Source organism: Gopherus evgoodei, chromosome 6 (genome assembly GCF_007399415.2).
Source record: "Gopherus evgoodei ecotype Sinaloan lineage chromosome 6, rGopEvg1_v1.p, whole genome shotgun sequence".
In the NCBI taxonomy this organism is placed as follows: domain Eukaryota; kingdom Metazoa; phylum Chordata; order Testudines; family Testudinidae; genus Gopherus; species Gopherus evgoodei.
In genome coordinates, this window is record NC_044327.1 from 136482977 (window position 1) to 136552005 (window position 69029).

At 57.4% G+C, this 69029-nt stretch overlaps 2 protein-coding genes and 1 long non-coding RNA gene across 3 annotated transcripts; 2 read left to right on the forward strand and 1 right to left on the reverse strand.

Moving 5' to 3' along the window:
• Window positions 1-7085: 7085 nt before the first annotated feature.
• Window positions 7086-21767, forward strand: LOC115654066 (TATA box-binding protein-associated factor RNA polymerase I subunit C-like). The gene is made up of 14 exons (XM_030568001.1): window positions 7086-7217; window positions 8997-9090; window positions 9445-9554; window positions 11087-11182; window positions 11690-11760; window positions 13024-13274; window positions 13669-13794; window positions 14054-14171; window positions 14638-14709; window positions 15721-15856; window positions 15983-16111; window positions 18311-18488; window positions 19432-19569; window positions 20416-21767. The coding sequence occupies exons 1-14, from the start codon at window positions 7086-7088 to the stop codon at window positions 21654-21656; spliced, it is 2892 nt and encodes a 963-aa protein (XP_030423861.1). The 3' UTR covers window positions 21657-21767.
• A 1333-nt stretch (window positions 21768-23100) lies between these two features.
• Window positions 23101-24525, reverse strand: LOC115653626. The gene is made up of 2 exons (XR_004000971.1): window positions 24454-24525; window positions 23101-23274 (listed from the first exon to the last, which is right to left on the reverse strand). It is a non-coding gene; the product is annotated as an uncharacterized LOC115653626 (long non-coding RNA).
• An 86-nt stretch (window positions 24526-24611) lies between these two features.
• Window positions 24612-29929, forward strand: HINT2 (histidine triad nucleotide binding protein 2). Its single transcript, XM_030567113.1, has 5 exons — window positions 24612-24681; window positions 26540-26695; window positions 28274-28378; window positions 28800-28872; window positions 29744-29929. The coding sequence occupies exons 1-5, from the start codon at window positions 24628-24630 to the stop codon at window positions 29833-29835; spliced, it is 480 nt and encodes a 159-aa protein (XP_030422973.1). The 5' UTR covers window positions 24612-24627; the 3' UTR covers window positions 29836-29929.
• The last annotated feature ends 39100 nt before the right edge of the window (window positions 29930-69029 follow it).

A 69029-nucleotide genomic window follows, 5' to 3' on the forward strand; every position in this document is an offset into this window, starting at 1 on the left:
GATTTTTCCTTGTTTTTTAGACCCAAGGGGATTGGATCTGGATTCACCAGGAATCGGTGGGGGAGAGGAGGGGGGATGGTTAAATTCTCCTTGTGTTAAGATCCAAGGGGTTGGATCGGTGTTCACCAGGGACTTGGTGAAGAAGTCTCTCAAGACTATCCAGGGAAGGGAGTCAGTATTTGGGAGTGGTGGCAGCAAGACCAGATCTATGCTGGTAGTTAAACTTAGAGGTGTTCATGCAGGTCCCCACATCTGTACCCTAAAGTTCAGAGTGGGGTGAAACCTATGACATGACCAGATAGGGATGTCCTCTGAACTTGCATAAATTCACAGCTAGTCTCTTCCAAGGTCTCTCTGGTAGGGATGTTTGTACACTCTGTGGTTCATTGTCTCTTAGAGGTGATTTGTACTGGGTGTCCTGTCAAAAATCCAATCTCATCAAGTCCTCCATCAGGTTCTTCCCCCTTTCTCACTAGGCCTATCATGGCTGCCGCGCTGCGGCTGAGAAGGCTGTTGGTCTTTGATCCTTTGACCACATGCACGGTGAATGCGCAGCCTTTGCTTCTAAGGTGAACTGGCCTATGCAGAACACCTCCAGGGCTAGTCAGAGCTGGGCCAGGTGACGTCAGCTCTGGGAAGGTTGAAGGTGACTGTAAGTCCCTAATCAGAGGACTGTGGCATCAGCTCCCGAGTCACTTTTAAAGTCAATAGTCTTGCCAGGAATATTCAGATTCACTCTCCAGGCAGGCTCAGTGTCACCACAAGTGATGGATCCCAGAAACAACGGCTCTTGATTGCCAGTAATACCAGCCAACTCTCTGACTGCTTTGGTGCAGCAAAGATCTGCAGAATGTCCATATTTCAGGCATTTATTACACCCTGTGCCTGCGGCTGGACATGCATCATCTCTTGGCATGTGACGTTTTCCACATCTTGTGCACATCGGCTGGAATTTATTCCTCTTAGCCAGGGAGTTCTCTCTCCTAGCCTCATGGGGGTTATAATAACTTTTAACATAAGTACTCTTTACAGTTTCTAAGCTAGTTTCCAGTTTTTCAAGTCACTCCTATCTGTTGTTGGTCTAGTTCAGACTGCTTTGCTATCTGTACAGCTGTGTGTAGGGTTAAATCTCTGTTAACTGTGTCACAGAGTTTGGGGGGATACAAGGCCCTGCACCCCCGGCTTCCTGCGATTCAGCGGGACTCTCAGCCAGCCAGTAGAACAGAAGGTTTATTAGATGACAGGAACACAGTCCACATCAGAGCTTGTAGGCATAAACAGGTCCCCCTAAGTCAGGTCCTTTTGGGTAGTAGGGAACTTAGCCCCCAACCTTGGGGTTCTCTACGATTCCGCGGCCAGCCCAAGACTGACCCTCTCCGGCCCCTCCTTTCTGGCCTTTGTCTCTTTCCCGGGCCAGGAGGTCACCTGATCTCTTTGTTTACCTTTAGCTATTCCCTTGCAGGGCGGGAAGGGCCCCGGCTATTTGTTGCCAGGAGACAGAGTGCCAGCCATTTATGTGCACTGGCCCTTTGCTCTGCAACAATCTCACCCCCTAGAGACTTAAGAAATGCATGGGGGAAACTGAGGTACCCACACAATATTCAGAGGAAACATTAAGAACAGTCCCACTTCGTCACAAGCTGTAAAAAGGTTTTTATTTGTTAACCCAGTGTCACAGGTTCCCGGGTGTCGACTCCCAACTCCCCTCCTGGCTCAGGTTACAGGCTCAGGTCCTGTCCCTCACCTAAAGTCACCCCCTGCTCTCCCATCCCCCATGCAGACAGTCCCAGTAAAACTAACCGACATTCCCAGGTCACTCCGCCCTACTCCCTGCTGTGTCACACCCAGTAACCAGTCTGTCTCTGATATTTTCATGTTTTGCTTTTCCCAAGTCACAGTGTTCAGCCAATGTACAGAGCTCTTATAAAACACTCAACATTTCCCTCGATCCTTGAAGTCTGTGGTGAAAACGTGCTTCTTCATAGACCGCACATCTCTGCAGTATAAAGTATGAATCAAACACAGCCGGAACCTTTTCATAGTCATCTTTGTAACTGTCTTCAGTAAAGTCAAAGGATTTAAAGACGTCCTTTGCAGGCTTCCCCATAGCATAAATTGTAACAGAGACCTGTATATCTTCAGTGGTTTTGTGGGGTCTGTTTGCAGTTCAGAATCTTGCAATATATTGCATCCGGTGTGCCCATTGGGAAGGTTTGTCAAAGCTGAAGTTCTGGAGCACTGAAAAGTGGCGTGTTGATGAGATCCTGCAACCTTTGTTTCTGTTCTTAGTTATTCCCGGCACCACGCCATGTTCCTCTGTCCCAGATACCGACTGGCGACCGAGCTTGCTTACAGGCCAGCTGTGTTGGTCCTGAGATCCTGTAATGCTCCGCCAGGTATGGCTGAGCATCATTTAAATAAGGTGTCATATACACAGCACCACCTGGTGGTTGAACACCGTAATGCAGTTTAGCATCCCATTTCACTCCTGTGACCCAAAACACCTTCACATTGACTCTACACACCACAGTGAACATCTGTGTATGACACATACCTTGGGGGTGTCATCTGAAAACTACTAAGCCACTGGTCAATAATATCACGGAGAAATGACTATAGCACCAGTATATGTAAAGTCATGAATTCCCCCGTACGATGTTCAAACAGGCAGTCCTGCCAAGGCACAGGTTGTCAGATGGGCATATCCCCAGTGAAGGAATGTGTGTTTACCTCCATTTACATATGTAGGTGAACAGGGTCTGCCAGACAGCAGGGGTAGGAGAGGGCTGGGAACAGAACAATCTGCATTTCAGCAAACTCAAGAAAGGGAAGAAATAGTACAGAGCTCCCTTCCCCACCAGACTCCATGTTGCCTTCCTCACAGCTTGAATAAACTTTACTTTGAGAGTAACCCGCAGAAGAATCCACTTCAAAGTTTCACTGAACGATAACGGCAAGAGGCAGAGAACCCTCAGTTCTCTCTCTTTCACCTAAAAAGACAAAGGCCCCAGCACCTTCGGTCTCCTGGCAGAGATCCAGAGTGAGGAGCGGGTCCAGCACCATCTTGCTGGAAGACCAGGGGGAGAAGACCAGCTTAAACAAAGCCTGGAGCCAAAACTTGCTAGGTTATGTTTCAGACTGTCAGATGCATGTTTTCACTTTTATTTGCTGCTAACCGTCTCTAACTTTAGCTCTTATACTTGAATTCACTTCAGATCCTGTCTTCTTTTGTTTTGTTTTGAATCCAAACCAGCCTAGTGCTGTGTTTGAACTGAACTGTTTGGTAGTTCCACTTAAATTAATTGTCATGTACATGCAGATAAGGGTAGCGCAAAATCCCTCCTGGGCAGCTGTACTGAATCTTTACCTGTAAGGAGATAAGAAGCTCAAATAACCTGGTTGGCACCTGACGAAAAGGACCAATAAGGGAAGAAGTTACTTTCAAAGCTGGTGGGGGGAGAGGTTTTGTTTGTGCTCTCTTCGTTTGTTCCCTCTCTGGACAGAGAGAGAGACCAGGCAGATAAAACATCTCCTGAAAACATACTTGAAATGATCCAGCTAAGATTACAAAAATTGTAAGTAAGGGCAAGGAAATGTGTTAGATTTTCTTTTGTTTTGGCTTGTGAATTTTCCCTATGTTAAGAGGGAGGTTTATTCCTGTTTTTGTAACTGTGAAGCTGAGCCTGGAGGAGAATCCTCTGTGTTTTAAATCTTTTTATTACCCTGTAAAATTACCTTCCATCCTGATTTTTCAGATGTGATTCTTTTACTTTTTCTTTATAATAAAGTTCTTCTTTTAAAAACCTGATTGATTTTAGTGTCCTAAAGATAAAGGGTCTGGTTTGTACTTACATTAAAGGCAGTTGGTTGATATATTATTCTCAAGCCTCCCCAGGAGAGGGGGTGAAGGGCCTTGGGGGAATAGGGACTCCAAGTGACCCTTTTCCTGAATTTTTGTCTAAATCACTTGGTGGTGGCAGTGACACCGTCCAAGGACAAGGAAGGATTTGTGCCTTGGGGAAGTTTTTAACCTAAGCTGGTAGAAATAAGCTCAGGGGGTCTTTCATGTGGGGTCCCCACATCTGTACCCCAGAGTTCAAAGTGGGGAGGGAACCCTGACAGTAATAAACTGTTGAATATTGACTCCTTACAGGGCCAATGAATCTTAATATCCCCCTGACTGTTCCAGGAGAGGACTGGACATTTTAGAACACGTTTTGGGGAAAACTCGGGCTGCCAAGAGCATGGAGCCGCCTCAGTTGTTAACCCCAGCTGGTGGAAGCCAGTGGGAATCTTGGATCAGAGCCACCCAGTAGGCAGAGACACCTGGTGTAGGCTGTGGCCATCCCAGGCAGAGCCACAGTGGCACAGCAGTGAGAGGCACTCGGGGTCACAGGGTAAGAGGTGCCACAGCCCCTCACTGGTTTGGGCTGCACCCCAGAAAGTGACCACTGCCCATTACACTTCATCCCAGCTCAGGGAGTGGGGCGTGGGCAGAGGTCAGTGGCTACGCTGTGGAAGCGCTGCAGCTCGACACAGAGGCCCATGAGTGGTCACTACCCTCTATCAGCCACGCGTCAGGCCTGACGTACTCCCTCCACCTACCACACTGGGTCCTTCAACCAGGGGGCTCTGGGCTGGGGACAAGGGGTTCGGAGTGCGGGAGGGAGTGTGGGCTCTGGCTGGGAGTGAAGGCTCTGGGATGGGTCCGGGGATTAGGGGTTTGGGGGGCAGGAGGGGGCTCCCGGCTGGGGCAGGGGGTTGGGGTGTTGGAGGAGTGGGCTCCAGGAGGGAGTTTGGGTGCAGGAGGGACTCTGGGCTGGGGCAGGAGGTTCTGGATGTGGGGTCCCAGCTGCGCTTACTGTGGCCAGAGCCAGCTCCAGCGTTTTTGCTGCCCCAAGTGGCCAAAAACAAAAAAACAAAACCCAAAAAAAGCTGCAAACGTCTTTGATGGCAATTCGGTGGCAGGTCCTTCCCCGAGACAGACTGAGGGACCCGTTGCTGAATTGCCGCCGAAAAGCAGGACGTGCCACCCCTTTCCGTTGGCCGCTCCAGGCATCTGCTTGCTGCGCCGGTGCCTGGAGCTGGCCCTGACCGTGGCTCCCAGGATGCGGCCACCAGGTGCCTGCAGCACCTAGCGGTGGTGCATGTGTGGCCAGGGAGGTGCCGCACACTGCCCTGGTGCCTGCAGGCACCGCCCCCGCAGCTCCCATTGGTTGCGGTTCTCAGCCAATGGCAGCTGTGGAGCTGGCACTAGGGGCGGCTGCAGCATGTGGAGCCTCCCTGACCGCCCATGTGCCTAGGGGCCGCAGGGACCTGGCAGCCGCTTTGAGGCGCCCTGTGGAGCTAGGGCAGGCAGAGAGCTGCGCAGCTGCAGACCGGACTTTTACTGGCCCGGTCAGCGGTACCAATCGGAGCTACCAGGGTCCCTTTTCCACTGGCTGTTCCAGTCAAAAACCAGACTCCTGGCAACCCTACCAATGCTGGAGCTGAGGGCGCCACGGGGAGTGGGAGGGGGCAGCCCGAGCTGTACCACAGACAGGCCACTGAGTGCAGGATCTGCTCAGCCAGGGACCAAGGGCTTTGCCCCCCACCTCCACGCAGGTGTCTCTGGCCATCTCGCTGAGGGCCATGGTTCCTCACATGGGGCAGCTGGGGGGTGAGGAGGATGCAGGGGTCCCTGGCACAGGGCGTGCCTGGGTTGAGGCATGAGATGGGGGAGCCAGCTCCCAGTCCCTCTCTGCCAGCCAGCCAGTGGACACCTGGGGGAGTGGCTGGCTGGCGGCCGGGGGCAGCAAGGTGGCAGGGTGTCATGGACCCCCAGCACTCATATGCTCTCCTGGCTCTGTACAGTCCCTGCGGGAGCCCCCTTCAGTGTGACAGCCCCTCTGGGGGGTCCACTCTCTCTCGGGGTCAGGCCCCTCCACCTCCTGGAGCTGCACCTCTCTGAGCCTTAGCACGGCTGTCTCTGCCGCAGGCCCCCTCAGGGAGTCCATGTCCTCTAGCTCCCCAGGGCCTCCACCCTGAGGGAATAATGCCCCCCCGCCCCGCCCTCTTCTCCAGACCGGAGTGACTCTCAGCCAGAATAAAACAGGAGGTTTATGGAGTGAGTGAACCCAGCACAGGAAACTCTCTGGCATCAGGCCTGGCCTCCCCCAGCACATCTAGGTCTGTCCAACTCCGGGTGCTCTCTCCTCCCAGCCCAGAGACACCCCCGCCTGCCCACTTCCAGCTGGGCGTCCGATATCACCAGCCCCCAAGTCCCGCCTCTGTCCTTTGTCTCTGTCCCAGGTAAACAGAGACACCTGGGCCTCCTCCCCTCCACCCTTTGCACCCCTCTGGCTGGAACCGGCTGGGCAGGTCACCGGGGTCCTCTCCCTGCAGCCCATTGTCCCCCACTGGCCAGAACCGGCTGTGACTCCTGAGCTGGGCCTCCCGGTCCCAGGTCACAGTCGCTGGGGTCTCCATCCTGCACGCCATTCGCTGGGGTCCCAAGTTCCCTCTCCGCTCCCTCGTTAAACCAGTACCACCCAGGGAAACCGAGTCGCACCCCCTCTGCCTGCAGCCCATTGTCTCCCACTGGCCAGAACCGGCTGTGACTCCTGAGCTGGGCCTCCCGGTCCCAGGTCACAGTCGCTGGGGTCTCCATTCTGCATGCCAGTCGCTGGGGTCCCAAGTTCCCTCTCCGCTCCCTCGTTAAACCAGTACCACCCAGGGAAACCGAGTCGCACCCCCTCTGCCTGCGAGCCAGTGAAAACAACCAGACCCCCCCCCCCGCTATGGGGCCAGGCTGCTGGGGCAGGGCAGGGCGGGGTGGGCACCGGGCGGGGTCCCCAGCAGAGCTGCGCCCCGGGACCCCCTGACTCCCCCGCCCTCCTGTGACCCGGGGGCGGGGCTGCGCCGAGGCCCCGCCCAGCTCGTGCCCCGGGCTGCGGGCGGAGTCTCCCCCCGGCCGCCAGGGGGCGCGATGGTTGGTCCCTGCCGGCGCCGCTCTATGGTCCCCGCCGGGCGCTGATTGGTGGATCCGGGGGCGGGGCTCTGTGGCGCCCCGCCCCATCCGCTCCCCGGCGGATCGGGCCCCGCCCATGGAGTTCCCGGGGAGCCTGTTTCCCGCCTTCTGCAGCGCCGGGCCCCCCCGCGACCTGCCCGGCCCCGCCCCCGCCCCGCTCGCGGGCTGGGGGGGCTGCGGCCCCGTGCTGGGGCCCGGCGCGGGCCAGGTGCGCGGGGGGGCTGCAGGTCGGGAGTGAGGGGCACCGGCAGGGCAGGGGCTGCGGGTCGGGAGTGAGGGGCACTGGGGGGGCTGCGGGTCGGGAGTGAGGGGCACCGGCAGGGCGGGGGGGGCGGGGGGGGCAGGGGCTGCGGGTCGGGAGTGAGGGGCACCGGCAGGGCGGGGGGGGCAGGGGCTGCGGGTCGGGAGTGAGGGGCACCGGCAGGGCGGGGGGGGCAGGGGCTGCGGGTCGGGAGTGAGGGGCACCGGCAAGGCGGGGGGGGCAGGGGCTGCGGGTCGGGAGTGAGGGGCACCGGCAGGGCTGGGGGGGGCTGCAGGTCGGGAGTGAGGGGCACCGGCAGGGCGGGGGGGCTGCGGGTCGGGAGTGAGGGGCACCGGCAGGGCGGGGGGGGCTGCGGGTCGGGAGTGAGGGGCACCGGCAGGGCGGGGGGGGGCTGCGGGTTGGGAGTGAGGGGCACCGGCAGGGCGGGGGGGGGCAGGGGCACCGGCAGGGCGGGGGGGCTGCGGGTCGGGAGTGAGGGGCACCGGCAGGGCGGGGGGGGCTGCGGGTCGGGAGTGAGGGGCACCGGCAGGGCGTGGGGGGCTGCGGGTCGGGAGTGAGGGGCACCGGCAGGGCTGGGGGAGGTAGGGGCTGCGGGTCGGGAGTGAGGGGCACCGGCAGGGCGGGGGGGCTGCGGGTCGGGAGTGAGGGGCACCGGCAGGGCGGGGGGGCTGCGGGTCGGGAGTGAGGGGCACCGGCAGGGCGGGGGGGGGCTGCGGGTCGGGAGTGAGGGGCACCGGCAGGGCGGGGGGGGCTGCGGGTCGGGAGTGAGGGGCACCGGCAGGGCGGGGGGGGCAGGGGCACCGGCAGGGCGGGGGGGCTGCGGGTCGGGAGTGAGGGGCACCGGCAGGGCGGGGGGGGCTGCGGGTCGGGAGTGAGGGGCACCGGCAGGGCTGGGGGAGGTAGGGGCTGCGGGTCGGGAGCGAGGGGCACCGGCAGGGCGGGGGGGGGCTGCGGGTCGGCAGTGAGGGGCACCGGCAGGGCTGAGGGGGCTGCGGGTCGGGAGTGAGGGGCACCGGCAGGGCGGGGGGGCTGCGGGTCGGGAGTGAGGGGCTCCGGCAGGGCGGGGGGGCTGCGGGTCGGGAGTGAGGGGCTCCGGCAGGGCGGGGGGGGCCGGGGGGGCTGCGGGTCAGGAGTGAGGGCACCGGCAGGGCAGGGGCTGCGGGTCGGGAGTGAGGGGCACCGGCAGGGCTGGGGGGGGCGGGGGCTGCGGGTCGGGAGTGAGGGGCACCGGCAGGGCTGAGGGGGGCGGGGGCTGCGGGTCGGGAGTGAGGGGCACCGGCAGGGCGGGGGGGGCAGGGGCTGCGGGTCGGGAGTGAGGGGCACGGGCAGCGCTGTGTTGGGGGGGCTGCGGGTCGGGAGTGAGGGGCACCGGCAGGGCTGGGGGGGGGCAGGGGCTGCGGGTCGGGAGTGAGGGGCACCGGCAGGGCGGGGGGGGCTGCGGGTCGGGAGTGAGGGGCACCGGCAGGGCGGGGGGGGCTGCGGGTCGGGAGTGAGGGGCACCGGCAGGGCTGGGGTGGGCGGGGGCTGCGGCTCGGGAGTGAGGGGCACCGGCAGGGCTGAGGGGGCAGAGGCTCCTGGTCTGGAGTGAGGGGCACCGCAGAGCTGGGGGAGATCCCAGCTGTGGGTCGGGGTGGAGCTGCCTTGGCCAGGCTGTGGTGGGGGAGGTCGGGGTGCATCGTGCAGGCGGGGGGGGCTGTATTAACTTCTCTGTGTTGTGCCCCTCAGCCCCAGGAGAGGTTTATTCCACTTCGCAGGAAGAAGGGCGAGAGCTGGGCCCCTGCCGAGGCGTGTGCGGTGCCCTTCCTGCTCCCCAACGCGAGTGAGAGCCCCCCCGGCCAGGGCCTGAGTGAAGGGGGGGTTGGGAGCCCTACCAGGGAGGGGCCCGCCTGGCCCCGAGCCTGGCACCACGGAAGCCATTTGTTAATTGGCGTCTGTGTGGGGTGGGTGCGGACCTGTGTCATGAGTTTGCCCTGGGGCCCCTGATCTTTTCCTTCTCGTAACCCCCTGGGGGCTGGCAGAGCTACTCGTGCATGGGCAGGGGTGGGGTAGCACTGCCCCCACCCCACCCATGGGGGGCGTATGCCTGGTCCTCCCCCTCCCATGCCAGGTTGGGATGTGTTGTCTTCCCTCGCCCGCTGTGGTAACTACCTGGCCCTGCCCGTCTCTCACGCAGGCAGTCGTGTCCCCACACTGACGCCCCATGACATCCTCTACGTGGGGCAGATTCAAAGGAAGCACCAGGCCGGCAAGACTGGGGGGGCTGCGCTGGACTTCACGGGGCAGGTAATCCCGCAGGCGGCAGTGTGCTGAGGGGTCTCCCTGCCGTCCCTGCTCCCTGGCAGGCGGGGTCCCCGGGGGCCCACCCAGCAGCTCCTGACAGACCCTGCCTGACGGGTGGGCTCCAGGGGTGCGGGACTGAGGTGGGGAGCAGCCCCGGGGGTGTGATCCAAGGCACCTCTCACCACAGAGAGGGCATCTGGGAGCTCCCCATGGGCCGGGGGGGAGAGCGAGAGGTGGTGGTTCCTCAGGCCCTTCCCCACCACAGCCCAGTGGCTGGAGCCCGAGGAATCCATGGCAGGGCCCAGGCTCCAGCTCTGCCCAGCCGGGCGCTCCAAGGAGCTGCCTCTGTCGGTGACGGCTCCGCAGAGCCTGTGCTGAGCCCCAGCTTGTTAACAGGCTCTAGGAGGATCCCTTCTGTGGGCCAGACCCCCATGGGGGCCGTTCTTCCTCCAGGGTCGAGACGGAGCCCCTGGGCTCCAGCCTCCTGCTCCACCCCTGGAGCTCTGCCCACGAGTCCCACTGAGCCAGACTCCAGGCGAGACGTGTCCCCGCCGCAGGGACTGATGCCCCCAGCTGGTGCCCAGCCCTTCCAGCTGAGCAGGGTTGTCAGGCGCCTGGAGCCTGGCCCTGGAGGTTTGTGGGGCAGCCCAGGGAAGCAAAGGTGAAGAGAGCTCAGTCTGGCCTCACCCCGCCAGCTGTTGTAGGATCCCCGTCCGTCTGTCCCGGGTGAGAGCTGTGTGTCTCCACAGGCCCTGGCACCGTCCCCTGTTGCTCTCCCACCCGGGCTTTGGGGAAAACCACCCTCCCCTGAGTGATTGGTTTCCAGGTGTGACGGTCCCGGCGCTGGTGCTCCCCTGTCTGATCCTCCAGTGAGACGCCCCCACGGTCCCTGCTCTGCCTGGGAGCCCCTTTAAGTGCTGTGTGCCCTCTGGGGAGCAACCACCTGGCAGGCACAGGGTTCAGACAAGTGTCATGTGGGCCCAGCATGCATTGCTCCACAGACTGGCCCCATTGCATGCTGGGCCCGGTCCTCTCTGTGCAGCACGTCCCTAGTGGGGCTGGTTTGGGAGGTTCCCCGTCCCCATTGACCTTGGTTCTCCGGTGTCCAAGCCTCCCGGCTGTTCCCGAGTGCCCCCCTCTGGCTGTCGTAGATGCCAAGGCCAGAGGGGTCGCTGTGGCCAGCTAGGCCGAGCCCTGCCCCCCAGGAATCAGCAGCTCCGCTCGTGCTCAGCTGCGAGGAAGCCAGCCCCTCTGGATGTGCAACTGGCTGGCGGTGAAGAATCCCCCGGCCCGTCATTCGCTCTGCTTAATCTCCTCGTCATTCGATGCTGATGCCCTATCGCCAGGCTATGCTTGTCTGGCTTCAGCTCCCAGCCCCCAGGTCGGGTCAGCCATGCTCTGCCCAGCTCCGTACCCACGTGCTGCAGCGCCCAGGGACAGGGCCAAAGTCCCGCGGGGAGCTGGCTGAGCTGGGCATGAAACATGGTCCCCCCAGGCCAAGCCTGTCACACTGACCCTGCCTCTCTCCCCGGCAGCTGGCTCGTTTCTTCCTGGATCACCCTGAGGAGGCCTTCGGCGCCATGGGGCGGCTTCTTCAGGAGAACTTCTACCTAGGGGAGGCGCGGCTGCGGGTGAGCGTCCCTCACCGGGGCTCCTCTGTGCCTGACCTGGGGACGGGATGGGGCAGCACCCACCGCGCTGCCTCTGCTGCGTGGGGAGCTGCCTCGACTCCCAGCCCCTGCCCTCAGCTGTGGGAATAACCCCCTCTCCCCCATGCACTCAGGGGACCCACTGCGCTGGGCACTGTGCAGACACAGAACAAGGGCGCTGCCCCTCCACTGCCCCTGGGCTCACACTCAGAGATGAGCCCAGCACAGCGGGCAGGTCTCCTGCTGGCATGTATGCACTGTGCCCTCCCCGTGTGCCCTCTGCCCGCCCCAGCAGGCCCACCTTCCCTGCCCCACCTCGTGTGCCCTCTGCCTGCCCCAGCACCCTCATTCCCCTCCCTCACCTTGTTTGCCCTCCACCCATCCCGTGCTCTCATTCCTTTTCCCCCATCACGTGTGCCCCCCAATGCCCTGGTACCCCTCCCCCAGCGCGTGTGCCCTGACCTCGGCCTGTGCCCTCCCTCCCTGCAGAGCAAAGCGCGGGAAAACACCATCTCAGTGAAGACCCTGGTCCAGGAGCTTGGCCGGAGGGAGGGCAGGCGGTGAGTGGTGCCCAGGCACTGCACTTTCCCCTCTGCTCAGGGTGCCGTGGGCACAGCTGGTGGGCAAGGGGTGCAGAGCCGGGCTCAGCCTCCAGACACTATGTGCCTTGGGCTTGGACAGCACTGACCCTGTGTGCCAGCGTCCCCGGCCAGCACAGCTCTGAATGGTGCTTCCCAGGCTCCTGCATGGCCCAGGGCGGCTGGGGAGACCCCACAGAAAGGCTTTAGTGTGGGGGTAGCTGGGGAGAGGCCAGGGGCTGTTCCCAGGGCCTAGACATCCCCTGCCTCTGGTGCCCAGCCCCAGTGGGGGCAGTTTGTCTGTTACACAGTGTGGGCCGGGGGGCTGCGGGCTGGGCCCAGCAGTCAGGGGATAGCATCAGTTTGTGGCACTGGGGAGGAGCTGTTCGGGGGCCCCTCCCTGCACGTCTGTCCTGGGCAGCAGCCTCCCAGCTGGCTGAGGGCTGGCTGGGCTGAGCTGTCCCCGATGCCAGGCTGGCTGGGGAGGGGCAAGGCTGAGCTGTCCCCGATGCCAGGCTGGCTGGGGGCTGGGGAGGGGCAGGGCTGAGCTGTCCCCGCTGCCAGGCTGGCTGAGGGCTGAGGGATGGCTGGGCTGAGCTGTCCCCGATGCCAGGCTGGCTGGGGGCTGAGGGATGGCTGGGCTGAGCTGTCCCCGATGCCAGGCTGGCTGGGGGCTGGGGAGGGGCAGGGCTGAGCTGTCCCCGATGCCAGGCTGGCTGGGGGCTGGGGAGGGGCAGGGCTGAGCTGTCCCCGATGCCAGACTGGCTGGGGAGGGGCAGGGCTGAGCTGTCCCCGATGCCAGGCTGGCTGGGGGCTGAGGGATGGCTGGGCTGAGCTGTCCCCGATGCCAGGCTGGCTGGGGGCTGAGGAGGGGCAGGGCTGAGCTGTCCCCGATGCCAGGCTGGCTGGGGGCTGGGCAGGGGCAGGGCTGAGCTGTCCCCGATGCCAGGCTGGCTGGGGGCTGGGCAGGGGCAGGGCTGAGCTGTCCCCGATGCCAGGCTGGCTGGGGGCTGGGCAGGGGCAGGGCTGAGCTGTCCCCGATGCCCGGCTGGGGAGGGGCAGGGCTGAGCTGTCACCGATGCCAGGCTGGCTGGGGGCTGAGGAGGGGCAGGGCTGAGCTGTCCCCGATGCCAGGCTGGCTGGGGGCTGGGCAGGGGCAGGGCTGAGCTGTCCCCGATGCCAGGCTGGCTGGGGGCTGGGCAGGGGCAGGGCTGAGCTGTCCCTGATGCCCGGCTGTCCCCACAGTCACTGCCCCCAGCTCCAGCCCAGCCCGCGGCTGCGCCGGTTCTCCTGCCTGTCCCGGGACTGGCTGTTCGAGGTGCCGCTGGGCCTGCTGGCCGAGTGCATCCATGAGGAGCTGGCGCTGCAGTGTGCGAAGCTGCTGTTCGACGACGCCCCGACCGGGGGAGCACTGGCCTGGCTCCCCACTGAGGATGTGGCTCCTGCCCCCAGAGGCTGCTTGGTCTACCCAGGAGGGGAGGCCATGAATCTCCTCTGTATCCTTCTGCAGACAGGCTGGGCTGGCGGTGCTGGTGCAGGGCACTGCTGAGTGTGGCCCCGGGGGGGGGGGGGGAGGCAGAGCTCATTGCTGGGGGCATCAGGTCCCTGTTGCACCCCTGGCGATGGGGGTTTGATGCCCAGGAGCTGACTGCTCTGTCACTGGGGACGAGATGGGCACGGCTTGGCTTCATTGCTGGGGCCTCTGGAGAGGCTGGGGGCTGGCACGGGGGGCTCGCTGGGCTGGAGGGGCTGACTGTTGGCTGGGGGCTGGGCTGGGAGGTTTGCCGGGCCGGGGGCTGGCTGGCTGTTGTCCCCGGGCTGGGGCTGACCCTCTGGCGTGGGGCCGGCCATGGCCCTTCAGGCGATGCGTGGCCCTTGACACGGTGCCAGGTTTCCAGGAGGTGGCTCTGGAGCAGGTGGCCGGTGGCCTGCAGCCCCACGCCCACGGCCGCCCGGCGCAGTTCGAGCTCAGTGGCCGGGTCCGCCAGGTGGCTGCCACGCGGGTAGCCGGGGAAGGTGAGTGGGCCCCCGGGGAGGTGCCAGGCTCTGCTCCTGGCTCTGGCACTGGCTGTGTGTGGTCCTGGAGAGCTGCCTGCTCCCTGGAGGAGGGCTGAGACCCTGGGTGCACGGGGCAGGGAACAGCCTCCCGTGGGGGGCGGGCTGAGGCGCTGCGCCCACCTGCCCCTGTCCTGGGGCACCCCTGCCCTGTGGGGCTGGCCCTGCTCAGCAGCCATTGCCCTCACGGCTTTCCGCGGCGTCTCCTCCCCACGTGCAGCCCTCGTCGGCGTTCGCTCGGATTATCACTGTGGTGCCTGGCGGCTCCAGACCGACACCGCCCCTGTCCCTCTCCAAGTCATTCGCACCGATGCGCCTGCCTCCTGTCTCACCGTCAGGTACGTGCCTGGGCTGGCCTGGCTGGAGGAGCCGCGGGCCTAGGGGAGCTGGGGGCAACACTCCCTGTGGGCCCCGGACTGGGGTGCCCCTCGCCCCCCCTATCCCTGCCCTGGGCGGGAGCTGGCCCTGGGAATGCAGAAGTCTGTCCCGTTGCTCCTGCGGTGCAGGGGAAGAAAGGGGCCTGTCTGCCTTCCTCGGCCGTGCCAGGTCAGCCACTCCGCGCCCAAGGCTGGTGCTCGGTTCCCCCCGCCGCCCGGAGCTCCCTGCCCTGGTCCAGGCTGAGCTCAGGGAGCACCAGTGCGCGTGACTCACGGCCGTGTACCGCGGGTGGGCTGCGCTGCCGGTCCGTCCCTCCCACCACGGGCCTGACACAGCAATGAGCCTTTAAACCGGGTTTGCTGGACCCGTCCGTCCTGTGCCCGAGGGGAGGTCTGCCCTGCGCTGACTCTCTGCCCTTCTCTGCAGCCCCCACCTCCCCGGGGAGCTGTCGGTCTGCACCCTCAGCGGGGCCGTGTACCTCTGGAACGTCGAGACTGGGTAAGGGGGGCCAAGGGCTGGGGCCTGGGAAGGGGGGCCACCTGGGAATCCAAGAGCTTGCATGGGTGAGGGTGGGTGCTCCTGGGTGGGGGGTGGTGTGGCTTTTCCTAACCACTATGAAGCCTGGTGCGTATCCCCCTCCCACTGCAAACAGCCAGGGACCAGCCCAGGGAGGGGGCACCATGCCCTGCATCGTCCCCCGCCCAGGTGAGGTGCTGATCGCTCTGCCCAGTGTCCTGTCCTCCCCTTCCCCACACGCCAGCCCAGACAGTGACCCCTGAATCCTGTGCATCGCACCCCCCTGTCACAGAGTCCCCAGGCGATGCTCTGGAACTGCTCCCCGCAAAGCCAGTCAGGACTCTGGGGAGCCTCCTCTCCCTTGGAGCAGACTGTCTGCAGGGCTAGAAGCTCACACGGCTTCACCTCCTGGGTCTCTCCTTGGAGCATTCAGCAGCCTCTGCCTCTCCGTGCGCTTCCCACAGCGAGTCCACCCCAGCGGGGTCCTGGGGAAGCCACAGGGTCCTGCACCCCCACTTCGCAGTCAGACGTGACTCTCAGCCAGCCAGTAAAACAGAGGTTTATTCAATGACAGGAACAGGGTCTAAAACGGAGCTTGTAGGTACAGCGAACCAGACCCCTCGGCCGGGTCCATTCTGGGGTCCTGCGAGCCAGACAACCCCGTCTGCCCTCACTTCCCGTCCCCAGCCAGCTCCCAAATGAAACTCCCCCCAGCCTCTCCCGGCTCCTCCCCCAGCCTTTGTGTCCAGAGGTGTCTCCTGGCCTCCAACCGCCCTCCTGGGTTCTCAGGTTACCTGCTCAGGTATCTTCCCTTCCCCAGTGCAGCCCGTCCCAGCACAACTCCCCTGCAACCTTCCCAGGTCAATACTCCCCACTCAGCATTCACCGAACACAGCCCGAACGTGCCCACTTCAGCACATCCCCCCCTTGGGCTGGCCCAGCGGTGATCTCCCCACCCCAGTGCTGGCCCACTGGAGATTCCTGTGTCCCCAGGCTGCAGCGACTGCGCCAGGACCCCGAGACGGCGTTCTTCCGAGAGGCGTCACCGTGGCGCTGGAGTGAGTTCACCTCCCACCCGCGGGTGCTGAGCTGCGCTGACCGCACTGGCCTGCAGTGCCTCGACGTGCGGGTGAGGCTGCCCGGGTGCAGCGAGTGGGGAGGGCAGGACGGGCATATGGGGAGGGAATTGGGGCTCACGGGGGGTAGGGGGCCTCCCTCCCTTGGCGCTCACATGCCCTGGTCTTTTCCGCTCCAGGCTCCCACCAGTTGCCAGTTTGATCTGTTCAAGGTGGGAGGAGAAGCCGAGTGCCAGAGAGGAGAGCGAGTGATGCTACCCATGTACCTGGGCAGGGCCCACCCCTGCCAGCACCTTGTCGCCACACAGGTGAGTGCCCGGGCAGCTGGGTGGGCGACGCTCCAGCCCCTCAGCGCTGGGGGGAGGCTGGGCGGCCGGGCTGACCCTGCGGAGCCCGGGCCAACCTGTGGCAGGGGAGGGGAGGGGAGCAGCCCGGAGGCTCTCTGGGACGTTCTCACTAACCCTCCCCGCCCCCCCCTGCTTACAGGCCGGGGAGGGGAGCAGCCCGGAGGCTCTCTGGGACGTTCTCACTGACACACCCCTCCCTCCCCCTGCCCCTGGGACGCTCTCACTAACCCCCCCTCCAGTGCCCTCCCCCACCCCCACCCCGGTTACAGGCAGGGGAGGGAAGCAGCCCGGGGGCTCTCTGGGATGTTCTCACTGACATACCCCTCCCTCCCCTTGCCCCGGGACGCTCTCACTAACCCCCCCTCCAGTGCCTTGCCCCCCCCCCCCCCGGTTACAGGCAGGGGAGGGGAGCAGCCGAGGGGCTTTCTGGGATGCTCTCACTAACTCCCCCCCCCGTTACAGGCAGGGGAGGGGAGCAGCCTGGGGGCTCTCTGGGACGCTCTCACTAACCCCATCCCTCCAGTGCCCTCCCCCCCCCCCCCGGTTACAGGCAGGGGAGGGAAGCAGCCCGGGGGCTCTCTGGGATGTTCTCACTGACATACCCCTCCCTTCCCCTGCCCTCCCTCCCCGCCATTACAGGCAGGGATGGGGAGCAGCCCGGGGGATGTGACGATGCGGTTCTGGCAGGACCCAACTGAGAGGGCCAATTCAGGATCAATTGCTCAAACAGGGCAGTCACAGCCCAAGGCTGGGGTTTTTCCACCTCTAAGGCAAACCAAACCAGCCAGACAAAGGGGACTTTGGTATCCCCCCCCTGGCTGACCACAAGTCACACAAGCAATTTCCTTAGACACTCCAGTCTCCCAGTGTCACCACCAGTGCCACCCGTCCTGGGATGAATGGTTATGAAAACCAACACCCCAGTAAAAGAAAAAGGTTCCCTCGATCCCAAAGGACCAAGCCCCAGACCCAGGTCAATATACACATCAGATCTTACCCACAAATCACGCTGTTGCCAATCCTTTAGAATCTAAAATCTAAAGGTTTATTCATAAAGGGAAAAAGATAGAGATGAGAGCTAGAATTGGTTAAATGGAATCAATTCCATACAGTGATGGCAAAGTTCTTAGTTCAGGCTTGTAGCAGAGATGGAATAAACTGCAGGTTTAAATCAAGTCTCTGGAGAACATCCCCCGCTGGGATGGGTCATTCAGTCCCTTGTTCAGACCTTCAGTTTGTAGCAAAGTCCCCCCAGAGGTAGGAAGCAGGATTGAAGACAAGATGGAGATGAGGCATCAGCCTTATATAGGCACTTCCAGGTGTAAGAACACTCCTTTGTTCCTGCTGTGGAAAGTTACAGCAAAATGGAGTTTGCAGTCACATGGACCAGTTTCTGCACACCCAGCTGAGTCACAGGGTGTAACTGCCTTCTCTCATGGGACAATTGTGTAGGTGATGGTCCTTAATGGGCCATCAAGCAGGCTAAACAGAGCTGACACCAACTTGTCTGGGATCTTTCCCAGTAACACAACACAAGTTTGCAATACAGACAGTATACAGCCAATATTCATAACTTCAACAGCAAAATGATACAGACATACAGACAGCATAATCATAACCAGTAACCCATAACCTGGTCTTAGACACCTTATATGACCCCCTTTACCTAGGATTTGGTGCCACTACAGGACCTTGGTTGCAACCATGTTCTATATGGTCCCAGTTTATATCAATAACGTCACAGGGGCTCTCTGGGACGCTCTCACTAACCCCCCCCCTCCCCCCCGGTGCCTTGCCCCTCCGCCCCCCGGTTACAGGCAGGGGAGGGAAGCAGCCCGGGGGCTCTCTGGGATGTTCTCACTGACATACCCCTCCCTTCCCCTGCCCCCAGTGCTCTGCCCTCCCTCCCCCCCAGCCCCCCATTACAGCAGGGGAGGGGAGCAGCCTGGGGGCTTTCTCGGACGCTCTCACGAACCCCCCCCTCTGTTGCCCCCCCCCATTACAGGCAGGGGAGGGGAGCAGCCCAGGGGCTCTCTGAGATGTTCTCACTAACCCCCCCCTCCGGTGCCCTGCCCCCTCTGGTTACAGGCAGGGGAGGGGAGCAGCTCGAGGGCTCTGAGACGCTCTCACTAACCCCCCCCTCCGGTGCCCTGCCCCCAGTTTTCGGTGTACGTGCTGGACGAGCGCTTCCCCCTGGTGCCGATGCTGCGCTGGGAGCACATGCTGGAGGCCCCGCCCATCTTTGCCCATCTTGCCCCGGGCCGGTCTCAGGAGACCAGCCACAAGGTGCTGCTGGGCGCCCACCGCACGCAGGAGCTGCTGCTGCTGCAGTACACGGGTGAGCGAGGGCATGGGAGTGGGGGGGGCAGGTGCTGCAGTACATGGGGGGCATGGGGACTGCTGCAGTACACGGGTGAGTGGGGGGGGCATGGGGGACTGCTGCAGTGCATGGGTGAGCGGGGGCATGAGGCGGGGCGGCAGGTGCTGCAGTACCTGGGGGGGGCGGAGGGATGCGGGGCTGCTGCAGTGCATGGGTGAGTGGGGGCGGGGGCATGGGGGTGGGGGGGCAGGTGCCGCAATACATGAGGGGGCGGGGGCTGACAGCTGCTCATGCTGCAGTCCCTGGCTGGGGGATGGGGCTGTTTCTGGCAGGGAGGGGTCATGCTGGGGGATGGTATAGGGCAGAGATCACCAAACTGGGGTGTGCTCCCTAGGGGGTCACAGAGGAATGCTCAGGAGGGCTCAGCAAGCCCAGGCCAGCCCCCGTGGGTGGAAGGAACGCCACCCAGCCCCACCCCCTGCTGCAGCCCCAGCCTTGGCCCCCTTACCCCTGTCTACAGCCCCCCACCCTGGGAACCGAGTCCCATTCCTGGCTCCGGCAGGGGGGAGGCTGTGCCCCTGAAAAGTTTGGGGACCTTTAGTGTAGAGGGGTCTCTGGAGTGTGTGCACATGTCAGCATGGGGGTTCCCCAGAACTGGGGTGCCCCTCCCCCAGCCACACAGGGTACTGTCTAGGGGCTGAGTTACAGGTGGGGGGGGCTGGGGCTGTGGGGTCAGAGTTGGTGGGGCAGTGTGAGGGGGGCTGGGGGAAGGGGCTGGGGCTCTGGGGTCAGAGCTGGTGGGGCAGTGCGAGGGGGGCTGGGGAGGTCTGAGCTGTGGGGGGGCAGTGCGGGGGAGCTGGGAGGGCAGAACTATGGGAGGGTTGGGGGGTCCAAGCTTTGAGGGGGCAGCTGAGGGGAGCAGAGCTCCCGCACAGCTTTTCACACTCCCCCTCTCGCCCAGGTGGCAGCCATTCAGCCTGCCAACTCACAGGGCCCCCCCGGCGGCTCCATCCCATCTCCCAGGGTCTGCAGCACCTTTCCCCGCAGGTGACCCCCTGGCAGGGCCTGCTGCGCCAGAGGCTGGCCGCGCCCGCAGCTGGTAGGTGGCTGGGAGTAGGGTGGGGGTGGCCTGGCATGGAACCCCCCTGTCACGGAGTGTGGGGGAGTCAGGGCCCTGCACCCCCGGCTTCCTGCGATTCACCGTGACTCTCAGCCAGCCAGTAAAACAGAAGGTTTATTTAGACGACAGGAACACAGTCCCAGACAGGTCTTGCAGGCACAGACCACAGGACCCCCTTTAGTTAGGTCCATCTGGGGCCCCAGGGAGGCCACAGCCCTGTTGGGAAGCCCAAGCCGCGTCGGGGCCCCTCTCCATTTCCCAGCCAGCTCCCAAACTGAAACTCCCTCCAGCCTCTCACTCAGCCTCGCCCCGGCTCCTCCCCCAGTCTTTGTCCAGTGTCCCGGGCAGAGGTGTCACCTGGCCTCCAACCCCCCTCCTGGGTTCTCAGGTTACATGCCCAGGTATCCTCCCTTCCCCAGTGCAGCCTGTCCCAACTCCCCTGCCCCCTTCCCAGGCTAATATTCCCCACTCAGCACCAACATTCCCACTTTCACACCCACATGTCCCAGCAGTCCCAGGCCCCCATCGCTGGGGTGCAGCCAAAGGGAGGGGCCCTGGCTCTGACCTCCCTGTGCCTCTGACAGCGGGCTCCAGACAGCTGGGAGGGGCGGGACAGGGATCTCCCCTTGCTCCTGGGGTGGGGCTGTGTGTGTGGGCCCCGTGGGGGTCTCCCCAGCTCTCTGTGTGGGCTGAGGGGGGGTCTCTCCAGTTCTGTGTGTGGGGCTGCCTGGGCCTGGGAGGGTCTCCCCTAGCTCTGTGTGGGGCCCAGGAAGGGGTCTGTCCCCAGTCACTGCACTCAGCCCCCTCACCTCTGTTTCCCCCCAGGCGTGACGGCCGCCCCTGCCAAGCAGGAGCCACTGGAGCCCTTGCTGGTTTTCCAGCTCTCTGAGGCCGGGGACCTGTTCTACCAAAGCCTGGTGCCCGAGCCACCGGCAGAGAGCGAGTCGTCGGAAGCCCCCACCTCGCCCCCATCCCTGCCAGTTCCTGCTGTGGCCGGCCAGCCCTCGCCCGCGTGGGGCGCCTCCCTGGGCTCGGGCAGCGAGGAGAGCGGCCCCCTGCCAGGGCCTGTCTCCGAGGGCAGCGCCAATGCTGGGCAGGCAGCAGCCCCAGAGGAAGCCATGCCCAGCGTGGGCCTGGCAGCCGCTGCCCCCTACGGCTGCTGGCTGACAGCTCTCATCAGGGCCTGGAGCCGGCGGCCGGAGCAGAGCCAGCCCCAGCGCCCCCCCACCATCGGCCATCAGCGCCTCTTCACCCATGGGGAGCTGAGCCAGCCGGCTGGGGCCAGCCCCCTCTACCGCCAGGCCCGCCAGCTGCTGCGCCGCGCCATGCGGGAGCGGGCCTGCCTGGCACCTTGGGCCCTGGGGCTGCCCCCCACCCCCTTGGCCATGCCTGACCCCGTGGAGCCCAGGGCCTGGCCCGACGACCTGAGCAAGCGGCTGACGGCGTCGTGGGCGGGCGGCTGGGGCGAGTGGTGGGAGGAGAAGCTGGGCGTGACCAGGGCCCACAAGCTGCACGCGCTGAGGGACCGGAGACGACGCCTGAAGCAGGCGCGGAGCCGCCGCAGCCTGTTTGGCAGCTTCACCTCCTCTGTCACCTACCAGTCTGACCTCAGTGACTTCTCCGCCTGCAGCCAGCCCCCCAGCGAGCCCCTGGGCCAGGCCTGCGAGGAGCTGCAACCCCCGGCCCCTGTGTGCCGCCAGGACCTTTCCCCAGCAAGGGCGGGAAGGGGGCATCGGCCCCCAGCCCCTGGGCAGGACTGGCCGGCCTCCCCGCTGGCCAGCAGCTCCCAGCGCAGCGGGCAGGAGGCCTGGGGCAGCCAGGACCCAGAGGACTCTTCCCAGCTGCTCTCGTCCCAGACCCTGAGCTCGCGGGGCATCCCCAAGGAGCGCAGGAAAACCCTGCGGGACTACCTGGCCATCTTCACCCAGCCCTGCCCGGAGCCGCCGGCCGAGCTCCCTGCGAGCCAGGTCTCCAGCCTGGGCAGCCAACGCTGGGGCCCCTCCTCCCAGAGCCAGCGCTCCACAGGGTCGCAGCCCCCCCGCAAACGGCCCCGCATGGGCTTCTGAGAGCCGCCGCGGGGACGTTGTCTGGATGAGCGGCGTCTGTGCAGCCATGGCCTGGCCCTGGGGCCGTTGGCCGGTGCAGATAACGCAATAAACAGAAAGGCAGCACCTGGGCATTGTCTGTGCCGTGGGGATGGACTCGCCGGCCGGGGTTTTCTGGAGCAGGCCTGACCCCCAGCAAGTGGCAGCAGGTTCGTGGGGCCCAGGGGCTGTCGGCTGTTGTGGTTTCTCAGGCACCAGGCAGGATGGGTGGAACGCCGGCATTGCTGCCTGCTGCTGCCATGTGCAGGGGTGAGTGGGAAGCTGAGCTCGGCCCATGCCTGGTTCCCCGCCAGGCTCCCTGCTCCGACCAGCTAGCCCCACACTGCAGCTGGCAGCAAGGAGAGAGAGCCAGAGCCAAGCTGGTGCATGACTCCCCGACTGCCTCTGGAGGGCTCGTCTGGGGCAGGGCCTGCCAGGGGAGCTGGGCACGGGCAGTACGGGGTGCAGAGGGCTGTCCTGCTGTGCAGGCATGGAGAGCCCAGGCCTGTGGGTGTAGCTGGGACAGGGTGTTGGCACACACTTCACCAATGGGAGCCGTGAAATGCCTGTATCCTCAGTGCTGCTCCCCCTAGCCCTCTAGGGTCACGGGAGCAGTGGGGGCTCCCAGCCCTTTCCACAGGGCTGGGGGACTGACCCTGGGGGCATGGGAAAACCAGCCATGAGCTTGCTTCTGAGCAACATGTATGCCCTGCGGACCTCTCTGCCACTGGATCTCCCATCGTGTATTCAGCCTGCCTCAGTGGCTGTGGGAAAGGCCCTTGGGGCAGGATATTCCAGAATTGCCCCTTGAGGGGTTTCCTGCCCTTTTCTCTGCAGCAGGAGCAGCAGCGAGTCCTGGCTCCCGTCAGATTGGGCTGCTGGGCTGAGGATTTTCTGTGACAGATACTAGAGAGAGAGGGGCTCTGGCCCTGGCCCCCATCCACTGGGCCGGGAGGGGATTGGGGGCTTTGTCCTAGCCCCCTCCCACTCTGTGGGGCCTCCAGTGCAATGGACACATACTGGAGCTCCCCCACCCTTCTCATCTCCACTGTCCCTCGGGCGAGCAAGCTGTGCTGAGTGCCAGCTCTGCCGGGCAGGACCTGCCCCCCAGCCCCCTCTGACAAGCAGAGAGCCCAGGAGGCCTGGCCCGAGCTTGGTGTGCTTCACGGCCAGCTCCACAGCCCTCCCAGTGGCAAGGGAAGGCGGCAGGGCTGTGCACAGGGGCGCCTTGGGGGCTAGGCGAGAGGTCTGTCAAAGCATGAGTGGTGCGGAGACAGTGACTAGGGACGGGATATTTTCCCCCTTCTAACGTGCCCTGGGGTCACCCCAGCAAAGGACCAGGCAGCGGGTTTCAGACACACAAGGGAGCATTTCCTCCAACTCCATCCAGCCTGTGGCACTCCAGCGTAACCGGGATCAAAACTCACCGAACGTTCCTGCAGGCCAGGTGCCTCAATGGCTATTAGCCAAGATGTCCAGGACGCAGCCCCCTGCTCCGGGTGTCCCTAGGCCTCTGGCTGCCGGAAGCTGGGACTGGATGACATAGGAGGATCACTCGAAATTCCCCTGGTCTGTTCCTTCTCTCTGGGGCACTTGGCACCTGTTGGCAGACAGGGTAGAGGCTGGGGGCATGGGGCTGGGGGAGTGCACAATCGGTGCAGTGGAAGTGAACCGAATGGGGAAAGTCTTTCCACTTACTTTCATTCTGGGAAGTATTTTGGGGGGATATGGCCTGGCAATGCCAGGGCTGCGCCTGTACCCGAGGTCTGGATGCGGGGCTGTCGCGATCTGCAGCTGCTGGGTGCTGGTTTCCCAGCGTTGCCCGCTGTTGGTGTTCCTTGGTGCCTGGAGACGGGAGCTCTCCCTGGGGGCTTCACCGAGGAAGAAGCTGCCATGCCCACGTGCCCCCCCACATGGAGAGGTGGTGGTGGGCTCAGGAAATTCTGTGATGTTCATTGTGGGGGAGATACTGGCAGTGCACAAGCCCCTGGCCCCGCTCCATGTTCAGCCCAGAGGGGCTGGGCCCTCCCTGGCTTTCCATAGCACTGCAGGCCTCGCAGGCTGCCAGACATGGCCCCACCAGCATCTGCTGTTGCCCCAGGGTGCCCCCGCCTCCTGCGTGCCCCGCTCTGGCCCCACCCTGCCAGTGTGATTGCTGTCACCCCTGGGACTGGCCCAGGGAGCTCCTGGGTGCCCTGCCAGAGCCACCCAGCACCCAGGGCTGCGTGGTGGGGTGCACAACCACGGGTGGAGGCATGACAAACATGACCCCCGTGTGCCGTGGTGATTCACTCCCTGGGGCACACACCCAGTGGATCAGACCCAAAGGTCTGCGGCACACGGGGCTGCCCACCTCCTGCAAGCCACCCTCCAGCCCCCGAGCCCCAGGGAGATGTGCAAACACGGCCCCAAAACCTTCAGTTTGACACGGAATGGCAACCAGCCCGAGCCTGCATGTGTGTGCACAAACAGCCCTGCACCAATGTGTGCGCACAGGGATGTGTGCACGTGCATCTGTGTACCATGTACACATACACGCACACTGCATGTACTGTACACACACACACACACACACCAATGTGTGCACACACACGCACCAAAGTGTGCATATATCCTGTACACACAGAGTCTATAAGGAGCCACAGGGCTTTTTGTCGCTTTTTACAGTTCCAGACTAACACGGCTACCCCTCTGATACTTGACACACACACACAGACACCAAGGTGTGCACATGTGCTGTATACACACACACACACCCAGGCACCGTGTGTACACGTACCATACACACACACGCGTATGTCCCCGCTGCCTCCATGGGAAGGATGGAGCCGGCACCAGCTGGGAAACTGAGGCACGGCTCTGGCCCCTCCCCCGCCCCGGGTCCGGAAGGCGGACACGGGCCCTTTAAGGGGCGGGGAGTGGGCCCCGCCCCCGCGGGCCGGACTGGCTCAGCATGGCGGGTGCGGCGCTGCGCGGGGCTCGGGGCTTGGCCCGGCGCTGGGGGCAGGTACCGCGCGAGACCCGGACTCCTGGGTCCCTTCCCGGCTGCGGGGTAGATGGCTGGGAGCTGGACTCCTGGGTCCTATCCCGGCTGCAGGGTAGAGGGGGGAGGGGCTGGGAGCCGGACTCCTGGGTCCTATCCCAGCTGCGGGGTAGATGGGGCTGGGAGCTGGACTCCTGGGTCCTATCCCGGCTGCAGGGTAGAGGGGCTGGGAGCCGGACTCCTGGGTCCTATCCCGGCTGCAGGGTAGAGGGGGGAGGGGCTGGGAGCCGGACTCCTGGGTCCTATCCCGGCTGCAGGGTAGAGGGGCTGGGAGCTGGACTCCTGGGTCCTATCCCGGCTGCAGGGTAGAGGGGGGAGGGGCTGGGAGCCGGACTCCTGGGTCCTATCCCGGCTGCAGGGTAGAGAGGGGAGGGGCTGGGAGCCGGACTCCTGGGTCCTATCCCAGCTGCGGGGCTGGGAGCCGGACTCCTGGGTCCTATCCCGGCTGCAGGGTAGAGGGGCTGGGAGCCGGACTCCTGGGTCCTATCCCGACTGCGGGGTAGATGGGGGGGAGCTGGACTCCTGGGTCCTATCCTGGCTGCGGGGTAGAGGGGGGGGAGGGGCTGGGAGCCGGACTCCTGGGTCCTATCCCGGCTGCGGGGTAGATGGGGGGGAGGGGCTGGGAGCCGGACTCCTGGGTCCTATCCCGGCTGCGGGGTAGATGGGGGGGAGGGGCTGGGAGCTGGACTCCTGGGTCCTATCCCAGCTGCAGGGTAGAGGGGGGAGGGGCTGGGAGCCGGACTCCTGGGTCCTATCCCGGCTGCAGGGTAGAGGGGGGAGGGGCTGGGAGCCGGACTCCTGGGTCCTATCCCGGCTGCGGGGTAGATGGGGGGGAGGGGCGGGGAGCTGGACTCCTGGGTCCTATCCCAGCTGCAGGGTAGAGGGGGGAGGGGCTGGGAGCCGGACTCCTGGGTCCTATCCCGGCTGCAGGGTAGAGGGGGGAGGGGCTGGGAGCCGGACTCCTGGGTCCTATCCCGGCTGCGGGGTAGATGGGGGGGAGGGGCTGGGAGCTGGACTCCTGGGTCCTATCCCCGCTGGGGTGGGGGGGCGCTCGGAGCCTGGTGCCTGGGGTATTGGCCTCGCGCCCGCAGCCCTGCACCTCATGGTGACCGTGGGGGCAGCGAGCGGTGAGGGCGCCGCTCCGGACCCACGGCTCCTGGGCAGGGCAGCGCTCCGGTGGCTCGGCTCCGGCACTGCCATGTGGCCGCTCTCCGCAGCGAGGGTTGGGGGTTCTCCAGCTGTGTTGTGACCCCCTGCGAGGGGCAGCAGGTCGCTGGGTGCAGGAGCTCTTCCCCCGCCAGGCTGTGTCTGCGTGGGGATCGGGTACCCGAGGGCAGGGCTCAGCCCCCAGCGATGGCCCTGGCCCCTGCCTGCTCCCCCCGGCTGTGTCACGCTGGGGGGCTGCTGCTCGCCACTCCCCCAGCTCTGGCACAGCAGTGCCTGCAGCTCTTAGCCCCTCCGGGCCTGCCTGGGGCAGCTGGTGAGCGCCAGTGTGGCACAGCCCCTTGGCTCTCCCGCAGCCGTTAGGTTTGGCCGGGGCAGGACGTGCCCTCGGCTCCGTGCTGCTCGCTGAGCAGGGCCCCGCTGTCTCCCCACCCTGGTCACAGCTCAGTACGGAGCAGCCTGCGACCCAGATCATGGGGATTGTGCGGCTGGCTTCAGCGTCCTCTCGCTAGCTGTGGGGTGGCCCGAGCAGGGTGGGAGGCAGGGGTCTGTTCCCTCCACAGCTGTGTCTGTGGGGCTGCGCTGTTCCCAGGGTGAGGGTGTGCAGGGCAGGGGGTACAGCTGGCAGTGCCCCTTAGCTGATGCCTCTCTGCCCCAGAGATGCTACGTGGCTGCTGGGGGGCAGGATGGGGAGGTGCAGAAGGCTCAGCGAGCAGCCAAGGCCAGTGAGGAGCCAGGCCAGCGGTCCCCAACCATCTTCAGCAAGATCATTGACCGCACCATCCGGGCCGACATCCTCTACGAAGATGACAAGGTGACCCCCTCCGCCTCATTCAGGGACATCCTGTGCTGCCCTGCAGCCAGGCCTGCCCATCACTGCGCAGGGGCCACGCTGCTGCCTGCCCTGGGCACACCCTGCTGAGGCCTTGCCTGCTTGGCTGCCAGCATGGTGGGTGGGGCTGGGGGGAGGATGCCGTGGCCTGGGGCTGGGAGATCAGCTCCCTTGAGCCCAGAAGGCCAGGTCCTGGGGTGAGGCAGGGGCAGGCCCAGGTCTCTGCCATAGAATCACAGAATCTCAGGGTTGGAAGGGACCTCAGGAGGTATCTAGTCCAACCCCCTGCTCAAAGCAGGACCAATTCCCAACTAAATCGTCCCAGCCAGGGCTTTGTCAAGCTTGACATTAAAAACCTCTAAGGAAAGAGATTCCACCACCTCCCTAGGGAACCCATTCCAGTGCTTCACCACCCTCCTAGTGAAATAGTGTTTCCTAATAACCAACCTAAACCTCCCGCACTGCAACTTGAGACCATTGCTCCTTGTTCTGTCATCTGCCACCACTGAGAACAGTCTAGATCCATCCTCTTTGGAACCCCCCTTCAGGTAGTTGAAAGCAGCTATCAAATCCCCCCTCATTCTTCTCTTCTGCAGACTAAACAATCCCAGTTCCCTCAGCCTCTCCTCATAAGTCGTGTGCTCCAGCCCCCTAAGCATTTTGGTTGCCCTCCGCTGGACTCTTTCCAATTTTTCCTCATCCACCTTGTCGTGTGGGGCCTAAAACTGGACACAGTACTCCAGATGAGGCCTCACCAATGTTGAATAGAGGGGAACAGTCACGTCCCTCGATCTGCTGGCAATGCCCCTAATTATACAGCCCAAAATGCCGTTAGCCTTCTTGGCAACAAGGGCACACTGTCGACTCATATCCAGCTTCTCATCCACTGTAACCCCTAGGTCCTTTTCTGCAGCACTGCTGCCTAGCCGCTCAGTCCCTAGTCTGTAACAGTGAATGGGATTCTTCCTTCCTAAGTGCAGGACTCTGCACTTGTCCTTGTTGAACCTCATCAGATTTCTTTTGGCCCAGTCCTCCAATTTGTCTAGGTCCCTCTGTATGCACAGGGGGCTCTGAGCCCTGCCCTGCTCCTGGGGCAGCACCCGCCAGCCCCTTCACCCCTCGACCCCTGGCCAGGGCAGGGGAACTCCAGTTGGGCCCCCCCCTTTGCTGGGAACAGACTGCCAGAGGTAGGAGAGGTCAGCCTGGCTGGGCTGGGTGATGGCCGAGGGGTGAGTGCCCCCCTGCCTCCCAGAGGGCCCCCCCCCCGAGCTCCCTGGCCCAGCCCCCTTGCTTCCCTGCAGCCCTGGGCTCCCAGTGTGGAGGGCAAATGCTCTGACACTTGGCATGGACCCCAACCCCGTGGCGTGTGGAGCAGGGCTGGGGGTGATGTGGCCCCTGGAGGGGGAGGACTGTGACCTGCAGGGAGTGTGTCAGAGGCCCCGTGGGGGAAGGGTCGGGGGGGCAGTGACCCTGCAGTCCCAGCCCTGGCTAAACTGGCGCTTGCCCCCCCAGTGGGCGGTGGGTGCCCTGGCAGCAGTGCTCACGGTGCTCTCCCCGCAGTGCCTTGCCTTCCGGGACGTGGCCCCGCAGGCCCCCGTGCATTTCCTGGTGATCCCCAAGCGCCCCATCCCCAGGCTGAGCTGCGTGGCCACGGGGGACGCAGAGGTGAGCAGAGTGACTGGACAGGGCCCCTTCCCCGAGGTGCCTCTGTCCCACTGGGAGGCTGGGGTGGGGCAGGGAGCGCAGCCCAGGGAGCAGCGAGGGTCATGGGGAGCCGAAGGGCTGGGCACAGGAAGGGGGCTGGACAGCCCCATGTGCTGGCTGGAGGGGGTGCTGGCACCAGAACCACGGGACGGGGAGTGATGGCTCCAGCCCTGGTACGGACTGGCTGTGACCTTGGGGGGGCACCCTCCCTCCTGAGCCCCGCTGACCCTGCCTGGCTGTCCCCCTGGGGCTGGGTGCAAAGGTGGGTGCTCTGGGGGAGATTCAGGGCTGCGGCACTCTAGGTCGCCGGGGAGGGGTTCTGGGGGTGCTGCCTGGGGTGCCCATCCCCCCCCCCTCAACCTACCCCTCTGCTCCTGCCCAGCTGCTGGGGCACCTGCTGCTAGTGGCCAGTCAGATGGCAAAGGTGGAGGGGCTGGTGGATGGCTACCGAGTGGGTGAGTTGCTGGGACCCCCTGCGCTGGGGAGCGCCCGGCTGCCTGCCCTGCCCTGCCCTGCCCTGGGGTTTCCCTGGCACTCATCAGCGTCGCCTGCTGCCAGCCCAGCTGTGACCCTGCCCCAGACGTGTGTGAGCCACTGGTGCCCTCCAGCACTTCCCTGCGTCCCTGCCCTGGAGCGTCGTCTCCTCATGGGCTGGGGCCCTGCCTGTGACCCCCCATGGCCCTGTGGCTTCAGCACGTGTTGTACCCCCCACCGCTGCCCTAGCACCTCGCTCTGGGTAGAGGGGGCCGGCCTGCCCGCAGGAGGCTGGCCCCACCCTCTTGCCCAGCCCATCGGGGGTCAACCCCGTCCGCCTGCCATGCCACACCTGTAGGTGGACGGCCTTGCCCCACTTCACCCATAGCAGGCTGGGCCCCACCCTCTCGCCATGCCACGCCTGCAGGGGATGAGCCCCCACCCCACTCACCTCGCCCCACCCACTGGCCCCCATGCTCACGCCATGCCACGCCTGCAGGGGGCTGGCCTGGCCCCTCGCCCAGCCCATAGGGGGCCAAACCCGCCCCACTTGCCCCAATCCACCCATAGCAGGCCAGGCTCCACCCTCTCGCCATGCCACTCCTGCAGGGGACCAGCCCCTGCCCCACTCACCCTGCCCCACCCACCGGCCCCCATGCTCACGCCATGCCACGCCTGCAGGGGGGCGGCCCTGCCTCACTTGCCCCAGCCCACCTGGCTCAGCCTGCCTGCAGGGGCTGGCCCCACCCTCTCATGCCACCCCACTTGCCCTGCCCACAGGGAGGGCCAGCCCCACCCCACTCTCCCTGCCTGCAGGGCCTGGCACACTCACCCCGTGTCTCTCTCTTTCAGTGATCAATGATGGGAAGCAGGGGGCTCAGTCTGTCTACCACCTGCATTTGCACGTGCTGGGCGGGCGTCAGATGGGCTGGCCCCCGGGCTGAGCTGCAGCTGGAGAAACGGGAGCAGCAGACGCAGCGCCAGCCCCACTGGGCAAACCCGTTCCTCAATTAAAGTGCTGTGAGAGGGCCCATGTGATCACTGGCCTGTCTGTCCCGGTGCTTGTCCCCCGGCTGTCTGGGGCTCACACCGGGCAGGGGGGTCGGCCTCCCACTTGGCAGGAAGAGGCTGTGCTGGGGGAGGGGAGCACATGATGCCCAGGGCAGAAGAGGGAGGGGAGGGGAGGAGGTAGCATGTGATGCCTAGGCCAGGGAGAGGACAGGAGGGACCGTGCGATGCCTGGGGTTGGGGGAGTATGTGATGCTCAGGCCAGAGGTGAAGGGGGGGCGGGCGTGTGATGCCTGGCGAGGGAGGGAATGGGGGGGAGCGTGTGATGTCCGGCAGGGGAGGGGTGAGCCTGTGATCCCCAGGCCGGAGGGGAATGGGGGGGGGACTGTGTGATGCCCGGCGGGGGAGGGGGGAGCCTGTGATGCCCAGGCCGGAGGGGAATGGGGGGCAGCATGTGATGCCCGGGGGTTGAGGGGGAGCATGTGATACCCAGGCTAGGGGGTATGGGGGGACCATGTGATGCCTGGCAGGGGGAAGGGGAAGCGTGTGATGCTCAGGCTGGAGGGGAATGGTGGGGACCGTGTGATGCCCGGCGGAGAAGGGGGGAGCGTGTGATGCACAGGCCAGAGGGGAATGGGGGGGACCGTGTGATGTCCAGGCCGAGGGTGAAGGGGGGCAGCATGTGATGCCCGGTGGTGGAGGGGGGAACCTGTGATGCCCAGGCCGGAGGGGAACAGTGGGGACCATGTGATGCCCGGCGGGGGAGGGGGGAGCATGTGATGCCCAGGCCAGAGGGGAATGGGGGGACCGGGTGATGCGCGGGCTGTGGGGCTGCAGCTGCCCGTGTACCCTGGGCTGTCCAGACTCTGCTCCCGCAGCGTCTGGGCACCTCGCCCGGGCGGGAAGCCACATGGCTGCGGTGTGTTCTCCCGGCCCCTGGGGAGGATGCACCAGGAGGGTTGGGGGTTTGGTCCAGTTGGTGCTGTCACTCTCCGCCTTTCTGTGAGGGGCTGTTTGCCCACTGGGGGGGGCCAGACCGGGGCAGTTTCCAGCCAGGAGTTGTGTTGGTGTGTATAGAGCCAAAAAGCTGCCTGGCCCTGTCAGCGCACTCCCACCTCCGTTGCAGCCACAGCCAGTGCCCCGCTCCCCCCGCCCCCTCGTCCTTGCAGGGATGGGCGCAGGAACCCTAAATCCGAGTGCGGCGGAAACGTAGCCTCAGGGCCGTCCGTGTGACTGAGCAGCAGCAGGCCAGGGGCTCAGCCAGTGGGGATAGAACACGTGAGGGCGAGTCGCCGAGCATGCGGCTACGGCACACGACACCCTAGCCAGAGCATCACCCAATAGTGCCTCTCTCTGCCATAGACCGGGAGCAGCACGGACAGATGGGCTAGCCCCATGGTGCATTCCTGTCACAGACCAGGCCCTGCACCCCCGGCTTCCTGTGATTCACCGTCACTCTCAGCCAGCCAGTAAAGCAGAAGGTTTATTTAGACGACAGGAACACTGTCTAAAACAGGTCTTGCTGGTACAGACAACAGGATCCTCCTTTATTTAGGTCCATCTGGGGCCCCAGGGAGGCCACAGCCCCTTTGGGAAGCCCAAGCCCCATCAGGGCCCCTCTCCATTTCCCAGCCAGCTCCAAACTGAAACTCCCTCCAGCCTCTCACTCAGCCTCCCCCTGGCTCCACCCCCCACCTTTGTGTCCTTTGTCCAGTGTCCTGGGCAGAGGTGTCACCTGGCTTCCAACCCCCCTCCTGGTTCTCAGGTTACATGCTCAGGTATCCTCCCTTCCCCAGGCAGCCCATCCCAGCACAGCTCCCCTGCCACCTTCCCAGGTCAATACTCCCCACTCAGCATTCACAGAACACAGCACGAACATTCCCACCTCGGCACAATTCCCCAGTCCAGGCCCTGGGTTTAGACACTGAGGAGGTCCCCAGCTGGGCGCATGTCAGTCTCTTCTCTCTAAGCGGGCGACCTCGCACGTCAGCGGGTGGTGCTAGTGATCTTTCCTTGTGCACGGCTGCTCTCAGCTACTAGGTTCTCCTCTTGGCATTTGTGCCTGCCAGTGGCTGGTGCGAGTGGCTCATTAGCCCTCAGTGCCCAGATCTGGGTGAATTGTTTCTGTCTCTGGATTCAGAGTCTCTGGTGCGGGCAGCGTCTGGTACCATCCCATCGTGCCAGTCACCTTCACTCCCGCTGCCCGATGCAACGGACTCCCCATTCCTGTCCTCATTTGCATCCCGTGTGCGACCGTGCTGCGTTCCCCGTGTGGTCTGTGGCGGTGGCTTGGAGGGTGGTGGACTGTGCACGGCAAGCTGTCACAGGGAGTGCAGGATAGCGGGGGAGAACCGTAACGCCTTCTCTTCCAGCCTCCATAGGCTGCCTGATTGCCTGTACTCACAGGGCGAGCCCAGATCCAAAATGACCTACGTCGTCAACATCATCAATCCTCCTGCAGCTATGCCATAATGCCCCATTCCCTGTGCCAGTGACCGCTCTGGGTACAGGTTTGCACTGCGCTACCCAAGGTCAGAGACCAGAAACCCCACTCCCCTCACATTTAAAACCTGTGTTCTTCATCTGTCTTCTCCTGGTTGCCTGCCTTGGGAGCACCCCCAGCAGCTCCCCCGTAGTACCTGGCCACGCCGGCTCCATGCACCGACGCTCCTGCCTGGAGCAGACAGGGAGTGTTGCTCTCCGGGCCCTGTGGGGAGCAGAGGCTGAGGAGGCTCAGCCATGGACCAGCCATAGCGATGTGGGCATCCAGGGGCACGTTGCACGGGGGCTGCAGACAAAGGGGTCTGAGCGGGATCAGCAGCATGGAAGCAAAGGCGCGCAGGTGTCTAGGTGCCTTATTCTTCCTCGGCAGCAGGACATGTGCCCCCGTCGCTCTGCAGTCAGTTCAGCTGGCACCATTGCAGCAAGCAGGAGTGGTGGGGGCTTCACTGCTCTTTGTCAGCAGCTCATCGGGCCCAGCGTGCTCACTGTGCCTTACACAGTGGGGTTCTGAGATCGGCATGTCAGATCCTGGTATATGTGATCTGTGTACAAAGGGTTATAGGTGTGTGTTCGACAAGCCATGCACCAGCCCAGCCTGCCTGAGACAAAGGAATGTGCTTTTGCTTGTCTGAGCAGCCTGGCCGTCAGGCTGAGACAAGGGAGGTACATTTACATGTAAGGGAAGCCAAGCGGGGAGAAGACAACACAGCAGCTATGCCCCAGCAAGAGAGAGGGGTTTTGTCTGGTTTTACGTGGCAAAGAAAACGTTTTGGAGGGAGGGTTATTGGCCACCGCGGGGAGAGCGTTGTGGGGAGATTGGGGGCTAGGAGGTGGTAGTGTCCGGGCAAACAGTAATGGCGCTGGAAGCAGGGTGATCTGCAGGCTGGTGTGTGCCTATTAGGGGTGAGCTGCGAGCAGAGCAGTGTAGCACCGAAGGCCCCCCGAGCGGCAGGGCAGGCAGTGACAGCCCCTCCCTGGCCTGGATTGAACCCCAGACGTTACAACAGCCGGGGGCCTACGGGTCCAGGCAGCTTCCAGACGCCAGCTGGAGCAGTGCTCCCTGCGCCTTTGTGCCCCTCAGGTCTGTGGACAATAGCGTCCGTGTGCAGTGCCATTGCCGTTTGCAGGGTGCACTCTGGGGCAAGACGGGCTGCGTGCACCATCTGTCACCCCAGTGCTGCCAATCTCTCCGCTCTGCTCCGTGCGTTGCTGGGAGTCACAGCGGTGGGGCAGGAGACAATCAATGGCCCTGCACGCTCATGTGCCAATGGCCCCCGCCATGGATTTTCCAGCTCCACAATGAGCTGGGAGCTAGCCAGGGTCGCAGGCTTCCATGGGGCAATGGCCAATGCAGCTCCCATTCTGTTGTCCCTGGGCTGATGTGAGCTCAGCACAGCTCCGGGACCAGGGCCTTGCACATCCAAAACTCTGCAGCCACCACTCATCCCACGCCTGCACTGCCATGTGATCCCAGCAGTCAGTGCCTGTTTCTTGGGCTCAGTTGTGGCGCTCCACCAGCTGCAGCTGCTCTGGGAACACCACCAAGCTTGAATTGTTTTCGCTGTCTCTGTCATCAAACGACCCTGGAAGAAATCCGAGAGTCTGCAAATCCAGGACAGTCATGCGGCCTGTGTTTGCAACGTTGCTGGGGAAAGTGCAGAGCTCTGCAGGCTCCATGCTTTTGTCACAGCTGGCAACCTGCATAAATTCTATTCAAACTCTGCCCTTTGGTCCTGATGGAGCATTTTGGGGGAACCAACATCATTGAAGCTCTTGTCTGCCGCGGTCTTGTCTGACTTAGAGAAACCTAGTGACGCGATACCCTGACTAACGTACCCAGAACATCCCTCGTGTCATCTGGACACAAGTCCAGTGTGGTTCTTCTGTTCTGGGAGTGAAGCGCTGGGAACTGCCGAGGTTTCTTTTGCTTGACGCGTGTACAGACTCCAGTGACATAATGTCCGATTGTCCTTTTCATCTGTGGCCAATAAAATCACCCTCTTGTGCAACCAACTCCCCGCTGGGCCTCTGATTCCGCTGCCCCCCACCACCTGCCTTTTCTATTGGTCGGGTAAGACCAGTCGATGTTGTAACTTGGGCTTTTTATGAGGTTTTCCATCTGTTTCCAGAGGCAAGCGTGACCTTGCATGCGCCAGGGTGTAGAGCTCACCACATCCTCCTGTGTCCTCTTGGTCATGTGGTTTGTGCCCAAGCTGGAGCTTCCTTTGGAGCTGCCTGAATGTTTTCTCATAGGCCAGGCTTCAAGGTGCAGTTAATGCCCTTTGTCATGGTACAATTCCCCACTCTGAACCTTAGCGTCCAAAAGATGGGGTACCAGCATGAATTCCTCTAAGCTCAATTACCAGCTTAGAACCTGTAGCGCTGCCACCAACCAGGAATTCCAGTGCCTGGTACACTCTGGTCCCCACAAGACCTTGCCCGGGGACCCCCAAGACCCAGACCCTCTGGATCTTCACACAAGGAAAGTAAACCCTTTCCCTCACCATTGCCTCTCCCAGACTTCCCCTCTCTGGGTTACCCTGGAAGATCACTGTGATTCAAACTCCTTGAATCTTAAAACAGAGAGGACAATTCACCTTCCCCCCTCCTTCTCTCTCCCTCTCCCTGAGAAAGAAAGTAATCCTAACACAGAGAGAAAATTAACCTCTCTCTCCCCCTTCCCTCCTTTCTCCCCACCAATTCCTTGGTGGATCCAGACCCAGTCCCCTGGGGTCTCACCAGAATAAAAAAAAAATCAGGTTCTTAAACAAGAAAAGCTTTTAATGAAAGAGGGAAAAACAGTAAAAATTATTGGAGATTGCCACGTACTTTAGGGGCGAAAGGAAAATGCAGAGCTGTTATTTACCAGGCTGCACGTGGCAATAGACTGTATAGGTAAGGGATGCAAGGAGGGTATGGGTCACGATGCAAACTGCAGGCATGCACACAACTAAAATTAATTAATTTAAAGTTTTATTGGGGATAGTTACAAGGGGTAGGGGAGCAGCGTATGATTAGCAAATAGGGTCAATGGAACTTAAAACATACAATGGCTAAAGTATTTACTATCAAACAATAGTTATAAACAAAGATGCAGTAAACAATATTTATAAACACGGATGCAGCATTTAGTAATAACCAATACTTACGAATACAAACCAACTCATAACGACCGGCAAACGTAGAAACTCTGCTTAAAACACGTGAGCTGAGAGAGGCTTCGAGGTGATCAGGCTCGGTTACGGGTGTGCACAAGGTACACAGGATTCGTTTTCCTTTCTCCTCTTCTGCCTGCACATGGCAGACCAGCCTAAAATACCCACTATGACATCATAGAAGTGTCATAGGGGACGGGGCCCAAAAACTGTGTGTGTTCGTTTCTGATTGGTACAAGCAAAGTTTACACCAAGTAGGGGAGCAGGTGCCTGAAAGTCTGGCTTCGCCCCCAAAAGGTGAGGAAATGCATATAGTTCAGAATGCCTTTAACACTGACTGACAAAGGAAGAGGCCAGGGCAATACCGGTATGGGCAAGTCTTTTAGGATGCAGACAGGAACTTATCTTAACAATTATCTTTGTAAATTTAAGATGGAATATGATACAGGGTCTTTCAGCTATAGACACTGGGAATACCCTCCCAGCCTGAGTATACAAGTACAAATTAAAATCCTTCCAGCCAAATACACATTTGCAAATAAAGAAAACAACAATAAGCCTAACTCGCTTTATCTACCTAGTACTCACTATTTTGAATCTATATGAGCCTGTATCGGAGAGATTGGAGAGAAACCTGGTTGCACGTCTGGTCCCTCTGAGCCCCCAGAGTGAACAACAACCAAATCTAACAGCACACACAAAAACTTCCCTCTCTCAAGATTTGAAAGTCTCCTGCCTCCTGATTGCTCCTCTGGTCAGGTGACAGCCAGGCTCACTGATCTTGTTAACCCTTTCCAGGCAAAAGAGATATGAAGCACTTCTGTTCTATTAACTCTTACTTACCTGTTTATGACACCCTTGTCTGCGTTTCCTGCTGCCGAGAGCTGGCAGTTACCAGGATCCAGTCCCCATGAATGCAGCACCACCGCTACAGGGCTTAGGGGGCCTCTAACTGCAAGGGGCACGAGGGGTCCCTGGGGCGCGGATCCCATCCCTGGGGGTTCTGATGCCCCCCTGGCAGGATGGGGCACTGGGCTGGGTGGACTCTGGCTCTGATCCCCTCTGACTGTTCCAGGAGTAGGGGGGCACCATGGGGACAAGTTGCTGTGCCAGGGGGGGGGACGTTTCTGCTGGATGAGGGCTGGAGTCCCAGGCTCTTGGGAGGGGAACGCCCGCCAGGGTAAATGCCTCCTTCCTCCCCTGCCGTGGGGGGAGCCAGGCCACAGATCTGCACAGAGGGCAGGGAGCAGCTTCCCACCCACTTCAAAGAACCCAGATCTCAACAGCTGCAGCTGCGCCCACAACCAGGGCCGAGCCCGGTGGGGGTTGCGCCACCAGGCCGGGATGGGGAGGGAAGCGCACGATACCCCGGAGGGGAGGGGAGAGGAGGGGGTAATGCCCAGCCTAGGTGGCGGCTGCTATAAGCCGCGGGTGAGGCCATCACCAGCTCGTTTGAGCTGTGGCCCCCGGCAGGGCGCTGGCAGGAAAACCGAACCGGTGATGTGTGCGGACAGTGAGCTGGGGGCTGGGGGCTGCAGGCTGCCCACTGGCCCAGGAGCCCCTGACCAGAGACTTCTAACGGCAGGTAAGTTCAGTGCAAAGTGTTTTTACTTCAGGCCGACCTGCAGTGTCCTCTTCTTCCCACCCTCTTCTTCTTCTTCTTCTGTCCGAGCCCTGGGCTCCTCTGTCCTGCCAGTGCCCCTCTGTCCTGCCCTCGGCCTCCCGGCCCTGGGCTCCTCTGTCCTGCCACTGCCCCTCAGTCCTGCCCCCGGCTGCCCCAGTCCTGGGCTCCTCCGTCCTGCCCCCGGCTGCCCCAGTCCTGGGTCCTCAGTCCTGCCACTGCCCCTCAGTCCTGCCCCCGGCCGCCCCAGCCCTGGGCTCCACTGTCCTGCCACTGCCCCTCTGTCCTGCCCTTGGCCTCCCTGCCCTGGGCTCCTCTGTCCTGCCCCCGGCCGCCCCTGCCCTGGGCTCCTCTGTCCTACCCCCGGCTGCCCCAGTCCTGGGCTCCTCTGTCCTGCCCCCGGCCGCCCCTGCCCTGGGCTCCTCTGTCCTACCCCCGGCTGCCCCAGTCCTGGGCTCCTCTGTCCTACCCCCGACCGCCCTGCCCTGGGCTCCTCTCTCCTGCCCCCGGCCGCCCCTGCCCTGGGCTCCTCTGTCCTACCCCCGGCTGCCCCAGCCCTGGGCTCCTCTGTCCTGCCCCCGGCTGCCCTAGTCCTGGGCTCCTCTGTCCTGCCCCCGGCCGCACCAGCCCTGGGCTCCTCTGTCCTGCCCCCGGCCGCCCTGCCCTGGGCTCCTCAGTCCTGCCCCCGGCCGCCCTGCCCTGGGCTCCTCTCTCCTGAGCACCGTTGGCCGGGTGTGGTATGTTGGCTGCAGTAATGAGGCTGCATCCTGTGTCCCTGGGAACCAGCCTCATGCTCTCCTCACTGCAGGAGGCACCGAGTCTCAGTTTCTCAATAAGGCCTCAAAGCTGCCAGGCTGGGGCAGAGGGCAGGGCTGGGGCAGGGAGGAGACCGAAGTCCTCTCCGTCTGGCTGGTTTGGTGCCTTAGAGGTGGAAAACCACCAGCCTGGGGCTGTAACTGCCCTGCTCTGGGCAATTTGTCCTGAACTGATACTCTCAGTGGTGTCCCGCCAGAGGCAGCAGCATTACAACTCGTTTGCTCCTTTCCCCCTGCCCAACTGGGCCCCAAGACTGGAGAATCTCTGTCCCCCCGCAGGATCCTGGGGCTGCACTGGGGAGTGAGAACTCCTCCAGTCCCAGGGCACAAAACAAGAAAACGTTTTACAAATGCATTAGAAGCAAGAGGAAGACCAAGGACAGGGCAGGCCCGTTACTCAGTGAGACAAGGAAACGATAATGGAAAATGTGGAAATGGCAGAGGTGCTAAATGACGTCTTTGTTTTGGTTTTCACCAAAACCTTTCGTAGCGGTTGGACGTCTCACTGTGAATGCCAGTGAAAATATGGTCGGATCAGAAGCTAAAATAGGAAAAGGACAAGTTAAAAATTACTTGGACAAGTCACCAGGACCTGATGAAATGCATCCTAGGATACTCAAGGCGCTGACTGAGGAGCTATCTGAGCCATTAGTGATTATCTTTGGAAAATCGTGCGAGACGGGAGAGATTCCAGATGACTGGAAAAGGGCAAATATAGTGCCCATCTATAAAAATGGAAATAAGGACAAAGCAGGGAATTACAGACCAGTTAGCTTAACTTCTGTACCCAGAATGATAATGGAGCAAATAATTAAGCAATTTGCAAACACTTAGAAGATAAGATGAAAAATAACAGTCAGTCTGGATTTGTCAAGAACAAATTGTGTCAAACCAACCTGATAGCATGAGCAGTGGGTATCATAGGCTGGGGGAGGCTGAGCCCCCCAAACAGCCAGGTGTGGTCTTACCCACACTGCACCCCCAGTCCCCCTCCTACTTCCCACTCTGCGGGCTGCTCTTCCCCTGTGCCATGGCCCCAGCTGGGGCTGCGGCTGCACTGCCCAGCTTCCTGGCGCTCTGGGGCTGGGGCTGCACTGCCTGCCCTCCAGACACTGGGACTGCACTGCCTGGCGTCCTGGCACACCAGGGTTGGGGGGCTGCGACCATGCCACCTGCCCTCCAGACACTCTGGGACTGCACTGCCTGGCCTCCCTGCGCTCCAGGGCTGGTGGGGGCTGGGACCATGCCACTTGCCCTCCCGGTGCTCCAGGGCAGGGGGGCTGGGACCATGCCACCTGCCCTCCCCGCACTCTGGGGCTGGGATCACGCTGTCCGGCCTCCCAGTGCTCCAGTTGGGGTGGGAACTTTGGGGAAGGGGTTGGAATGGGGGCAGGAAAGGGGTGGGAAGAGGTGAGGGCAGGGCCAGGGCTTCATGGCAGGGGTGGAGTGGGGCCAGGGCCGGGGGCAGCGAGGGATGTGTGTCAGTGATGTGGCCCTCGTGGTCATTTGAGTTTGAGACCCCTGGTCTAGATAATACTTAGTCCTGCCCTGAGGCAGGGGACTGGACTAGAGAACCCTCGAGGTCCCTTCCATTCCTATGTTTCTGTGTTAAACAGCCCTGGACCCAGAACAGATCCTTGTGGAACCTCACCCAAGACCTCCCTCCAATCCAACATCATTCCATTAGTAGCTAATCTTTGTTTGTGGTTGTTTAACCAATTATGTATCCACATAATCGCAGTTCTGTTGAGCCTGCATTTCTCCAGCTTCGCTATCAGAATGTCACCGGAGACTGTGTCAAAAGCCTTGCTGAAGTCCAGGTATACTATGTCCACTGCATTCTCTCAGCCACCAACCCAGTTACTCTCTCAAAGCAGGAATCAAACTGGTTTGGCAGGATGTGTTCTAGGTAAATCCAGGCTGGCTGCTGGTGATCACCCTCCATCCTCCCGGTATTCGCAACTGAATGTTTTATACATGGCTCTAGTATCGAGGTCAGGCTGACTGGTCTGTTGTTCCCTGGCTCCTCCTTTTCCCCTTCTTTTAAAGATGGGCCCTATGTTAGCCCTTCTCCAGGCTTTCAGGACCTCTCCTGTCAGCCACGAGCTTGTAAATATCATTGTCAGTGGCTCCAAGAGTTCTTCAGCTAATTTGTCCGATATCCTGAGGTCAATAGCATCCGGCCCCGCTGATTTGAATTCAGTCAGATTGGTGAGAAGAGCTGACATGTTCTTTACTTGGCCTGATCTGCATCCTTTCCACTGGGTTCTTTTCAGGGCAGCTTTTAACGCGATCAGTATTTCTCATTTCAGGACACTGGCATATTCTTAACCAACCTACAATTTATAAATTCCCCCAGCCCCACTTTCCTATGCAATCAGCAGTTCCCCACTCAGACGGAGACAAGGCCAGTTGTGTGCACTACGTGCACAATCCAGTTCTGCAAGCAATTATCACAGCCTAGGGCTGAAACTCAGCAGTTGTACCGAGGAACAGTGCAAACCACCAAGATTTCTTCTTGCATTTCCTTATGCTCATCAGTTCTGAGTCCTTTAGTACGTCACACATGGGTCCCACTTCCCAGGGTGCACTTGCCTTGAAGGCACTTGGAAAAGGCTGGTTACGTCTCTTTCACCAGACTGGTCCGAAAGGGGCATGTTTAGAATATTAAAAGCAATTGTTTCAAACAATTCTTTCCAAGCTCTCTTAGGTCAACTTTCTTGGACTTATGGAGCAGTTAAAAGCTAAAATACAGTTACGTGAGGTCTCTCTCAAGAGCAGACTCACCAAGAGACCCCACAGCCATCGATGTTAAAGACCAGCAGAGGAAATACAAACTTTGGCAGGAAATCTCACCACTTTTCTCGTTACCCCTGGGCTGGGGGAGAGTCCTGGCTGCATGGCTGGGCCAGGCGATGGGTCGCACGTACGATTCTGCAGCTCCTGCTCTTGGGTGCACTCAGCTCTCTGTAGCTCCTGGTGACCTGTTCATACACCCTCATCTCAGGGCTTCGGGGGGTGGGGTGGGGGGGTCACCTGCTGAGCCTCACTGGACACGTGCCAAGTGACTGCTCCAGCGTCAGCTCTTCCAGTTTCTTTGCTGCTTCCGTCTGTCTCCAGTAGATGGAGATGGCGTGTAACCAATTCCTTCAATCTGCCTCTTGGAAGCTGGTTAAATTGAGCCATTTCAAGGATTGTATTTCAATATCAGCCCCCTGCTGCCAGCTGGGCTCCCCCAGGAGGCAGGCCAAGGACAGGGCAGGCCGCTACTCTACTCGGTGAGGACAATGTGCAGATGGCAGAAGGGTTAAATTCCTTTTTGTTTTGGTTTTCACCACAAAGGGTAGTAGTGGTTGGACGTCTAACACGGTGAAAGCCAGTGAAAATGGGGTAGCATGAGGCTAAAATAGGGGAAGAACAAGTTAAAAATGACTTAGACAAGTTAGATGTCTTCAAGTCACCAAGGCCTGATGAAATCCATCCTAGGATACTCAAGGCACTGACTGAGGAGGTATCTGAGCCATCAGTGATTATCTTTGGAAAATCATGGGAGATGGGAGAGATTCCAGATGACTGGAAAAGGGCAAATATAGTGCCCATCTATAAAAAGGGAAATAAGGACAAACTGGGGAATTACAGACCAGTCAGCTTAACTTTTGTGCCCAGAAGCATAATAGATCAAATAATTAAGCAACTTGCAAACACTTAGAAGAAAATAAGGTGATAAATAACAGTCAGCCTGGATTTGTCAAAAACAAATTGTGTCAAACCAACCTGGTAGCTTTCTTTGACAGAGTAACAAGCCTTGGGGATGGGGGGAAGCAGTAGATGTGGTATAGCTTGACTTTAGTAAGGCTTTTGATACTGTCTCTCCTGACCTCCTCATTAACAAACTGGAAGATGCAGCCTAGATGGAGCTACTATAAGGTGGGTACAAAACTGGTAGGAAAATGGTTCCCAGACAGTAGTTATCAGTGGTCCACAGTCGTGCTGGAAGGGCATAACGAGTGGGGTCCCACGGGGATCAGTTCTGGGTCTGGTACTGTACAATACCTTCATCAATGATTTAGATAATGGCATACAGGGTACACGTATAAAGTTTGTGGATGATACCAAGCTGGGAGGGGTTGCAAGTGCTTTGGAGGATAGGATTAAAATTCAAAATGATCTGAACAAACTGGAGAAATGGTCAGAAGTAAATAGGATGAAATTCAAGAAGGACAAATGCAAAGTGCTCCACTTAGGAAGGAACAATCAGTTGCACACATACAAAATGGACAATGGCTGCCTAGGAAGGAGCACTGTGGAAAGGGCTCTGGGGGTCAGAGGGGATCACAAACTTAATAGGAGTCAGCAGTGTAACGCTGCTGCAAAAAAAGCAAACATCATTCTGAGACGTATTAGCAGGAGTGTTGTAAGCAAGACACGAGAAGTCATTCTTCTGCTCTGCTCTGTGCTGATTAGACCTCAACTGGAGTCTTGTGTCCCGTTCTGGGCGCCACATTTCTGGAAGGATGTGGACAAATTGGAGAAAGTCCAGAGAAGAGCAACAAAACTGATTAAAGGTCTAGAAAACAGGACCTATGGGGGAAGATTGAAAAAACTGGGTTTGTTTAGTCTGGAGAGGAGAAGACTGAGAGGGGCCATGATACCGATTTTCAAGTACACAAAAGTTGGTACAAAGAGAAAGGAGAAGAATTGTTCAGGTTAACCTCTGAGGCTTGGACAAGCAGCAATGGGCTTAAATTGCAGCAAGAGTGGTTTAGTAGGTTGGACGTTAGGAAAAACTTCCTAACTGTCAGGGTGGTTAAGCATTGGAATAAATTGCCAGGGAGGTTGTGGAATCTCCATCTCTGGAGATATTTAAGAGTAGATTAGATAAATGTCTATCAGGGATGGTCTAGCCCAGGGGCTGGCAACCTTTCAGAAGTGCTATGCCGAGTCCTTCATTTATTCACTCTGATTTAAGGTTTCGTGTGCTAGTCATACATTTTAACATTTTAGAAGGTCTCTTTCTATAAGTCTATAATATATAACTAAACTATTGTTGTATGTAAAGTAAATAAGGTTTTTAAAATATTTAAGAAACTTCATTTAAAATTAAATTAAAATGCAGAACCCCCGGACTGGTGGCCAGGACCTGGGCAGTGTGAGTGCCACTGAAAATCAGCTCGTGTGCTGCCTTCTGCACGCATGCCATAAGTTGCCTACCCCTGGTCTAGATAATACTTTGTCCTGCCCCGAGTGCAGGGGACTGGACTAGAGACCTCTTGAGATCCCTTCCAGTCCTTAGATTCTATTATTCTATTATTTTAAGTATCAGGGGGTAGCCGTGTTAGTCTGTAGCCACAAGAACAACAAGGAGTCTGGTGGCACCTTAAAGACTAACAGATTTATTTGGACATAAGCTTTCGTGGGTAAAAAACCCCACTTCTCCAGATGCATGGAGTGAAAGTTACAGCTACAGGCATTATATAGTGACATGTGGAGAACCAGGGTTGACAAGGCCAATTCAGTCAGGGTGGATGTAGTCCATTCCCAATTCCAGGAGAGGCAAAGTTACTTCTGTAATGAGCCTGCTACTCCCAGTCCCTATTCAAGTCCAAATTAATGGCCTTAAATTTGCAAATGAATTTTAGTTCTGCTTTTTCTCTTTGAAGCCTGTTTGTGAAGGTTTTTTGTTCAAGAATAGTGACTTTTAAATCTGTTATTGAATGTCCAGGGAGGTTGAAGTGTTAATGCCCCGCCTTAATCAGTGAGCTGAGCATTAACTCAGGCCAGGGCTTTATAAAGCCACGCACAAGCGATCAGGGAACTTCCAAACAGGGGCTGCTAACAGGGAGTTTTGCAAGGGAGTTTGGAAGGGGAGTGGGAAGGGAGGGGAGGTCCTTTGTCGGTCCTACCTGTTCCCCTGTAGTCCCCTTAAAACCTGTAATCCAAACTATATTCAAAACTTCTTGCTTTAAACAACCCTTCCATTAACTAGGAGACCATGCAGGCAGAAGCCCAGCAGCAGAGTGGGGGCTATCCAGTTTATTGCGCTGAGTGTAGCATGTATGATTACCTGCCCTGTGGGCGGTGGCGTATGTGTGCAGTCGGTGCAAGGAGCTCCTGGCCACGTACGGACTTTGGAGGCCAGGGTGGCGGAACTGGAGGAGCTAAGGGAGGCAGAGAGGTATGTCAGTGAGGCTTTCCGGGACACTGAGGAATTGTCCCATCTCCGCTCAGACAGCCCCTGCGCTGTTGAGGAGGACGAAAGGCCCAGGGAAGCAAAGCAGTCAATGGGAGCAGAGGGAAACCTTCCCATAGTGGGGACCCTCCTTCCAGATGGTGCTGGGGTTGCCTCTCGCACTGAGGTTACCTCTCCGGGGGAGGGAACTCCAGTTGCTAGGAAAAGGCAGGTGTTAGTAATGGGAGATTCGATCATTAGAAACATAGATAGCTGGGTTTGTGATGAGCAGGAGAACCGTATGGTGACTTGCCTGCCTGGTGCGAAGGTTGCAGATCTCTCGAGGCATCTAGACAGACTTATGTGTAGTGCTGGGGAGGAGCCAGTGGTCGTGGTACATGTAGGTACCAGTGACATAGGGGAGGGTAGGAGAGACGTCCTAGAAGCTAAATTTAGGCTACTAGGGAAGAGACTGAAATTCAGGACCTCTATGGTGGCATTCTCAGAAATGCTCCCAGTTCCACGCGCAGGGCCAGGTAGGCAGGCAGAGCTTCAGAGTCTCAATGCGTGGATGAGACGATGGTGTGGAGAGGAGGGGTTTACGTTCATTAGGAACTGGGGAAACTTTTGGGATGCGGGGAGCCTATACAGGAGAGATGGGCTCCACCTAAACCAAAGTGGAACCAGGCTGCTGGCACTAAACATTTAAAAGGTTGTAGAGCAGTTTTTCAACTAGGAGATGGGGGAAAGCCGACTGCTGCAGAGGAGCATGTGGATCGGACACAGACTTCTCTTACGGGAGAGTCTGATGATAGGGAATCTCCAGGTTATAGTCATGAGCAGAGGATGGAAGAGGATAATGTAAGGCCCAGATCAGATGATAAACATTCACATAAAAAAGAATCTGACTCATCAGAAAAGAGCAGACAAATAAAGAGGGACAAGTTTTTAAAGTGCTTGTACACAAATGCTAGAAGTCTAAATAATAAGATGGGTGAACTAGAGTGCCTTGTGATAAAGGAGGATATTGATATAACAGGCATCACAGAAACCTGGTGGACTGAGAGCAATCAATGGGACACAATCATTCTGGGGTACAAAATATATTGGAAGGACAGAACAGGTCGTGCAGGGGGAGGAGTGGCACTATATGTGAAAGAAAATGTAGATTCAAATGAAGTAAAAATCTTAAGCGAATCCACATGTTCCATAGAATCTCTATGGATAGAAATTTCATGCTCTAATAAAGGTATAACATTAGGGATCTATTATCGACCCCCTGACCAGGACAGTTATAGTGATAATGAAATGCTAAGGGAAATTAGAGAGGCTATCAAAATTAAGAACCCAATGATAGTGGGGGATTTCAATTATCCCCATATTGACTGGGAACATTTCACTTCAGGACAAAATGCAGAGAGAAAATTTCTCGATACTTTAAATGACTGCTTCATGGAGCAGCTGGTACGGGAACCCACAAGGGGAGAGGCAACTCTAGATTTAATCCTGAGTGGAGCGCAGGAGCTGGTCCAAGAGGTAACTATAGCAGGACCGCTTGGAAATAGTGACCATAATACAATAGCATTCAACATCCCTGTGGTGGGAAAGAACACCGCAACAGCCCAACACTGTGGCATTTAATTTCAAAAGGGGGAATTATACAAAAATGAGGGGGTTAGTTAAACAAAAGTTAAAAGGTACAGTGACTAAAGTGAAATCTCTGCAAGCTGCATGGGCCCTTTTTAAAGACACCATAACAGAGGCCTAACTTCAATGTATACCCCAAATTAAGAAACAGTAAAAGAACTGAAAAAGAGCCACCGCGGCTTAACCATGTAAAAGAAGCAGTGAGAGAGACAAAGACTTCCTTTAAAAAGTGGAAGTCAAATCCTAGTGAGGCAAATAGAAAGGCGCACAAACACTGCCAGCTTTAGTGCAAGAGTGTAATAAGAAAAGCCAAAGAGGAGTTTGAAGAACAGCTAATCAAAAACTCCAAAGGTAATAACAAAATGTTTTTTAAGTGCATCAGAAGCAGGAAGCCTGCTAAACAACCAGTGGGGCCCTTGACGATCGAGATACAAAAGGAGCGCTTAAAGACGATAAAGTCATTGTGGAGAAGCTAAATGGATTCTTTGCTTCAGTCTTCACGGCTGAGGATGTTAGGGGGATTCCCAAACCTGAGCCGGCTTTTGCAGGTGATAAATCTGAGGAACTGTCACAGGTTGAAGTGTCACTAGAGGAGGTTTTGGAATTAATTGATAAACTCAACATTAACAAGTCACCGGGACCCGATGGCATTCACCCAAGAGTTCTGAAAGAACTCAAATATGAAGTTGCAGAACTATTAACTAAGATTTGTAACCTGTCCTTTAAATCGGCTTCAGTACCCAATGACTGGAAGTTAGCTAATGTAACGCCAATATTTAAAAAGGGTTCTAGAGGTGATCCCGTCAATTACAGACAGGTAAGTCTAACGTCGGTACCGGGCAAATTAGTTGAAACAATAGTTAAGAATAAAATTGTCAGACACATAGAAAAACATAAATTGTTGAGCAATAGTCAACATGGTTTCTGTAAAGAGAAATTGTGTCTTACTAATCTATTAGAGTTCTTTGAAGGGGTCAACAAACATGTGGACAAGGGGGATCCAGTGGACATAGTGTACTTAGATTTCCAGAAAGCCTTTAACAAGATCCCTCACCAAGGGCTCTTACGTAAATTAAGCTGTCATGGGATAAAAGGGAAGGTCCTTTCATGGATTGAGAACTGGTTAAAAGACAGGGAACAAAGGGCAGGAATTAATGGTAAATTCTCAGAATGGAGAGGGGTAACTAGTGGTGTTCCCCAAGGGTCAGTCCTAGGACCAATCTTATTCAATTTATTCATAAATTATCTGGAGAAAGGGGTAAACAGTGAGGTGGCCAAGTTTGCAGATGATACTAAACTACTCAAGATAGTTAAGACCAAAGCAGATTGTGAAGAACTTCAAAAAGATCTCACAAAACTAAGTGATTGGGCAACAAAATGGCAAATGAAATTTAATGTAGCTAAATTTAAAGTAATGCACATTGGAAAAAATAACCCCAACTATACATACAATATGATGGGGGCTAATTTAGCTACGACGAGTCAGGAAAAAGATCTTGGAGTCATTGTGGATAGTTCTTTGAAGATGTCCATGTAGTGCGCAGAGGTGGTCAGAAAAGCAAACAGGATGTTAGGAATCATTAAAAAGGGGACAGAGAATAAGACTGAGAATATATTATTGCCCTTATATAAATCCATGGTATGCCCACATCTCGAATACTGTGTACAGATGTGGTCTCCTCACCTCAAAAAAGATATTCTAGCACTAGAAAAGGTTCAGAAAAGGGCAACTAAAATGATTAGGGGTTTGGAGAGGGTCCCATACGAGGGAAGATTAAAGAGGCTAGGCCACTTCAGCTTGGAAAAGAGGAGACTAAGGGGGGATATGATAGAGGTCTATAAAATCATGAGTGATGTGGAGAAAGTGGATAAGGAAAAGTTATTTACTTGTTCCCATAATACAAGAACTAGGGGTCACCAAATGAAATTAATAGGCAGCAGGTTTAAAACAAATAAAAGGAAGTTCTTCTTCACGCAGCGCACAGTCAACTTGTGGAACTCCTTACCTGAGGAGCTTGTGAAGCCTGGGACTGTAACAATGTTTAAAAGGGAACTGGATAAATTCATGATGGTTAAGTTCATAAATGGCTATTAGCCAGGAAGGATAAAGAATGGTGTTCCTAGCCTCTGTTTATCGGAGGATGGAGATGGATGGCAGGAGAGAGATCACTTGATCATTGCCTGTTAGCTTCACTCCCTCTGGGACACCTGGCATTGGACACTGTCGGTAGACAGATACTGGGCTAGATGGACTTTTGATCTGACCCGGTACAGCCGTTCTTATGTTCTTATGTTCACCTACTGGTTTTTGTATGTTACCATTCCTGATGTCTGATTTGTGTCCATTTATTCTTTTGGGTAGAGACTGTCTGGTTTGGCCAGTGCACATGGCAGAGGGGCATTGCTGGCACATGATGGCGTATATCACATGGGTAGATGTGCAGATGAATGAGCCCCTGATGGTGTGGCGGCTGATGTGGTTGGGTCCTATGATGGTGTCACTAGAATAGATATGCGGACAGAGTTGGCAACGGAGTTTGTTGCAGGGATTGGTTCCTGGGTGAGTGTTTCTGTTGTGTGGTGTGTAGTTGCTGGTGAGTATTTACTTTAGGTTGGGGGGCTGTTTGTAAGTGAGGACTGGCCTCTCTCCCAAGGTCTGTGAGAGTGAGGGATCGCCTACATCTCTGACTTTCACTCCAGGCATCTGAAGAAGTGGAGTTTTTTTCCCCACAAAAGCTTATGCCCAAATAAATCTTTAAGGTGCCACTGGACTCCTTGTTGTTGTTTTTATGATTTTAAGCAATTTCTCTTGATATCTCAAAGTTACACCCGGGTTTTTATCTTTTAACTCTTCTGCTTCCTTGTGCCAGACAATTCCCATTACTTCTGGAGTGCAGCAATTATTTACAATGACAGTGAACCAAATCCTTATAATCCCCATTTGGAGATTCTTTGATTGTACACAAGCGTTTCAACTTACGTAGCACTTACACCACAGCAAGACACTTCCCAGTCCCAGAAGGACGTAGATCTGACTCTCAAGGCAAACAAATGTGCCGATTCTGACCTGGTGAAAGACCGATTATCCCCGGGATAGTCGATGTACGAGGAACGCAAGGGATAGGTTATCATTTGCTCTTGGATTTCTTGGGGTAACAGGCATTTCGCCCTCTTTGGCATCACATTTCTGCTTTGCTTCGTGTGTAGCTTCGCCACCTATCTCTTGATCTCCACGCAGCGAGGCACTGTGCAGGGGGAAGCCGGCTGTGACCCGGCCTTGGTACCTGTGGACTGTTAACCAGAGTGGAGGGAGAAAGATGTTTTATCCATATTCAGATTAAGGTAGATTCTCGCTCAGGCTCTTGGCAATAATCTCATTTAGCTGCTTTCGTTTCTAACATGGGGGAGTGGAACTGCCGGGCTCAGCTGATCTGTGGGGCCTTAGACAAAGTGTCTCCCAGGATGTGAACATTTTCTTACTGGCTCTGCTTCCTAAGGGGATCCTGGGTTGGGGATATCGGGGCGGGGGGTGGGGGGGAGAGGAGCTTTTTGAATTGTTGGGGACCACAAGGCACCAGCAGTTATTAGTCGCTCATGGCCCCTCTGTTTCGTGCTCCTGCAGCTTACGAAGCCCAGAATTGTGGCCTGTGCAGTGACCAGGCAGGCTGGGGGTGCCCGCCCTGTGCTGACATGCTGCCCTCCCACCTGCCCAGTCCTCCCCCTCTGCCCTTCCTCCTGCCCTCCTGCCTGCCAGCTCTGCCCCTCTGCCCTCCCGCCTGCCAGCCCTGCCCCTCTGCCCTCCTGCCTGCCCCTCTGCCCTCCCACCTGCCCAGTCCTGCCCCTCTGCCCTCCTGCCTGCCCCTCTGCCCTTCCTCCTGCCTGCCAGCTCTGCCCCTCTGCCCTCCCACCTGCCAGCCCTGCACCTCTGCCCTCCTGCCTGCCCCTCTGCCCTCCTGCCTGCCAGCCCTGCCCCTCTGCCCTCCCGCCTGCCCCTCTGCCCTCCTGCCTGCCAGCCCTGCCCTCCTGCCTGCTTAGCCCTGCCCCTCTGCCCTCCCACCTGCCAGCCCTGCACCTCTGCCCTCCCACCTGCCCCTCTGCCCTCCTGCCTGCCAACCCTGCCCTCTGGCTTCCTGCCTGCCAGCCCTGCCCCTCTGCCCTGCCCCCTGCCCTCCCACCTGCCAGCTCTGCCCCTCTGCCCTCCTTTCCTGGCATATCCCACGGTGAAGCTGAAGTGCCCAGTGGGTATGAAAATGTACTAGGAGGTGATCGGCCACTTCTACCAGGACTGGAGTCACCTGCCGCCCCTGCCCCCAGCTATGCCCATCCCTCCGCCCCAAACTCTTGCCCCGAATGTGCCTATCATAGACTCATAGACTCATAGACTCCAGGACTGGAAGGGACCTCGAGAGGTCATCGAGTCCAGTCCCCTGCCCTCATGGCAGGACCAAATACTGTCTAGACCATCCCTGATAGACATTTATCTAACCTACTCTTAAATATCTCCAGCGATGGAGATTCCACAACTTCCCTAGGCAATTTATTCCAGTGTTTAACTACCCTGACAGTTAGGAACTTTTTCCTAATGTCCAACCTAAACCTCCCTTGCTGCAGTTTAAGCCCATTGCTTCTTGTTCTATCATTGGAGGCCAAGGTGAACAAGTTTTCTCCCTCCCTCTCCACATTACAGCTGAGCCTGTGTCCACCACCCTGCCCCAGCTGTGCCCATCCTCACCTTGGCACTGCCATCCCCCCAAATACACCCACTCCCACACACCCCACGGTAGCTGTGCCCATCCCCACCCCAGCCAACACCTCCCTCCCTCTCGGCCATGCCCACCCCCACCCCCGACCAACTCCTCCCTCCCTCTCGGCCGTGCCCATCCCTACCCCCTGCCAACACCTCCCTCCCTCTCGGCCATGCCCACCCCCACCCCCGACCAACTCTTCCCTCCCTCTCGGCCGTGCCCATCCCTACCCCCTGCCAACGCCTCCCTCCCTCTCGGCCGTGCCCATCCCCACCCCCGGCCAACAACTCCCTCCCTCTCGGCCGTGCCCATCCCCAACCCCGGCCAACGCCTCCCTCCCTCTCGGCCGTGCCCATCCCCACCCCCGGCCAACGCCTCCCTCCCTCTCGGCCGTGCCCATCCCCACCCCCGGCCAACTCCTCCCTTCCTCCTGGCCATGCCCATCCCCACCCCTGGCCAACGCCTCCCTCCCTCTCGGCTGTGCCCACCCCCAGTCCCGGCCAATGCCTCCCTCCCTCTCGGCCGTGCCCATCCCCACCCCAGCCAACACCTCCCTCCCTCTCGGCCATGCCCACCCCCACCCCCGACCAACGCCTCCCTCCCTCTCGGCCGTGCCCATCCCCACCCCCGAGCAACGCCTCCCTCCCTCTCGGCCGTGCCCATCCCCACCCCCGGCCAACTCCTCCCTCCCTCTTGGCCTTGCCCACCCCCGCCTCCAGCCAACGCCTCCCTTCCAGCTGTGCCCATCCCCACCCCCGGCCAACAACTCCCTCCCTCTCGGCCGTGCCCATCCCCACCCCAGCCAACACCTCCCTCCCTCTCGGCCATGCCCACCCCCACCCCCGACCAACGCCTCCCTCCCTCTCGGCCGTGCCCATCCCCACCTCCAGCCAACGCCTCCCTCCCTCTCGGCCGTGCCCATCCCCACCCCCGAGCAACGCCTCCCTCCCTCTCGGCCGTGCCCATCCCCACCCCCGGCCAACTCCTCCCTCCCTCTTGGCCTTGCCCACCCCCGCCTCCAGCCAACGCCTCCCTTCCAGCTGTGCCCACCCCCAGCCCCAACCAACTCCTCCCTCCCTCTCGGCCGTGCCCACCCCCGCCCCCAGCCAACGCCTCCCTCCCTCTCAGCCGTGCCCACCCCCAGTCCCGGCCAATGCCTCCCTCCTGGCCTTGCCCACCCCCATCCCTGGCCAACTCCTCCCTCCCGGCCGTGCCCATCCCCACCCCCGGCCAACGCCTCCCTCCCAGCCATGCCCATCCCCACCCCCGGCCAACTCCTCCCTCCCTCTCGGCCGTGCCCACCCCCGCCCCCAGCCAACTCCTCCCTCCCTCCTGGCCGTGCCCATCCCCACCCCCGGCCAATGCCTCCCTCCCAGCCATGCCCATCCCCGCCCCCAGCCAACTCCTCCCTCCCTCTCAGCCGTGCCCACTCCCACCCCCGGCCAACACCTCCCTCCATCTCGGCCGTGCCCACCCCCAGTCCCGGCCAATGCCTCCCTCCTGGCCTTGCCCACCCCCATCCCTGGCCAACTCCTCCCTCCCGGCCGTGCCCATCCCCACCCCCGGCCAACGCCTCCCTCCCAGCCATGCCCATCCCCACCCCCGGCCAACTCCTCCCTCCCTCTCAGCCGTGCCCACTCCCACCCCCGGCCAACACCTCCCTCCATCTCGGCCGTGCCCACCCCCAGTCCCGGCCAATGCCTCCCTCCTGGCCTTGCCCACCCCCATCCCTGGCCAACTCCTCCCTCCCGGCCGTGCCCATCCCCACCCCCGGCCAACGCCTCCCTCCCAGCCATGCCCATCCCCACCCCCGGCCAACTCCTCCCTCCCTCTCGGCCGTGCCCACCCCCGCCCCCAGCCAACTCCTCCCTCCCTCCTGGCCGTGCCCATCCCCACCCCCGGCCAACGCCTCCCTCCCAGCCATGCCCATCCCCGCCCCCAGCCAACTCCTCCCTCCCTCCTGGCCGTGCCCATTCCCACCTCCAGCCAACGCCTCCCTCCCTCCTGGCCATGCCCATCCCCACCCCCAGCCAACTCCTCCCTCCCTCCTGGCCGTGCCCATCCCCACCCCAGCCAACTCCTCCCTCCCTCTCGGCCATGCCCACTCCCACCCCTGGCCAACGCCTCCCTCCCTCTCGGCTGTGCCCATCCCCAGTCCTGGCCAATGCCTCCCTCCCTCTCGGCCTTGCCCATCCCCACCCCCGGCCAACACCTCCCTCCCGGCCGTGCCCATCCCCACCCCCGGCCAACGCCTCCCTCCCAGCCATGCCCATTCCCACCCCTGGCCAATGTCTCCCTCCCTCCCAGCCATGCCCATCCCCACTCCCGGCCAATGCCTCCCTCCCTCTCGGCCGTGCCCATCTGTGACATTATTGACATTTTCATAGCATTCTTTCTCAAATCTGAACCTCAGAGTCCAGGAATGAGATACTAGCATGAATTTCCCTAAGCTTAATTACCAGCTTAGATCTGATCGGCTGCCACCACCCAAAAATATAGTGTTTTGGGGCACTCTGACCTCCCCAACCTTCCCTGGGGATCCCAAGAACCCAGATCCCTTGGGTTCTTAAAACAAGGAGAAATAAACCATTCCCTCACCTTCCCCCTCTCAGAACTTCCCTCCCTGGGCTATCCTGAGATACTGATCTAACCTCTTAAATCACCATACAGAGAAGCATCTCCCTTCCCTTCCACAAAGAGGCAAACAGATTCAAGGAAAACAGAGAGAGATTCTATCTCTCCCCCTCCCGTCTCCCCACCCATCCTGGTGAGTTATCCCAATCCCCTGGGATAAACAAGGGAAACAGAGAAAAACCAATCAATCAGGTTTTCTAAAAAGAAATCTTTTAATAAAAGAAAGGAAAAAGTAAAGAATTATCTCTGTAACTTCAAGATGTAACTATTACAGGGTCTTATAGCTTACAGACACCAGAAAGAGACTTTCCCACCAGTACCAACACAAATCAAAATATTCCCAGCAACTACACATATAAAAGTTAACCAGCCAGATCCACAAATGCAAATAGTGTAAAACAATAAAAAAGCCTAAACCGCCTGTTTTACTTACTATATGAAAAGAAACTTAGAGAGCCTGTAGTAATGTCTGGTCTCTCTCAGACTCTCCGAGAGAAGAACAAAGAACAAAGAACTCACACCCAAAACTTAAAAGTATCTTGTCTTCTGATTGGTCTTCTGGTCAGGTGTCCAGTTTCCTGCTTGTAACTCTTTACAGGTATAAGAGACATTAACCCTTAACACTCTGTTTATGACAGACATGAACTGTGAGCATATAGATCATTGTTGCAACCAAGGACCCATAGTGGCACCAAATCTTGTACAATGGAGGTCAAGTGAGGTGTCTCAGACAAGGTTCTGGGTTGCTGGTTATGATTACGCTGTCTGGGTACATGTACCATTTTTGTATTTAAAATTTTAAATATTGGCTCTATCCTGTCTGTATTTCACACTTGCGCTGTGCTTCTGGGTGACACCCCAGACAAGTGGGTGTTAGCTCTGCCTGGCCTGCTTGATGGCCCATTAAGGACCATCAGCTAATACAACTGACCCATTGAGAGAAGGCGGATACACCTTGTGACTCAGCAAGGCAGGGACAGGCCTATGGACAGAACTTTTAAGCCTGTGCTGGGCAGCTTGTGTTTGGAGCAAAGGAATCACAGGTCACATGGCAAGAGACTATAAAGTGCAGCTGCACCTTTTCCTTTTTGTCTTCAATCCTGCTTCTTACCTCTGGAGGGACTTTGCTACAAACTGAAGGTCTGCACAAAGGACTGAATGACCCATCCCAGCGGGGGATGTTCTCCAGAGACTTGATTTGAACCTGCAGTTTACTCCATCACTGCTACAAGCCTGAACTAAGAACTTTGCCATTACTGTATGGAATTGAGTCCATTTAACCAATTCTAGCTCTCATCTCTATCTTTTTCCTTTTATGAATAAACCTTTAGATTTTAGATTCTAAAGGATTGGCAACAGCGTGATTTGTGGGTAAGATCTGATGTGTATATTGACCTGGGTCTGGGGCTTGGTCCTTTGGGATCGAGAGAACCTTTTTCTTTTACTGGGGTGTTGGTTTTCATAACCATTCATCCCAGGACGGGTGGCACTGGTGGTGATACCATGAAACTGGAGTGTCTGAGGGCTTGGCTACACTGGAGAGTTGCAGCGCTGGTGGTGGCTTTACAGCGCTGTAACTTACTCCCCGTCCACACTGGCAAGGCACATACAGCGCTGTATCTCCCTTTCTGCAGCACTGCATGTACTCCACCTTGACGAGAGGAATAAAAAGAACAGCGCTGGGGTGCCAGTGTAAACAGTGATTAATCTTACTACGCTGTAACAGACCTCTGGAACCTTCCCATAATGCTTTTAAGTAAAGAGAACACTCTTTGTTTTGTTGTGAACTCAGGGCTCCCGGAGCTGCTTATCTAAAAACCAAACACAGCTCGTTTGCTGGGAATGAGGCAGGCAGGCGGATCCCTTTGGAATGTCCAGAGCTAGTGTTTGCCTGAGGAGAGAAGCAGCATGGCGGGCAGGAAGCGGGTGGGGGTGTCCGTTTCAGAGCAGCTGCTTATCTGGTCTGTGAGGAAAAAACCAAAGAGGGCTATTTGCATTTCGTGAATGAGAGAGGGGTGGGGGAAGGGGTCGGAACTTGCAAGGCAGGGAGCTGACACAGTGTCAGCTCCAAAAATCCACTCTCTCTGTCTCCCCCACGCTCCCTGTCACACTCCACCCCACCCCCCTCTTTTGAAAAGCACATTGCAGCCACTTGAACGCTGGGATAGCTGCCCACAATGCACCACTCCCAGCAGCGCTGCAAATGCTGCAAATGTGGCCACACTGCAGCGCTTTCCCTACACGGCTGTACGAAGACAGCTGTAACTCCCAGCGCTGTACAGCTGCAAGTGTAGCCAAACCCTAAGGGAATTGCTTATATGACTTCTGGTTAGTCAGTGCGGTGAGACCAAAGTCCTCTCTGTTTGGCTGTTTGGTGTGCAAAGGACCTCCAGCCTCGGGCTATGACCAGGGCCGGCTCCAGGCCCCAGCGCGCCAAGCATGTGCTAGGGGCGGCATGCCGCAGGGGGTGCTCTGCCGGTTGCCGGGAGAGTGGCAGGCGGCTCCGGTGGACCTCCCACAGGTGTCCCTGCGGAGGGTCTGCTGGTCCCATGGCTCCGGTGGAGCATCCGCAGGGACGCCTGAAGGAGGTCCACCAGAGCTGTGGACCGGCGAGAGGCAGAGCGCCCCCCGCGGCGTGCTGCTGTGCTTGGGGCTGCGAAATGGCTAGAGCTGGCCCTGGCTATGACTGCCCTGCTCTAAACAATTTTTCCTGAATTGATACTCTCAGTAGTGTCCCACCAAAGGCAGCATTGTTACAGAGGTGTAGTCAGCAAGATCCACAGAACCAGGTCAATTAAGCGTTGGGTCAGAACCCCACGCTATCCACATTTGAATTTTGGTATTGAGAGTTTGGTTGGCTAAAGAGAATTTGCAGTGGGTGAAGCACCTGAAAGCTGCTGCTTACCACCCCCAGACTAATGGTCTGGTGGAAAGGTTCAATGGAACCCTGAAGTCAATGTTGAAAATGTCTGTGGATAGAGGCCAGAATGACTGGGATGTTCTGCTGTCGTATCTATTGTATATGTACAGGAGTTTGCCCCAAGAGTCTACGGGGTTTGCTCCCTTTGAATTGCTCTGTGGCAGGCAGGTCCGGGGGTCCCTGGATTTGGGTCGTGACTCATGGGAAGGTAATACTGAGGGGGCAGAGCAGCCGGTGACTGAGTATGTGGCTCAGTTCAAGGAGAGTTTGCAGGAGATGATGAAGTTGGTTGAGCGGAATCTGGAAGAGAGCCAGGATACTCAGAAAGCCTGGTATGACAGAGATGCTCAGGAGAGAGCGTTTGAAATAGGGGACAGAGTGTTGGTGCTGGATCCTGTCCGGAAGAACAAGATGAAGGATGTTTGGACTGGACCCGTGGAGGTGGTGGAAAGGTTTAATGAAGTTACCTATGATGTGAGAAGACCCCATGGCTGGGGAAGTGTGCAGACAGTGCATGTGAACAGAATGCAGGCCTACCACGCAAGGGAGGTAAATGTGAAAATGATCTGCAGTGCTGAGGAAGAGGCAGGGTCCGTCCCTTTGATTGACATGGTTGCTGAAAGCCAGGAGGAGACGCCTCTCGAGAGCATTGAGATGGGGGAGGGTTTAACCCCCCCTCAAAGGAAGGAGTTGCTGATGTTGTTAAGACACCACAAGCGAACATTCTCCAACAGGCCAGGGCTCACGGATAGGATGACACACTCCATTCAGACAGTGGATCCCTGCCCAGCCCCTAGCAGAGCTTACAGGACAAAGGCAGATCCAGGAAGAGGTGGAAAGCATGTTGACAATGGGAGTAATCACCAGATCCATGAGCCCCTGGGCCTCTCCCATTGTGATGGTGCCAAAAAAGGATAAGACCATGAGGTTTTGTATGGATTATAGGAAGCTAAATGCTATAACTCAGCCTGACCCTTACCCCACACTCAGAACAGAGGATCTATTAGACACACTGGGAGGGGCACAGTTTATAAGCACCCTGGATCTGACTAGGGGGTACTGGCACATACCCCTAGATGCTGAGGCACAAGGAAAATCCGCTTTCACAGTGGAATCTGGCCTGCATGAGTTCAAAATGTTGCTCTTTGGGATGCTTAATTCAAGGGCTACTTTCATGAGACTTATAAACGAGGTCCTACTGGGATTAGAATCTTTTACCAGGGCCCATATAGACGACCTGGCCATCTTCAGCAGTTCATGGCGAGATCACCATAACCACATAGGGACTGTGCTGCACCAGCTTAGGGAGACCAATCTAACTGTTAAGGTTCCTAAATGCAGAATGGGAGCTGCTGAGGTGACCTACCTGGGGCACAGGGTGGGCAATGGGCGACTGTGTCCTGAGCCTTTAAAGGTGGAGGCCATTAAGAACTGGCCTACCCCTAGAACTAAGAGGCAGGTCCAATCGTTCATTGCTCTGGTCAACTATTACAGGAGGTTTGTACAGGGATTCAGTGACATTGCTGCTCCCATCACAGACCTGACGAAAAAGAAAAAACCAGACCGGGTGCAATGGACAGAGGCCTGTGAGCAGGGATTTCAGAGCATAAAGAGGCTTTGGCCAAAGAGCCTGTGTTGGCCAGCCCACATTTTGAAAAGCCTTTTTTGCTGTGTACCGATGCTTCCAATACTGGACTGGGGGCAATGCTAATGCAAGAGGGGCGGGGGGTAAGAGACATCCCGTGGCGTACCTAAGCAAGAAATTGTCCCCCACTGAGCAAAATTACGCTCCCATTGAGAGGGGACGTTATGCCATTGTCTGGGCTGTCAGGCAGCTTAAGCCCTATTTGTGCAACCAAAAATTCACTGTGTTGAGTGATCAGGCCCCTCTGGTCTGGCTGCACAGGGCCAAAGGTACCAACTCCAGGTTGCTGCGCTGGAGTTTAGCCCTTCAAGAGTATGAAATGGATCTAATCCACATAAGGGGGAACGAGAAGATTGTAGCTGATGCATTGTCCCGAATAGGGGATCCTTAGGATGCAGTCAGTGAGATCTGTGTCATCCCTTCCTGCATCAATTTTCTGTTGGGGGTGTGATATCACTGGCACAAACTATGACCATCTAGACCATTGTTGCAACCAAGATGCTGTAGTGGCACCAAATCTTATACAAAGGGGACTAAGTGAGGTTTCTAAGATGAGGTTTTGGTTTGCTGGTTATGATTGTGCTGTCTGGGTGCAGGTGTCATTTTTGTATTTCAAGTTATAAGTATTGGCTCTATCCTGTCTGTATTTTACACTTGTGCTGTGCTTCTGGGTGACACCCCAGACAATTTTGTGTTAGCTCTGCCTGGGCTGTTTGATGGCCCATTAAGGACCGTCAGCTAATGCAACTGACCCATTGAGAGAAGCAGATACACCTTGTGACTCAACAAGGCAGGGACAGGCCTATGGACAGAACTCTGGTTTTTCCAGGCCATGTGCTGGATATAATCATAGAATCATAGAATATCAGGGTTGGAAGGGACCTCAGGAGGTCATCTAGTCCAACCCCCTGCTCAAAGCAGGACCAATTCCCAACTAAATCATCCCAGCCAGGGCTTTGTCAAGCTGAGCCTTAAAAACCTCTAAGGAAGGAGATTCCACCACCTCCGTAGGGAACCCATTCCAGTGCTTCACCACCCTCCTAGTGAAACAGTGTTTCCCAATAGCCAACCTAGACCTCTCCCACTGCAATTTGAGACCATTGCTCCTTGTTCTGTCATCTGCCACCACTGAGAACAGTCTAGATCCATCCTCTTTGGAACCCCCTTTCAGGTAGTTGAAAGCAGCTATCAAATCCCCCCTCATTCTTCTCAACTGCAGGCTAAACAAGCCCAGTTCCCTCAGCCTCTCCTCATAAGTCATGTGCTCCAGCCCCCTAATCCTTTTCATTCCCCTCCACTGGACTCTTTCCAATTTTTCCACAACCTTCTTGTAGTGTGGGGCCCAAAACTGGACACAGGACTCCAGATGAGGCCTCACCAACGTCAAATAAAAGGGAATGATCACGCCCCTCGATCTGCTGGCAGTGCCCCTACTAATACAGCCCAAAATGCTGTTAGCCTTCTTGGCAACAAGGGCACACTGTCAACTCATATCCAGCTTCTCGTCCATTGTAACCCCTAGGTCCTTTTCTGCAGAACTGCTGCCTAGTCACTCATTCCCTAGTCTGTAGCAGTGCATGGCATTCTTCCTTCCTAAGTGCAGGACTCTGCATTTGTCCTTGTTGAACCTCATCAGGTTTCTTTTGGCCCAGTCCCCTAATTTATCTAGGTCCTTCTCTATCCTATCCCTACCCTCCAGCGTATCTACCACTCTTCCCAGTATAGTGTCATCTGCAAACTTGCTGAGGGTGCAGTCCACGCCATCCTCCAGATCAGTAATGAAGCTATTGAACAAAACCGGCCCCAGAACTGACCCTTGGGGCACTCCACTTGAAACCAGCTACCAACTAGACATGGAGCCATTGATCACTACCCGTTGAGCCCAACGATCTAGCCAGCTTTCTATCCACCTTATAGTCCATTCATCCAGCCCATATTTCTTTAACTTGCTGGCAAGAATACTGTGGGAGACCGTATCAAAAGCTTTGCTAAAGTCAAGGAATAACACATCCACTGCTTTCCCCTCATCCACAGACCCAGTTATCTTACCAACGAAGGCAATTAGGTTAGTCAGGCATGACATGCCCTTGGTGAATCCATGCTGACTGTTCCTGATCACTTTCCTCTCCTCTAACTGCTTCAGAATTGATTACTTGAGGACCTACCTACTCCATGATTTTTACAGGGACTGAGGTGAGGGACTGGCCTGTAGTTCCTCAGATCCTCCTCCTTCCTTTTTTTAAAGATGGGCACTACATTAGCCTTTTTCCATAAATGCTAAATTAAGGGGGGCTTGTGCTCGCATAAAAAAAATATTGTTTTTATATTAATCACTCTAGCTTAATTAAAAACATTTACAAGCTATTAAAAATGCTGCTATTGTTTTTCATGCTGTATCTCTTAATCACACCTTTAATTTTAAGGACCTCCTCCCAGACCTTGGGTCAAGGTTTACAAAACTCTTGCAAACAACTGTTAAGTAAATCATTTTCCTTCTCTTTCTTCTATGTATTGTTTAAATAATAATACTAGCTACAAAATATTTATATAATGCTGTAACCCAAGACTCTACTATCCAAAAACCCCAGTATCTGTCCCTCCAGCTTAATCACAAATTGCGTAACGGGCCTGACAATTTAAGCTTGTCAGGCCCGAAGGGGGGACTGTAAAAGTTACTGGCGACCCCCCTTAACAGCTACCAGGCAGCCACTAAAAAAAAGCAAAAGCCTCACATACACAATAACCTAAACTTTTAAACTATCTTCTCTCCTCTGCCTTGAGACAGAGGAATCTGGCTCTAAACGGGTTTTCACTAACCAAATAGCAAAAGTACGGGGTCTGTCAACCACCAATCAAGTATTAACATGACAAAGGTCTTTGTCTAAAAATATATTTAAAAATTTGTATAAAACAAAGTCTTTGTACCAAAATGCAAGGCTCTCCTTTTTTCTGCAAAATAAAGCATCTTTTCCTTATCCTTGTCAGGCTGTTATTAGCTCTCAGCTAGGCAGACCCGACATTTTGGTAACAATCCGGGACCTCCCCCGATCGCCATGAGTTTCCAGAGATAATGGTCAATGGCTCTGCAATCACATCCGCCAACTCTTTTAGCCCCTCGGATGCAGCGCATCCGGCCCTATGGATTAGTGGTCATCCAGCTTTTCTAAATAGTCCTGAACCACTTTTTTCCACAGAGGGCTGGTCATCTCTTCCCCATGCTGTGCTGCCCAGTGCAGCAGGCTGGGAGCTGACCTTGTTTGTGAAGACAGAGGCAAAAAAAGCATTGAGTGCATTAGCTTCTTCCACATCTTCTGTCACTAGGTTGCCTCCCCCATTCAGTAAGGGGCCCACACTTTCCTTGACTTTCTTCTTGTTGCTAACATACTTGTAGAAACCCTTCTTGTTCCTCTTAACATCTCTTGCTAGCTGCAACTCCAAGTGCGATTTGGCCTTCCTGATTTCACTCCTGCAGCCTGAGCAATATTTTTATCCTCCTCCCTGGTCATTTGTCCAATCTTCCCCTTTTTGTAAGCTTCTTTTTTGTGTTTAAGATCAGCAAGGATTTCACTGTTAAGCCAAGCTGGTCACCTGCCATATTTACTATTCTTTCTACACATCGGGATAGTTTGTTCCTGCAACCTCAATAAGGATTCTTTAAAATACAGCCAGCGATCCTGGACTCCTTGCCCCCTCATGTTATTCTCCCAGGGGATCCTGCCCATCAGTTCCCTAAGAGAGTCAAAGTCTGCTTTTCTGAAGTCCAGGGTCCATATTCTGCTGCTCTCCTTTCCTCCTTGTGTCAGGATCCTGAACTCAACCATCTCATGGTCACTGCTGCCCAGGTTCCCATCCACTTCTGCTTCCCCTACTAATTCTTCCCAGTTTGTGAGCAGCAGGTCAAGAAGAGCTCTGCCCCTAGTTGGTTCTTCCAGCACTTGCACCAGGAAATTGTCCCCTACACTTTCCAAAAACTTCCTGGATTGTCTGTGTGCCGCTGTTTTGCTCTCCCAGCAGATATCAGGGTGATTAAGATCTCCCATGAGAACCAGCTTGTCTTTGGAACAAAGAAAGCAGAGGCCACATGGCAAGAGACTATAAAGGGAGCTGCATCTCCTCCATCTTGTCTTCAATCCTGCTTCTGATTCTGAAGGAACTTTGCTACAAACTGAAGCTCTGAACAAAGGACTGAATGACCCATCCCAGCTGGGGATGTTCTCCAGAGACTTGATTTGAACCTGCAGTTTACTCCATCACTGCTACAAGCCTGAACTAAGAACTTTGCCATTGCTGTATGTAATTGATTCCATTTAACCAATTCCAGCCCTCATCTCTATCTTTTTCCTTCTATGAATAAACCTTTAGATTTTAGATTCTAAAGGACTGACAACAGCGTGATTTGTGGGTAAGATCTGATATATATTTTGACCTGTGTCTGGGGCTTGGTCCTTTGGGATCAGGAGAACCTTTTTTCTTTTACTGGGGTGTTGATTTTCATACCCATTCATCCCCAGGACAAGTGGCACTGGTGGTGATACTGGGAGACTGGAGTGTCTAAGGGAATTGCTTGTGACTTGTGGTTAGCCGGTGGGGTGAGACCAAAGTCCTCTCTGTCTGACCGGTTTGGTGCCTTAGAGGTGGAAAACCACTAGCCTGGGGCTGTAACTGCCCTGCTCTGAGCAATTCATCCTGAATTGGCACTCTCAGAAGTGTCCCACCGTCGTTACACCATCACCATCCATGGCCAACGCCTCCCTCCCGGCTGTGCCCATCGCTGCCCCGGCCTGCATCACATCTCCCCTCCCCTACAGTGAGTGGGGCTCAGGGTGGCAGGTCTCCCCCGGTTCACCCAGCTAGTGCCCCTCACCTCGAGGTGTGCCTGCCTTTCACACTGCCAGGATGCTGCTCCCTAGTGGACCCCAGACCCACTAGCTGAGTGTGTGGCCAAACAGCCTCTCCCCCGGCAAACCCGTTCCGGCTGGGAGCCAGGCGCGTCTAGAGCGAAGGTGCCTCTGGCACTAGTGCCCTGCGGACCTGACTAGTCTCAACGACAATGGGTCTCTGGGGGCTGCTGTGCCCTGGTGCTAGTGGGTGGGTGCTGGGGTGTTGGTGGTTTGTGCTACACAGGAGTCAGACGGGAAGATCTGGGGGGGCCCTTCTGGCCTCCAGCTCTGACACTTGAAGAGAATGACCCTCTATTGCTCCCGCTTTGCCACTGGCTGTGGGGCGCACAGTCAACACAGAGGCAAATAGGCAACAGAGACGGGCAGGGGCTGCACCTGCTGCATGGACCATGCAGCTGTAGAGATACAGACATGCTCCCCAGGTGGCCAAGTTTCCACCAGGGTCTGTCTCAGTGGGACTTGCTGGGCAGAGCTCACAGGGTGAAGCGTGAGTGCTGCAGGCCCAGAGGTCCGGTCTCAGGAGGCAGAGAGGCCGCATGGGGGTGACCCTGGAGGAAGAGCAAGACCCTCTGGGGTCTGGCCCACTGACCGGTTCCTCCTAGAGACTGCTCCAGACCTGGGAGTGTAGCACCGCTCCGGTGGCTCCGTGACACTCCTAGATCATCCTCTTCCGAGTCTCTACGGTTCCCGCCCTGCCCGCCGGCTGCGGTCCTGCTCCCCAAGGGGAGGGCTCTGCCGCTGTTTGCCTGGGCCCAGTTTACCAAGGGATCCCACTCACTCTGTACGCCAGGTCCGCCCCCATCGGTCTGCGCCAGGCTGCATGTCAGCTGCACACTCACGCTGCTGGCTCTTGTATTTACTGCCAGCCCCGGGATGACAATGCTGAGCAGCAGCAGGCCTAGAACTGCCCACAGTAGGTGAGCATGGGAGGGGCCGGGATTCAGGCAGGGCTGTGGGGTGAGAGGGCTGGAGAGGGGCAGGTGCAGCTTGGGGGCGCAGGGCTGAGAGCCCCGCATGGGGGGAGGAGCTGCACCCGGCCACGCCGAGGAGAACCCCACGGTGCCCGGCCAAGCACTCAGGGCCTGTCCTGCCCCCGCCTGGCCCTGCGGCTGCAGCTCAGACGTGCAGCAGCAGGGCCCCCATGGCCAGTTAGCGCCCAATTAACGGGCTCTGCTGCAGGAGGCCGAGCAATTAGGCTGGCAGCTGTGGCCAGGCTGCGGGGAGGGGCCCGTTCCAGGCCCTGCTGCCGGCCAGCTCAGCAGCTGCCTCCCCGGCCCCACTGCTAAGAATAGCCCAGGGCCTGTAGCAGTGACGCCAAGGGACTTGCATCAGACCCCGTGTGCCCCCCCCGCCATCTCCAGGCCCCCAGGGCCATGCAGCCACCCAGCACATGCCCCCTCCTGCAGGGAGGCGGGGGGTAACCCCTGGACACAGGGAGCCCCTGGGGGTCCCCGCTCCAGCACAACCTGGCACAGCTCGTCCGTGAGCTTGAGGGGTGGGCAGGGCAGCGGGGAGGAGGAGTGCCAAGGCCTCAGCTAGGGCTGCCAACTTGGGCTGGACATATCCCTGGAGATTTCATCCCATGACTTCATCTTTAATTAACAATTAATTAATTCCTGGAGACTCCAGGACTATCCTGGAGGCTTGGCAACCCGCCAGCTCAGGGTTTCACCCCGCAGAGGAGCAGTGAGAGCCCGGATATAGTGCCCCTGTCCATCAGGCTCTCCCCACCCCCACAGTCTGAGTTCCCTCTCCCCGATCCCCTCTCCCAGCCTGTGCTCCCCACACCGCCCCCCCGAGCCCATCCCCCAGCCTATGCTCCCCAGACTGCCCCCTCCCATGATCTTCCCTCCTAGCCTGTGCCTCCCACACTGTCTACCTCTTAATGTTTTGTATGAATGCTGTGTGTGCCTCAGTTTCCCCTATGTGCTGTGTGTCTAACAAGGTGGTGGGCGAGGGTGTTTGTTGTTGTGGAGTACCAGATGTGACCTTGCCTAGCAGCCTGGATACAGAAAGTTAGCGACTGATGGTCCAACGCTGCTTGTGACCCACAGGAGAACCAAGGGTGAAGAGAGATCCCAGGTGATGCATTTGCTGGAAGGAAGACAAAGGACGGAGGAGGGGCTGGGAGGTGATTCAGCGTGGGCCACTGGGAGGAGGTGGCTTTGGGACTGAGGACAAAGAGCGACCTGAGCCCCATAAACGCTGCTGAGAGTCACTGCATGCTAGAGAGTGGGGGGCATTGCTTCCTCTGCCTGGGAGTGGAGGCCCCGGGGGGCCAGAGCAAGGGGACTCCCTGAGGGAGCCCACAGCAGAGACAGGCTGCTGAGGCTCAGAGAGGGGTGGCTCCAGGGGGCGGTGGAGCCCAGGAGACACAGAAGGGGACTCCCAAGAAGGCCTGTCACACTGAAGGGGGTTCCTCCCAGGGTCTGCACGAAGCCGAGAGAGCACATGGCATGTGAATCTGTGATACGGCCAGACTGGTTCAGACCAATGATCTCTCTACCCCAGTGTCCTGTCTGCTGACAGGGGCCAGTGTCGGGTGCCCTAGATGGAATGAACAAAACTGGACAATTTATCAAGTGATCCATACCCAGTCCTCCAGTCCCAGCTACTGGCAGTCAGAAGTTTAGGGACACCAAGAGCATGGGGTTGTGTCCCTGACCATCTTAGCTAATAGCCATTGATGGACCTATCCTCCAGGAACTGATCTAGTTCTTTTCTGAACCCTCTTATACTTTTAGCCTTCACAACATCTCCTGGCAAGGAGTTCCACAGGTTAACTGTGCATTAGGTGAAGAAATACTTCCTTATGTTTGTTTTACACCTGCTCCCTATTAATTTCATTGGGTGGCCCCAGTTCTTGTGTTACATGAAGGGGTAAATAACACTTTCTTATCCAGTTTATCCACACCAGTCATGATTTTATAGACCTCTATCATATCCCCCTCAGTCATCTCTTTTCCAAGCTAATTGTTCCCAGATTTATTCATCTCTCCTAATATGGAAGCTGTTCCAAACCCCTAATAATTTTGTTGCCTTTCTCTGAACCGTTTCCAATTCTAATATATCTTTTCTGAGATGGGGTGATGAGAACTGTATGCAGTATTCAAGATGTGGGCATACCAGGGATTTATATAGAGGCAATATATTTTCTGTCTTCTTATCTCTCCCTTTCTTAATGATTCCCAACATTCTGTTCCCTTTTTTGACTGTCGCTGCAGATTGAGTGGATGTTTTCAGAGAACTACCCACAAGGACTCCAAGATCTTTCTTGAGTGGTAACAGCTAATCTAGACCCCATCATTTTATATGGCTAGTTGGAATTATGTTTTCCAATGTACAACTTTGCATTTATCAACACTGAATTTCATCTGCCTTTTGTTTCCCAGTCACACAGTTTAGTGAGATCCGTCTGTAGCTCTTCACAGTCTGCCTGGGACTTATCTATCTTGAGTAATTTTTATTGTCTGCAAATTTTGCCACCTTGCTGTTTACCCCTTTTTCCAGATCATTTTTTAATACATTAAAGAGCCCTGGTCCCAGTACAGACCCCTAGAGGACACCACTATTTACCTCTCTCCATGCTGAAAACTGGCCATTTATTCCTACCCTTTGTTTCCTGTCTTTTAACCAGTCACTAATCCATGAGAGGACCTTCCCTCTTACTCCATGACAGCTTCCTTTGCGTAAGAGCCTTTGGTGAGAGACCTTGTCAAAGGCTTTCTGAAAGTCCGAGTACCCTATATCCACTGGATCCCCCCTTTTCTTCATGTTGACACCCTCAAAGAATTCTAGTAGATTGGTGAGGCATGATTTCCTTTTACAAAGCCATGTTGACTCTTGCACAACATATCATGTTCATCTACATGTATGACAATTCCATTTTGCGTTTTTTTTAAGAACAGATTTAAAATTTTTATTAAAGTTAATGTTTAAAATTAAATATACACAAGTTAAGAGGGAAGGTACTGTACATCTGGGGTCCGGCCTGAGTTATGAGGGATTACAGTTATTAGTTGCAAGGATCACAAGATACATACATATCATATATCCAGCGTAGACCAGTTTCAACCTGGTACTGAAGTCAGGCTTACAGCCTGTAATTGCCAGGATCCCCTCTGGAGCCTTTAAAAAAATTGGTATTACATTAGCTATCCTCGTCATAAGCTGATTTAAATGATAAGTTACAGACTACAGTTCTGCAATTTCACCTTTGAGTTCCTTCAGAACTCTTGGGTGATACCACCTGGTCTTGGTGACTTGTTGCTGTTTAATTTATCAGTTTGTTCCAAAACCTCCTCTAATGACATCTCAATCTGGACAGTTCCTCAGATCTGTCACCTGAAAAGAACAGCTCAGATCTGGGAATCACCCTCCTGTCTTCTGCAGTGAAGACCAATGGAAATAATTCATTTAGCATTTCCACAATGGCCTTGTCTTCCCTGAGTGCTCCTTCAGCACCTTGATCCTCCAGTGGCCCCACTAGTTGCTTGGCAGCTTTTCTGCTTCTGATGTATTAAAGTCATTTAGTTTTTGAGTCTTTTGCTAGTTGCTCTTCAATTTCTCTTTTGACCTGCCTAATTATATTTTTACACGTGACTTGCCAGAGTTTATCCTCGTTTCTCTTTTCCTTGGTAGGATTTGACCTCCAGTTATTAAAGGATGCCTTTTTACCCTCTAGCTGCTTTTACCTTTTTGTTTAGCCATGGTGGCACTTTTTTGGTCCTCTCACTATGTTTTTTGAACCTCAATTAATGTGTTTTTAGAAAGCTTCCGTGCAGCTTTTGAGACTGTACCTTTTAATTTCTGCTTAACTATCTCCCTCATTTTTGTGTAGTTCCCCTTTCTGAAGTTAAATGCTACCGTGGTTGGCTTCTATGCTCTTCCTCCCCACCCCCAAAGATGTTCAATTTAATTACATTATGGTCACTATTACTAAGCAGTTCAACTCTGTCCACCTCTTGGACCAGATCCTGTGCTCCACTTACGACTAAATCAAGAGTTGCCTCTCCCCACCTCCCCTCCAGGACCAGCTCTGGACGGGGCGAGCAAGGATATTGCCTGGGGTGCATGAGGGGTTCCTGCCGTCAGCTTGTCTGGCTGACAAAATTGCACTGGAAACCTAATAGTGTGGGATCCACAATTCCGCCATATTGCAAATGAAGTAGGGTCTTACTGATATCAGTCTGTGCCAGCATCGCTGCAATTTGATAGCGCTGGTGACATTTCTAGTCAACATCATTATCTTCGTCTTGTTCATCGTTCTGATCTCTGCTGAGTGTGCAGCTTACCACAGTCTCTGTTGCCTTGGCAGGGACACAGTTCAGTGCAGGGTGGATTGTTCTGACTACAGACACCGTTGATATTCTCGAGTAGTTTCCATGGCACATTGGTTCTGGACGTGTTCTAGGTTTTGCGAATGCTGTGCATTGCAAAAGAGACTATAACAGGGCTCAAAAAAGAACTAGGTAAGTTCATGAAGGATAGGTCCATGAAGCTAGGAATGGGCTACAGGGGATGGATCACTTGATGATTACCTGTTCTATTCATTCCCTCTGGGGCACCTGGCATTGGCCACTGTCAGAAGACAGGATACTGGGCTAGATGGACTTTTGGTCTGACCCAATGTGGCCATTCTTTTGAGACTCTGATTGCCAGGGGAGAGTAAGTGCCTTTTCTTTCCCACCCGTCAGTGTTATTTCTTGGGGTGCCGGCTCTCAGTGTTCTTGAAATCCCACCCTACCCATTGATGGAAGGTGTTCTTCCCGTCAGTTGCTCTGTACTGATGTCGATATGAGTCTCCTTCCTAGAAGACATTCCACCAGCATGACATGGCACAATTCCATTTGGAATGAACAGGCTTCCCCGGAGTCTTTCCACCTCCGTGTTTGCCGCGCCAGTGATGGACTGCCTCGGCTCCGTGTACGGGATGCAGAAGCCATGACGATAGTGTCTGCCAATGAAAGTGTGAGCTCCAAAGTCACGGGGCAGCTGTGCAGGCAGCCTTGTGTGCAGTGGGGAGAACATTCTGGAACTGCTGAATACTAGGCACTCTGCAGCTGAGTGGCACTGTCTTTGAGTGTCTTCTGAAGGCTGGTACTCAATGCTGCTGAATTATCAGTTCTTTATCTATCAACCAAAGGCCAATCTCTGTCTCTGTTGGGGCTCACACCTAGCTGGGCTCTGTAGGCCACAATCACCTGGCTTTGGCTGATGTTCGGAGGCTGGCTAGGATTGCAGCGGGGTTGTACAAACCCGCTGGCTTGTTTGAAAGCTGTTCGTCAGGCTCACTTGCCAGAAGAATGTCCACAAAACATGTGGATAACTAAAGTTCCTGCTTCAGCTTGGCTCACGTCAGCAAAGAAGGAAGGCA

Bases quoted from the DNA above. Each gene is read 5' to 3' on its own strand.
- LOC115654066 (XM_030568001.1), top strand. From the start codon at position 7,086: ATGGAGTTCCCGGGGAGCCTGTTTCCCGCCTTCTGCAGCGCCGGGCCC. The intron at 13,275-13,668 runs GTATCCTTCTGC...ACACGGTGCCAG, and splicing joins GGAGGCCATGAATCTCCTCT to GTTTCCAGGAGGTGGCTCTG. The intron at 14,710-15,720 runs GTAAGGGGGGCC...CTGTGTCCCCAG, and splicing joins CTCTGGAACGTCGAGACTGG to GCTGCAGCGACTGCGCCAGG.
- HINT2 (XM_030567113.1), top strand. From the start codon at position 24,628: ATGGCGGGTGCGGCGCTGCGCGGGGCTCGGGGCTTGGCCCGGCGCTGG. The intron at 24,682-26,539 runs GTACCGCGCGAG...TCTCTGCCCCAG, and splicing joins TGGCCCGGCGCTGGGGGCAG to AGATGCTACGTGGCTGCTGG. The intron at 26,696-28,273 runs GTGACCCCCTCC...CTCTCCCCGCAG, and splicing joins TCCTCTACGAAGATGACAAG to TGCCTTGCCTTCCGGGACGT.